Source organism: Vipera berus (genome assembly GCF_964194415.1).
Source record: "Vipera berus genome assembly, chromosome: 3".
Classification (NCBI taxonomy): domain Eukaryota; kingdom Metazoa; phylum Chordata; class Lepidosauria; order Squamata; family Viperidae; genus Vipera; species Vipera berus.
Window position 1 is genome coordinate 193,907,290 of NC_138204.1, and position 52,066 is coordinate 193,959,355.

The window sequence follows — 52,066 nt, forward strand, 5'->3', positions numbered from 1 at the left end:
ATCACAACCTACTACTTGATAAGATAGAAAAATGTGGGTTAGATAGCATTACCACCAGATGGATTTGTAGCTGGCTGACAGGCCGTACTCAGCGTGTGGTCCTCAATGGAACCGCATCTACATGGAAGGAAGTGTGTAGTGGGGTGCCCCAGGGCTCTGTTCTGGGCCCAGTGCTCTTCAATATCTTCATTAATGATTTGGATGAGGAGATAGATGGGGAACTCATCAAATTTGCAGACGACACCAAGCTGGCAGGAATAGCCAATACTCCAGAAGATAGGCTTAAGATACAGAAGGTTCTGGACAGACTCGAACACTGGGCACTATCTAACAAAATGAAATTCAATGGTGAAAAAAGTAAGGTTCTACATTTAGGCAGGAAAAATCAAATGCATAGGTATAGTATAGGTGGTACCTTGCCCAATAGTAGTAACTGTGAGAGGGATCTCGGAGTCTTAGTGGACAATCACTTCAACACAGTGCTAGGCTGCATTAACAGAGGGATAGAATCAAGATCAAGTGAAGTACTAATACCACTTTACAATGCTTTGGTAAGGCCACACCTGGAATACTGCATCCAGTTTTGGTCACCACAATGTAAAAAAGATGTCGAGACTCTAGAAAGGGTGCAGAGAAGAGCAACCAAGATGATTAGGGGGCTGGAGGCTAAAACATATAGGGAACGGTTGCTGGAATTGGGTATGTGTAGTTTAATGAAGAGAAGGGTGATGGGTGACATGATAGCAGTGTTCCAATATCTCAGGTGCTGCCACAAAGAAGAGGGAGTCAAGCTATTCTCCAAAGCACCTGAAGGCAGGACAAGAAGCAACGGATGGAAACTAGTCAAGGAGAGAAGCAACCTAGAACTAAGGAGAAACTTCCTGACAGTTAGAACAATTAACCAGTGGAACAACCTGCCTCCAGAGGTGGTGAATGCTCCAACACTGGAGGTTTTTAAGAAGAGACTGGACAGCCATTTGCCTGAAATGGTATAGGGTTTCCTGCCTGAGCAGGGGGTTGGACTAGATGACCTCCAAGGTGCCTTCCAACTTTATATTATTATTATTATTATTATTATTATTATTATTATTATTATTATTATTATTATTATTATTATTATTATTATTATTATTATTATTAATTATTATTATTATTATTATTATTATTATTATTATTATTATTATTATTATTATTATTATTATTATTATTATTATTATTATTATTATTATTATCACGGGCCCTCTTTAAGGACTCCTAAAGAGAACTTCATAGGTCATAAGCAGTGCTCTGAATTTTACAGAGAAGCTACTGAAAGTCAAGGTAGCATCTGTAACACTGATTTTCTATGAAAGGAGTAACTCTCACCTGCCAGCAGACAGGCTGATGCATTCTCCATCAGTGCCGGCTTCAGGGTATTCTTTAAAGCAGACCCAGGTAAAATGCATTGCGGTAGCTGATGTGGGAGATACTAAGGGTATAGTATGGATAATCATTGCCCAGGCTACAACAAGAAACAACTGCACTGGGGGAAAAAATCCCCCTAACCATAGCTTCAAATGCCTGTTAAAGGAGGAATGCTTGCACTGCAAACCTGCTTCTTTGGAAAAACTGCCTCCCCATATGGAGACATATGGAACAGGAGAATTGCTAGATGTTTTCTGAATAAATAACATACTTGCAAGATTCAATCCCAGCTTGTTTCTTCCCATTCCAGTTCTGTAACAGCCTCCACATCCTGAGTCGGGACTTTAACTACAGGTCAGCTCAGAGTGGTGATGTATTATTGAGTGTCACTAATATACTGATGACGTTGTATCCCAATCTGACAATGGCCTCCAGTGACTTCATTGGTCATATTAAACCAGGGGTCTTCAAACTTGACCCTTTTATGACTTGTGGACTTCAACTCCCAGAATTCCTCAGCCCCTGTATTAAACCCTCTGAGCCTTTTGAGCAGCAGCAGTTCTCTAGTAAATACTATCTACTCAGGAAGAATTAGAACTATGTAGAAGAGGCCCTTTGGCTCCCGGTTCTCAAAATAGGGCCAGGAGGTTAATATGACTGATGGCAGTGGAGGCCACTGAGAGAACTAACAGTAGCTAGGATTATATCCTAGACCTTCATCTTAGCTGATGTCTGTTTATGCACAATCTACAAGAGAATGCAAGAACACCACAAAAGCATTCTTTACATATAATTCAGTGGTCTGGAAGTATAGAACAAAAAGGAACCAGAATCACAATGTAAGTGGGTTAATAGCCTGGTACTTGTTATTGAGTACAACATAAAAAGCAGCAGGATGGTTTGCAGCACAGGTCTTTCACAACAGAGATTAAAAGACAAAAGAAAGATGTGTATGCCCTCATTCATAAAAGGCAGATCTAACACTGACCTAGATTTATGTCCTTTCACAACAAGGGTTTACATCTTGTTTTGATTTATTTTCTTTCATCCAATCCAGTGGTCTATAAGCAGGTATTCGGGGAGCTTTAACATTGCCTGATGACACTGTCACAAAGAAAAAGGTATGAATACCATAAAACCTATCTCCTGATGTTCTCTCAGAAGAGGTTTATGTATATTTTAAAAACATTCAGGGGCAAAATAGTTACTTGAGAGACTTCATATAACAGCTGCCACTTTGTGGACTAGTTGCTAGCAACACCATCTCCATCTACCATCTCAACATAAAGAATTGCAAAGAAGAGCCCCCAGTTGTGAAACCTGCCAAGCACTCCAGAAAGATACTTGGACAATAATACCATAGGCTGCAGAAAGAGCTGGGACAATCCCAGAATTCCCCATTGAATATGCCAGCTGGGGAATTCTGGGAGTTCACGCAGCTCAAAATTTGAAAAACATGGATCTAGGATGCAGCCTAGGCAAGCCAAAAGATTTGACATACTTGGTCTACATAATCTAATTATTTATGACAGTATGAAGCTGACCACCTTGTTAACTTTCTTGCCTAACCATGAAAAATTGGAAACTGGCCTGCATTGCAAATTACCTAAGTTTGAGGAATCCAGAAAGGCCTTCTTAAGCAGTACTCTAATAAGTGCCTACTTTAAATGAGATAAACTAGCAAATGAAGGGGAATTAAAATGCTGCTCGTATTCATATATCATTAGCTGAACTGTAGAACAAGAATGGTGGGTCATGGAGGAGAAAAGTAAAATATCATTTCCTTTTCTTCTCCTACTAAATAGAACGTTTGACTGATACAAAACTGAACAACAAAAAATCTTATGTAAGAACTTAATTTCTTACCAAATAAATCCAACTGCATGTATATAACAATGCAAAACCCTTTCAGGTATCATGTTTTATTCTTCTCCAATAGGTCTTAGTTGTTTCTTCAACATCTATCTTTCTTTCAGTCTTGCATCTTAAATCAGAGTGTAACATAGATTATGATATTATGATTTATCTTTTCAGACTGACGATAGCCTGGTGCTTTGCCTTGAAATTTCTGATTTCTGAAATAGGATTATTCTTAGCTGGCCCCAGGCTCCCTCAGTGATCTACCACAGTTTCTTGAGACCAACAGAGAAACTAGCATGATGGATAGATTGCTTGTACAGAAAAATGGGAGGTTTGTGTGAATTAACAAATGACCACTTGAAGAACCAGTTATGGCATTTTGTTCTCTGCCTTTGATTTATGTACATCTCATGTTTTAGTCACCATGATGTAAAAAGATGTTGATACTCTAGAAAGAGGACAGAGAAGAGCAACAAAGATGATTAGAGGACTGGAGGATAAAACATATAAGGAACGGTTGCTGGAATTGGGTATGTGTAGTTTAATGAAGAGAAGGACGAGGGGAGACACGATAGCAGTGTTCCAATATCTTAGGGGCTGCCACAAAGAAGAGGGAGTCAAGCTATTCTCCAAAGCACCCCAAGGCAGGACAAGAAGCAACAGATAGAAACTAATCAAGGAGAGAAGCAACCTAGAACTAAAGAAAAACTTCCTGACAGTTAGAACAATTAATCAGTGGAACAACCTGCCTCCAGAAGCGGTGAATGCTCCAACACTGGAGTTGGAGTAGATGACATCCAAGGTCCCTTCCATTATTATTATAAAACTTTTATTCATAAAACATGAAACTCAGTCAACTGAACACTCAAATTGACTGGCACTAATGGCTGACACAGGTTGCCGCCAGCATCCTAGGTATCAACCAGGTATCTCCTTAAAATGTAAGATGTTCCGAGTAGCGCAGTTTTTTGTAGCTTTGCTGGAGTTTTTGCAGAAAGCTGCAATTTCTTGATGTGTTTTGCAAAGTTTTTGGACATAGTTCCCAGTGCTCCGATGACAATGGGTATCACTGTTACATGTTTCATCCATCCAAGGTCCCTTCCATCATCATCATCATCATCATCATATTGTTGTTGTTGTTATGTCAAGAAGATAGTAATAATAACCAAGCATGCTATCAATTGTGAAAGATTATTAAACCACACTTCAGGTGTCCGTAACAAAGCAGTAGACATTTATTAGAAAGAACAAGCTCTGCCAGGAAAAAAGAGTCAAAGCCTGCTATTTCTGTAGGGAGTGTGAAGAATTTTTTGAGACTGATCAGAAAGGAAAAAAGGCAAGACTTTCCTGGTTTATATTAAAAGAAGGGACAATTTTCAGAAGAAACTGGAAGTGAGATAAAAGCACTATTTTATCCCGGTGGAACACAACGTAAGGCGGATCTTCAAAAAGGTTCACTCATTCATCAGAAGTTACTAATAAAAAACATATTTTCATTTTCAACCAGCAAAGATCAATTGCAGTTAATGTTTCAAATACTTTAATATTAAAGTAGAAAGAATGCTCTAGTCTAGGAAGTAGCCAGAGGTAAAAACAGTTTCTAAGGTCCTTTGAAGAACCACTTTATAAGCAATTACAAAAAAGACTGTATAATATTCTATTGGAAAAAGCTGTAATGGTTGAAAGATAAACCTTTGAAGAAAAAATGTAATGGTATGTGGGAATGAACTTGGAGATAGCAGTCACAAACTAGACAACCATAATGCAAAAGGTATCTTCAGTCCATGGAAGCCAAGGAGACATGGGAAGCAGACCTTCCCTAGTTTTTCAGAATAAAAGGAGAGGAATACTTTCCAACTTGCAAGATTCTGTTAATGTGATTTACAATAAATGAAGAACTAGTATTTACTGAGGTACTTGTCTGGGCTACCTTGAAGGGCTAGTGAGGTGAAGTAAATGGCAACTATTTTTGAGTACCACAGAAAGACCCAGCAAAGGAAGAAAGTGGATTGACACTGGGAGAGCATATGAGATTTCTTTCTGATTTCATGGAGCATTTGGTTGGGTAAAAAGATCTTTCACCTTTAAAATTAGTAAAGTTCAACATCTTGCTCATATAGAAGACATTGGTCACTAAACAGACTTAATTAGATGGTGGTATTTAATAAATAAACTCTATTAAAGAAGGAAAGGATTCAGGAAGGTTTTGCCTAGTTTTTTGCTCTTACAAGAGATCATAAAGCTTACCACTTCGACGTTCCTAGTAAGTGGGCTATGGCTATTATCCTGTTTCATTTAGTAAATTACCAACCAGTAAACTCCTGATCACTGTAAATTAGATGCTAGATAGCTGTGTTGGAAACTTCAAGATTGGCTGGGAGCTTCTGGCTGAGGAATGTGCAAGCTTTAGAACAGGAGAATCTATGGTCCAGGTATTACTGTTATGGCTTTAAAAAAAAAGTAAATCTAGAGCACTCTGTAAATAACATTTGACAACTTTATTAGTGACTGTTGATTATAGAAAAATCTTGTAGGGAAAAGTTTGTGGCTTAAAACATTGATATATACCACATGCTCCATATGTGAGTTAAGATTCCAAATAAGATGCATTGAGGTAACTTAAATTGTATCCCAACTCAGAAAGGGATTAAAGTAGGGTGTTCACTGGCCTCTTTGCTTTCATCTTTTACATAATACCTCTAGCTCCTGTATTTTCCAGTTTTTGATCTTCCTAAATAGCTTGAGAAATTTTCCCCTGTGGGTCCTTGGTGCTCTCCAAGCTTGTTTTCTCGCAGAAATTTCGTTACCAAAGTAGGTAACATCAGTGCTAGTTTTCCATTTTATGAAAATGGTACTTTATTCCAGATACTAAATAGCCTCAGGAACACTGCAATATTTTTTCTTCTAATGATTAGAAGATAAAGTAGTTGTCAATACTGAGCAACACTGACAACACACAGCAACATTGAGCAGATCAAGCGCTTTCAACCATATAGTGTTTGTGTACCCTGGGGCTCAGGTAGCGGGCTTCAGATAAATTTGCAATGCAGACAGTAAAGTGATATGGATTTTTCTGTTTAAAAGAGTGATTTCATTCTTGAGTCATCAAATTATTTGATACTAAGTTACTGGCTCAAACTTTTATATGGAGTTCACCTTAAGATCATGTTCTATTATTATCCTCGAGAAACACTGCATTTTCCTTTTCAAATTCCCAACTGTGTCCATAACCTCTTTGTGGCTGAAAGCCAGTTTACCCAAGGTGGAGATTCATGCTTGGCTTATCTTTAAACTCTGGCTAAAGCTTGCTATTTTTCAGCAAAGTATTTAAGTGTGTCTTGCTATACTGTTAATCTTTTTTAAAAAATAAGAATTTGCATGAGCTTATTCTTTTGGCACTTTCTAAGAGATGCAGCTTAGTGCTTGCAAGATAGCCAGTATAGTATAATTGAAAATGGGACTGACAATAGGTACGGTCAATAACAGCATTAATCAGGATAAGCTGTTTGGAGTGACTAGAACATGATGAAGCAGCAAAGGGGTGTGGTAGCACTTGGAACTTGATTAAAACAGAGGCTCCATGACATAAACAATGTCATGGTCAGCAGCAATCCAATGCAAAGCAGGAGTCAATTGACCTGGGATCTTGAGCTTGTATGCCAAATACTTGAAAATACGGTATTCTTTCTTGGAAGAGCATTATCCTCTTGGAGATTAATGAAACCACTTAGTGGCCTATTTTGCAGACTCCAGCGACAGAAGCTTGTGGCAGCCTAGTCATTTATTTATTTATTTATTTATTTAATAATATTTCTATACCGCCCTTCTCCCGCAGGACTCAGGGCGGTGAACAGGGCAAGAATAAAAATACAAATTACAAAAGTTAAAACTAAATTAAATAAATGCCCACATACTAAAATAGATATTTAAAACCTAATAAATAGCAATAGCAAACCCACCCCCCGATCCCCTCATCAGGCCAGGCCAGCTTGTTCAAAAAAGTATGTTTTTAGCTCGCGGCGAAAGGAGCGAAGGTCGGGCGCCGTCCGGAGCTCAACCGGGAGCTGATTCCATAGCTCCGGGGCGCCCACAGAGAAGGATCTCCCCCTGGGGGCCACCAGTCGACATTCTCTGACCGGAGGCACCCTGAGGAGGCCCTCTCTGTGGGAACGCACAGGGCGAAGGGAAGTCGATGCCGGCAGCAGGTGTTCCCTCAGGTACTCCGGACCCCTGCCATGTAGGGCTTTGAATACCATTACTAGTACCTTGAATCTCACCCGGAAGGCAACTGGTAACCAATGCAGCTCACGGAGCAGAGGTGTAACGTGGGAGTATCGGGAGACTCCCAACACAACTCTCGCGGCTGCATTCTGTACCAGTTGGAGCTTCCGGGTGGTCCTCAAGGGCAGCCCCATGTAGAGAGCGTTGTAGTAGTCAAGTCGAGAGGTCACGAGCGCATGAGTGACCGTGCATAGATCATCCCGGCTTAGATAGGGCCGCAACTGGCGCACCAGGCAAACCTGGGCGAAAGCCCCCCTAGTCACAGCTCCTATATGGTCTTCCAGGGTGAGCCGTGAATCTAGGAGGACTCCCAAGTTGCGAGCCCTATCTACGGGGGGTAATAATTCACCCCCCATAGTAAGAGGTGGAATGTCCGAATAAACCCGGGATGAAGGTATGCAAAGCCACTCGGTCTTGTCGGGGTTGAGTTGAAGTCTGTTCCTCCCCATCCAGACCCGAACCGCCTCCAGGCAACGGGACATAACGTTGAGGGCATCACTGGGGTGGTTTGGAGTCGAAAGGAAAAGCTGGGTATCATCAGCATACTGATGATACCCAACTCCAAAACCACGAATGATCTCACCCAGCGGTTTCATATAGATGTTGAACAGGAGAGGCGAGAGGACCGACCCCTGAGGAACTCCACAAATGAGAGACCTCGCGGTCGACCTCTGCCCTCCTGCCAACACCGACTGCGAGCGTCCCTGGAGATAGGAGGAGAACCACTGTAAAACCGTGCCTCCCACTCCCAATCCCCTGAGACGCCGCAGCAAGATACCATGGTTGATGGTATCGAAAGCCGCTGAGAGGTCTAACAGGACCAGAACAGAGGAATGCCCCCTGTCCCGAGCCCTCCAGAGATCATTCACCAGCGCGACCAATGCCGTCTCCGTGCTGTACCCGGGCCTGAAACCCGATTGGTACGGGTCTAGATAATCCGCTTCATCCAGGACCAGAGGGAGCTGATGTGCCACCACACTCTCAACAACCTTCGCAAGAAAGCGAAGGTTGGAGACAGGACGAAAGTTGTTCAATACAGCTGGGTCCAAGGCAGGCTTCTTGAGGAGAGGCCTCACCACCGCCTCTTTCAAGACGGCGGGGAAGCTACCCTCACTCAGAGAAGCCGATATAACTGCCTGGAACCAGCTGCGTGTCCTCTCCCGGGCTGCATAGACCAGCCAGGAAGGGCACGGGTCCAATAAACATGTGGTGGTGCTCAGCCTCCCCATGATCCTGTCCACTTCCTCCGGAGTCACAGAATCAAACTCCTCCCAGGTGATATCGACAAGACCGCCCGCGTCCTGCTCGACAGACTCTGCCCAGTCAGAGTCCAAACCGGTCCGAATCCGAGCGATTTTGTCCGACAGATGCTGGTTAAACTCCTCGGCACGACCCTGCAAGGGTTCCTCCCTCACCTCCTGATTCAGGAGGGAGCGAGTCACCCTAAACAGGGTGGCCGGGCGATTATCTGCGGACGCGATAAGGGTGGCGAAGTGGTTAGACCTCGCCTCCCTTATCGCAGCGAGATAAGACCTAGTGTAGGTTCTTAGTCGCAATCGGTCGGGTTCGGATCGGCTGGATCTCCAACCGCTCTCTAGGCCCCGTCTCCGACGCTTCATCTCCCGGAGCTCCGCGGAAAACCATGGAGCTCGACGGGATCTGCACCGGGTCAGGGGCCGCAGGGGTACAACTCGGTCAAGGGCCTCAGTGGCTGCCCTTTCCCAGGCTTCCACTAAGGCATCTGCCGAGCTGTGAGCAAGGGAGGCAGGTGGGGACCCCAGCGCCGCCTGGAACCTCTGGGGATCCATTTGTGAAAAGAAATGCTTTTAGATACTCAGTGCACTTTCTTGCAAATCTTTTTTTTCCTAAACACGATTGCAATCAGAACTTCAAGTCAGTTTGAAAGCTCCTGCAGTGATAGTAACAGGGAATGTCCTGGTAGGGGTGCCAGAGCTGGAAGTTTAGGAACTGATCTCTCTAGATTTCTATACACATTTTAATCCATCTTCCAATTTTTAAAGTTACTTTTCTGACTCCAATCCCACCATTGTCACAGCCTGGAAAATTTGACCCTAGAAAGAAGCTTGGAGAAACAATGAATTCTTATAGTGAAGTGTTATGCTCAAAACAGTGGAAAATAGTTCGAAAGATTTATCATCTTACTGCCAGTCTTCCTAACACATTACAGAATATGTAAGTATTGGTAAGATGTCAGTTATTCTTCTGCTCCATACTTCGCAATTAGTGTCATCACAAGCTTTGGAGGAGTTCAGCCAATCCAAAGCACATCAAGAACAACGCAAGCTATTCTTACTCTCCTCCTTGTCCAGGTAGGAATCTTGTCTTTTCAAGGCTACAAGTTTGTACAATATGCTAAAATTGCACAACTTAAGATTTGATTGGTCAGTTATAAACTAATACCTATTATTTTTATTATCATTTTAGCCTGCAATACTTGCCGATGTTGTCAAAGAATCTTTTTTTTTTAGGTCTCTTTCACAGACACCTTTTATCAAGTGGGATATACATATATCTTGGCCAACAGGTATCAATGGAAGGTAATACAATAAAGGAAATTCAACAGCATGTTAAATGTGGCTGGCAGGCATTTGGCAAGCTAAGCATAATTTTCAAGAACCTTCCCCTATGCCTAGAGAAGTTTTCGATCAGTGTATGCTACCTGCTCTAACATATGCCAGTGAAACATGGATACTAACCTCACAATCAATACAAAAGCTAAGAGTGGCACAAACAGCCATGGAAAGATACAAGCTCGGCATTACAAGACAAGACAAAATAGATATGCACATAGAGAATGAACAAAAGTATATGATATCAAGAGTAAAAAAAATGGAAATGAGCTGGTCACATAGCCACCATTGTAGAATGGATCCCACTTGATTATTTATATAACAATCTTATTCCTCAAATATTTTCAAGGTTACACCACCACCTGGTGGCATACACGTATATACCATAAGTAGCAAAAAAGAGGTGCTACCTACAAGTCTACTGCCTAACCTAAAAAAGTGTCCCTTTCCATAAGAATTCAGAGTCTTAATGTCATTCTGCAAGGCAGATTATGTTGTGATTCAGGGTCAGCCTGTGGGTTCGGCATTTGGGTCGGATGATTCAGAGGAGGAGGAGGGGGGTGTTGGAGAGGTTGCTGAGGGGGTTGGAGAGCTTGCTGATGAGAGCCCTCAGCCAGGCCCCTCCCACCTGGTCACGACGGAGACCCAGCTGTGTTAACCTGACAGCGTGGATGAAGATGACCCACAGCTGGCCCTGTTCAAGGACGCCCGACGCAGGAGGCAGTCAATCAGGAGTAAACAGAGGAAGGCAATGGGGCACCTCAGAAGGAGGCAGAGAGAAGCCACGCCCTGAACTGTATAAAAGGGGAATGCGTGGGAGGGCTGGTTTGCTGAAGGCAACTGCTTGAATAGCTCCTGTTTCATGGTTCGTGTCTTGTTCTGTTTGCTTTTGTGTCCATAAATTTGGCAGGCTTAGTTCCAGCCTCTTGCCTTCTTGTAAAAGGGGTTGTCCCTGCCTTTTCTGCAGGGCCGGTAGCAGGCTGGTACAGAACAGATTATCTAATAAAAACCATTTATCCTAACTAAAAAGACAGGATGCTCCAAATGAGTACCAAAACAACTAATCCCAGCTTGTTAAACCCACACAACAATGGGGAAATATTTGCAAAGAACCAGTTCAATCCACTCTCTTACTCTTTACAAACATTTCAATGTTACCTCATTTATTTCAGGCTGAAGTATCTGCATTAATTCATTGTAAGTATCTGCATTAATTCACCTATATGTTCTATCAGGTCTGCTGTCATTATGAACACCACTCTATTCCAATTCCCAAATGTAATAGCTTTTTAAAATAGCAATGAGGGATTAATTTAAACCTATTTATATAATATTTTACTGTACCCCTAATAATTAATAGTTAATAACCTGAATATTTTTTTCAAAATTCAGTATTAAGAATAAAACTAGCTGCTTATAGTCCATTTTTAAATTTACAATCAACCTGTTAATAGCATAATATAAATTTATCTGAACTTCTAGTACAGGACTTTATAAATTCAATTCAGATCATTAGAAGAAAAAGGAAATTCAAAATGCCAATGTTTAAGGAATTTTTATTAAAGCAAGAATTGTATAATCCAAATTATGGTTCTTTGCTCAGTTATCAATCCTTACTGCTAACTACAACAGTAGTGATATTCTGAGCTTTTCCACAGTAAATTACAAAATTAAAGAAAGGAATGCTTTAAATTTTTTGTAGTGTGCTGAAAATTCTTTTCCCCGGGTTTATAAAACATTAATTTGTTTTTTAACTTTTGCTATTTTTTTGGATTTTAAATCAATAGGTAATCTAGGACTAGGGGTTTTGCTAGTCCTGGCATTTGTTGTGTACATAAGCTTCAAAGTTTCCTTTCCTTTTTTTATTTATTTTATATTTTGCAATGTTTTTCTCAATATTTAGTAGTTTTTCCATGTTTAGATATTTTTCCTTCGGTGAAGCGATATAATAATACGTAGTCCTGGGTCTTCTGTAATAAAAAAACATAATAAATAAATTATTTTGAGGCCCATTTTCACTGTTAGTGCATTATTTCTGAGTCTCAAAAGCATTCTACACCTGCTTAATAAATCTGTTCCTTAAACTGGAAGCGAAATGGCCACTAAGCAAACATGTGATGGGAGAACTGCAAAGCTCATTGGCTACCATCTCATTTTATGAACAAAAATTATACAAGCAGAAAGGCATCTAGCAATATTAGTTAAATATTTCCATTAACAATGACTGGAAGTTAGATGAATGCCTGCAATGAAATGCAACCCCTTTTATTTCACATATGAAGCCTATTCTCATGAATACTTACATTAGACACTTGGAACTCCTGCTGGATTGTTAACTGCTTTTTGAGCAGCTTCTTTAGCTTGATGGGCTTGCAGTACGGCTACAGCTTCATCAACCTAGTTAACGGGAAAACTGGATTACTACTATTTCTGTTAAAAAGTAAAATAGGCTGGATTCCAAAAAGAAAACCAACACTAACTGAAGATTCTCCCTACCTTCGAACGAAGAGATTCAGGAGACTCAAGCATGTGAAGAAGTTCAGAGTTGTCAATTTCTAGCAACATACCAGTTATTTTACCCGCCAAAGTAGGGTGCATGGCTTGGATAAGAGGGAACAAACGTTCTCCTAGAAAATAATTCACAATTTGTGACTTTACAAGACTGCATTATCTGTGTATCTATCCTAAACAGAACTACTTAATTAGTTCTATTCCACTACTACAAAAATAGTTTTTTCTTTTGGCACAACAAGCTAGTTAAGAGAATAAACTTAAAAGTGCTCATAACAATGGGATCTTAAAGATTGCAATTTTGAACAGCTAATGCCATTATCAATAAAATGATTTGAATTATTAAGAAATTCTTCTCTTGAAATCCTCCCTTATCCTACAACTCTGAAACTAGCTTCTTCCATCTGAAACTTGCACCTTCTCTTTCCTCTATATAACTTTCAGCTGGGTTAACCTGTAGTAAGTGAAAATTTAAATAATGTCAACAGTTTTAAAAAGAATGTCATAAGGGATGCATGGCACATCTTCTTGGACATGAGGACCGACTTCGAAGTGCATGCCTGCATATAGAAAACTTCTGCTTACAGAAATGTAGTTTCACTCCTTGCATTTAAACACTGCGTTAAGTGCTTGGAATGCTTTATGCAAGTGGACAGGAGTACTGATAAATAGGTAGTGCCACCTGTAGTTATCTTCCTTCTGTACTTAGTTCAAATATATTGCTGTAGCTTTCTTTCCATGCCCTCAACGTGACACACCAAAACCTGCTTTCCCATTCTCCTCACGTTCACATTTGCTTAACTAGCAACTTACCCAACATCTGCTTTTGTTCTTGTGGAGGGGCAGAAGCCAACATGGAAGCAGTCAATGGTTCCTGACCTTGTACATGGACAGCAGGCTAGAATTTCAGAACATTGAATGAGTTAACTAATTTATTTGATAATTTTACATCAAATAATATACTGATTAAATTTGCATTACTCTCATTCAGATATGAATACCACAAAGAGCAGAACGCTGCATCAGAATGGCAAACAATTCACTAGAGTAAAACTTTTAAGGTTGTTCCATAGTTTTCATGCTTACCTGCTGCATAGCAACCTGAGGCTGGGTGTTAAGATGCTGCTGAGGATTGCGAACACCCGCAGCATACTTATACTGTGAAACAGTGCGTACGGCTGGAGTGGCTGCAGCAGCTGCTGCTGCTGGACGTGGACCCATGGTCTGTGTTGATGTGTTTGCTGAAAAGAAAAGGATTTCAAGCTAAGAGAGAACACTTTTCAACTGTACTATGGAGGGTCTGCTTGCCCAATTTTTGCTTAAGGGTTTTTAAAGTATATGACATTCAAACCTGAAAGTGCAACTGAACTGCATATATTTAACCAATTATCCTGATGTAATTAAGAGTACATAACTGACAAACATAAATTACAAAAAGAGGAATTAAAGAAAACTAGGTACACCACTCACTATACTTCTTAGTATTTTTCTATCCTTACTGCCAATGCTTCCAACTTGCCTTGTGTTGTTTAAAAATTAAAGTAAAAAAACCCTTCAGAACTCACCAACACGCTGTGTTGACATGACTCGTGTAACTTGTGACGAAGCTGGCCTCATCGTACTAAATGGTGGTCTGGGAGCTGTAGGGCGGATGGCACCTGGCATATTCTGGAAAGCTGCTTTTAAGATAGTTTAAGTATGTATTTTAGAAATTAATAAAAGCCCACATTTCTTTGCTGTGGCTCCCACCCTCTGGAATTCTCTCCCTCCACAGGTGACTGGGCCCCTGCTCTCCAGGCCTTTCGAAAGAGTTTGAAGACCTGGCCAACTTGCATAGAACTCACTGAGCAGCATGCAACCCAGAGGGTAGTTGGCACCTTGATGACCCCCCTCACTCCTTTTAGCTTATTCTGTTCGTGCTTTCATCCAGCTCTTTTACTGATTATATTTTTATAGTCTTTAGGGTTTTGTGTTTTAATTGCACACCGCCAGAATCACTCTGTGAGATGGGCAGTATCTAAATTCAACAAATACAAATAAATTCTGTAAGAAAACCAAGCCACTTACGATGAGGTCTGGCACCCTGAGCAGTCCAGCGAGGACTTGGTCTAAGTTGAGTAATCTGGCTAGTAGGATAGTAGGCTGCACGGTTTTGTGTCTGTTGAGGATAAAAAAGAGTTGATTTATATTCTGCCTTTCACTCAGAAGCCAGGATTCACAAAGCTGCAGCATTATGAAATTAAGCATTATTCCATTTAAACTTAATTGCTGGACTATTCCATGTAAAAGTTCTGAAGGCTTTCTAAAGCAGTAGAGATAAACTATATTAATAGCCATCATATATCTAGATAGATTGGTTGATTTAATGAATTTAAGCTTAATAGGGAGAGGTTCGAACCATACCTGAGGGATAGCTGCCATGAAATAACCTGAAGGAGGTGCTGGCTGGTAAGGGTTGATGACAGGATTGGGCACTGCTCTCACACTTGCCATTCTCTGCATATATTGGTTGGTGAGGTGAGCCTGGCGTTCCTCTTTACGTTGAGCTAAAGCCACATATAGTGGTTTGGTGGCCACAATTCTACCATTCATTTCTGTAACTGCTTTGGTTGCTTCTTCCGGTGAAGAAAAGCAAACAAATCCAAATCCTTTACTGCGGCCTCCTTCCATCATGACCTATCAAAAGAAACACACAAGCTTAAAAACATTGTGTATGAGCACAGCATCACACTGTACATCTGTATAGAATGTACCATTTGCACTTCTACCAATGACGGACTAAACCCCCAGCTAGTACAGATGGCTACACTTGAACTATGCTGTTCTTCCATGTAGCCTACTGACTGGACTGATAACATGAGAGGTAAACAATTTTCCAATCAACATTTTATCTGCAATGGAGTTGCTTACCTTTGCACTAGTTATTGTGCCAAATGGTGAAAATTCTTTGCGCAGACGCTCATCATCAATTCCATCATCTAAATTTTTCACATATAGATTTACACCCTTGGGGAGAGAAAAAAGAATGTCATAACCTGTAAAGGTAAAAATTCAGCAAAAATGTAATTATCAAAGTGAAATTTCACCTGGTATCTTGTAATCCTATCCTGCTTCATTTGTTCAAATTTGCGTTTAAGCTCTGTTTGTCTTTCAACTTTTTTCTGAGCTCGACCAACATATATTTGCTTCCCATTGAGTTCCTTTCCATTCATCTCATCTACAGCCTTTATAAATAAAAAATATACTTTAAACTGCTATTAACTGAATATACAATGTATTATACTCAAAGCATAAAGAATTCTTATAGCAAATTTGATAATATGAAATCAATACTGCATAAAAGCACAGACAAGACTTAACATAGTGTAATGTGTATCAACAAAACCAAGAAAAATCCCAAAATTAAATTAGCCATAAAATATTCCATAGCTAACACAAAATCATATGCAGGCTTACTTTTTGGGCATCCTCATGTCTTTCAAAACTGACAAAACCAAAGCCTTTGGATTTTCCACTTTCATCAGTCATAACTTTCACACTCAAGGCAGGCCCTATAAAGCATACAAAATTTGTTACGTATATTTGCCATCCACTTAGGTTTAGAGAAAATCTATCCCATAGTTTATAAAGATTCTCCCAGATGGGAGAGCATCAGAAAGATCAACAAACCCATTTTGTCTATTACAGTAACTGTAAGAAAATTACTGGTATTATGGATTGAACATATTTTTATGCTGGAAAGCCCTTCCCCTATCTATGGGTTCAATTAAACTCCAAGCATCCCCAGCCAGGACAACAGTAGTATAGTTGGGGAAGACTGTGCTGCTTATATATTGTGTCCAATGTTAAAAGCACTATTTAATGTGGCTATTTAATGTAGCACATCAGGCATTTATATTTTAAAAGAGTTAAGTCAGAAAAAGGGTGTAAATCTGTGGGTAAACAATTCTGGGTGCCTCTGAAGGCAAGTGTTCATTAAGTCCCTTGGGAGAAGGGCGGTATAGAAATCAAATAAAATAAATAAATAAATAAATAAATAAATAAGTACAATTTTAACACATTTGAACTAATCAAGACTTCCAATCACTCTGGACCTGTCTTTATAGTTGTATTTCTACTGTTTATGACAGCAAATACTAGTGATATTTTGACATAGATTTATATACTTGTGGATAATCTGAGAATTATAGGTGCCATAACTAGTTAAACACATTGTATATACACATGTATAAGCCGATCCATAAGAAGATACTTGAGTTTTTGACAAAAATACCATGAAAAATATGGATTAGCTTAGCTGCGAGTATATATGGTATGCTGGAGTAATTATGGTACTTTATTCTTTTTACTGTTCTCAGTCTTTCATCAATTGTCTTTAGTGGAATGGCAATACAGTAGTATAGTATAAAAGAAATTAATTAAAACCAGTAGCCACAAAATCACATTCTTTAATTCATATGCATATAGAATATTACTAGTTCAGTTCTTGCTAACTCCAGTTAAAAGCTGGACTATTGCAATGCATTCTACATGAGGCTACCCGTGACGTATATTCGGAAGCTACAAGTGGTGCAGAATGCAGTGGTGTGGGCAGTTCTTGGGGCCCTTAGGTTATTCCATGTTACACCACTGCTTTGAGTTGCATTGGCTGCTAGTTTTCTTGTGAATACAATTTAAGGTGTTGGTTATCACCTCCATGGCATAGGAGAAACAGTCTCACCCCAATGCGACTGGTTCACCCCACCCATGCTGGGAGAAAGGGCATGCTATGGAGCTGTTGGTCAAGGAATTTTGACTGGCTGGGTCTGGAAGAGCCCTTCCTGCCCTGACTCCTGCCCTTTGGAACATCGTACCTGACAAGGTGAATCCGCACCCGCACCCCCTGACCTTCTGTAAGGCCTGAAGACCTGGATCAGTCAATTGGGCTTGGGCCCCAAAGGGAGTACACCCTCTAGAGGCAGCTATTGGATTAAGACAAGAATCCACCTCTCCCATGTACTTCGTGCTCCCTTTTCCATCTTTCAATTATAAATTATAAGATAAGATGTTCTTTATTGTCATTTTACTGTGGGCACAATGGCACACATCAAAAATGAAATTTAGTTGCCCGTTCTCAAAGTAAAACACATATACGACACACCTAAAACATACTATATACAACATATGTACAGACCCACACCCCTTTGTTGTTAGCTGCGAAGTCGTGTCCCACCCATCGCGACCCTATGGACAACGTTCCTCCAGGCCTTCCTGTCCTCTACCATCACCCCTACATATACATAATAAAATATTAAATACTGTCCATCTTGAATATATAACGGAAGGAGGAAGCCTGAGTTCACAAGGTTAATGCTGTATGGAATGGAACTATGGCTGAATCTAGATGTTCTGCTACGGATACCACGAAGCCTCCTCCCAGAAGGTAACAAGGACAACAGGTTGTGAAGAGGATGAATAGTGTCCCAGATAATCTTATGGACCCTGTTCAAACAACGCTTCTGTGCTATGCTGTCCTGGATGGGAGGGAGGAACCTGCCAATGATCTTTTCGGCCATCCTCACCACTCTCTGCACCGCCTTCCTGTCTGAAGCAGTGATGCTTCCAAACCAGACTGTGATGCTGTATGACAGGATGTTCTCGATCATCATTATCATTTATTGTTTTATCATCATGTTTACTAGTTGTTAATGTTTGTAAGCCGTCCAGAGTTACCTCTAGATGAGATAGGCGGCATACAAATCTATTAAATAAAAGCTAACATTAGGGAGTTGCAGTTGGGCAGAAATATTATAGTAATATACCAACTCTTCTCTTTTTTATATACATGAAAAGCTCAAGACATTACCAAACTTGCCAAAGAGTTCTTTCAGTCTCTCATCATCCATGTCTTCTCCAAAATTCTTGATGTAAACATTAGTGAATTCCTTAGCACGAGCTCCAAGCTCTGCTTCCCGTTCTTTACGTGATTTAAACCTTCCAACAAATCTAGTTTTAAAAGGCAAGACAAGAAGCTACTTAGATATTTTGAAATGCTCACTACATGACTGTGTCTAAAGGAATACTCTTTATGGTCAATATCTGAGGCGCTCACCCATATGTTGTGTCATTTCCCTGCATGCGAGCAGCTGCCATAGCACACTGCAGTTATACGTTCAGGGAAACAGCAGAATACTAAGCTTCTCTAGTCTACTGTCTTACAACAGACTGCTCAGAATGGAGCAATTATATTACCCCGCTGTACTTTCCCATACAGGGAAACACAGCAAGTGTGGTATGACTCCTCCTGATTGTGACATATTATGTCTCTCACAGTTCCTATGCAATACATAAGTTGTCCCTCTTTGTTTTTTCCTGAATATATATTTCTAATAATGTAAGCCAACATTGGAACAAGTGTCTAATGTAGATTTCTGTAAAATGGATTTTTCTAAACATGGATTAACTTTTAAAAGCTCGAAGAAAAATACTTTTGTACTCACACTTTACGATCATTAAGCAGCATTCCATTCATTTTTTCAATAGCTCTTTCTGCAGCTTCTTGTGTTTCAAAATGTACAAACCCATAGCCTTTGGATCCATTCTCATCACATACAACCTGTGAAAGTATTGGAATGTTTGTGAGATCAACTGAATCTAATCATATTAGTTCCAATCTGCAGCATTTCCCCATTTTTTGCTTTCTTTCCACTCACCTTACAAGAGAGGATGTTTCCAAAAGCTGAAAATGTATCATACAAAGCTTTATTATCAATTGATTTATCCAGGTTTTTAATGAAAATGTTGCCAACACCACTTTTTCGAAGAGATGGATCACGCTGAGACCACATGATACGAACTGGCTTGCCTTTAATGACATCAAAATTCATGGTATCTAAAGCTCGTTCAGCTGTAAAACAAAAGGATTATTTTAATCCTAATAGAATAATGTCATTGTTTATAACTTCAACTTTATTGTTTGCTTCCTGAACTCCAAAGAATGGTTAGACTACTCATTCATCTGACAATTGTGGAAGTGTCAAAGAAAAAGTTGACAGTTTAGTAGATGCAAGCTACACATTTGAAAGTGGAAGTACAAAATTTTATATTAACAAAATTATATTTTAAACTTTAAAAAATCAGCTAGTAATATTCACCTAACCTTGACATTTAAAAAAATTTAGGTGGTTAATGAATATATTATACTGTTCTACTACAAGTTGCAATAAGTATAAAACCAACCTGTGCCACAAGCATTTTTTAACAGATGGAAGATCATTCTGCAGTTATTAGCTTGCTACTAATAAAGAAATTTCTACTCATAAGCAAAACAACTAAAAGATTTCTTGAAGTATGATAGATTTTCTGCTTAGGAAATAAAAAACTGGAATCACACTATGACGTTTCCAAAGTAATGTAAAATAAATCCTATTTTGCCATAGTATAAAAGCGCTGTTTTCTAGTAAATGAAGGAAACTGGTAAAACTGACTTTTAAAGTTCACCTTTGCTAAAGATATGTCTTCAAATTCCTATTTCATCCACAACTCAATAAACTTTTGAGTTTATTTCTAAACTATATAAAATGCTACTCAAGATGAATCTAGAAGATGAATATGTTAGAGTGTATGGTAAAATGGGTAAATTTTGGGGGGTATAACACTAGATAAATGGGAGAATGTATGGACGAAGGGACTAAAATTTACCTTATATTTTGGAAAAAAAACTTTTATAAAATGATGTATCATTGGTACTTGACCCCAGATAGACTAGCGAAAATGTATAGAGGGATTTCTAATAAGTGCTGGAAATGTAGTCAAAATCCAGGTTCATTTTATCATATGTGCTGGTCTTGTAAATATGTAAAAACATACTGGATAAACATTAACAATGCAAAAAAAATATTTAAGATACAAATATTAATGAAACCTGAAGCTTTTCTTTTAGGTATGACAGACAAGTCAATGAAAAACAATTTGGGGTGCTATTCCTTCACCTGGTGACAACTGCAAAGATTTAGAAATGTCGACTGTTGAAGAATGGATTTTGAAAATGACTGAATTAGCAGAAATGGTGAAATTAACTGCTTTGATTAGAGATAATGGGCTAGACAGTTATATAAGAGACTGGAAACCAACCATTTGTGGACCTTCTACATGCTAAATATAACAGATGGTTAACAGAGGGATTTGAAGATTAGTGTAATGTTTAGCTCAACCTGTTGGCTGCTTTTTTATTTACTTATACACACACAAACACATTGTGTTTGTAGTAAAAGGGGAGAAATTATTGCCTTTTTTTCCTTTTCTTTCAGCACTCAGCCAGGATGGATCCTATATGTTAAATATTAAATTTAATTGACCACTTTTTCCTCTTTTGTACACTTTCTTCTTTTTTTGTTATGGTTAGGGTTGAACGTATGATAAAACTATAAACTTATAAACAAGAAACAAACCTTGCCCAATGAACCAGAAAGTGTATGTTAGCCAATAAGAAAAGGGGGATGGAATGAGAGTCAATGGGACTAAAATTTCAAAGCATTACCTCAAGTTCAAAAATGAATGCATCTTGCTACCCACCCATGCTCATTACAGAACAATGTAGCATGAGAAATAACTGGAAACACTTTCCCCATTTCCCAGTAGTCTATGAATTGTTTCGTTATACAGTAGCATCTAGAAACTGTCTATCAGAAACAGAGAAACAACCCACAGGAATGATGCTCAGCTCTTGCATTCTGTATCCATTTATACACTATTACATCTCGCAAGACATAGTACATAACAGTGTTAGAATTTGCTAAAATTAAACATATAAATAAGTATTTTCTTATCCACTACTATTTCTATCATCCCAAATTTTGTACAGCTAGATTGGCTAAAGATACAACTAGTCAATAAGGTAAAGGTAAAGGTTCCCCCGCACATGCGTGCTAGTCGTTCCCAACTCTAGGGGCTCATCTCCGTTTCAAAGCCAAAGAGCCAGCGCTTGTCCGAGGACGTCTCCGGGGTCATGTGGCCGGCATGACTAGACGCCAAAGGCGCACGGAACGCTGTTACCTTCCCACCGTAGTGGTCCCTATTTTTCTACTTGCATTTTTACGTGCTTTTGAACTGCTAGGTTGGCAGAAGTTGGGACGAGTAACAGGTGCTCACTCTTGTTATGCGGCACTCGGGATTCGACCCACGAAACTGACAACCTTCTGATCGACAAGCTTAGAGTCCTAACCCACTGAATATCAGCAGCTAAAAAGCTTAACCAGGCAACCATGAATAAAAAGTGTTCATAAGATCTACTGCCCTTTCAGAAACAATGCAGAGTGCAGCAACACAAATGGCAACAATAGAGTCAGCAAGGAGCACTTTAGGAAATGTGGTCAAGACTCTGATGGACCCTCTGATGGAAAACAGGAGAGCAAGGTAAGGCAATGGCCCCATATTTTTAATTACTGGCCTGCAACAGGAACTTGAGAGCTTTTTAATCTTAACCTGAACATGGAGTGCTAGTTAAATGTGCTACCTCAGGGTTTTTTTTCTCTCCAAAGAATGCAATTCTGAAACAACAGCTCCACCTGCTGCTTTCAAGACAGAGCACATACAGTGGGAGTTGCCAATTCAGTAGAGGTAGTAGCTCAACCCTTTGCATATGTACAAAATTTCTGAATAGAGGCAGGGGTCAGTGAAAAAAGAGAACACACACATAGCGTGCCAATTTAAATTATTCTAACAAAACATACAGATGCTTTCTTCCATGCTTACTCAAATCCTAGTACTAATGAGATGAAGCAAATTATAAGAATTTGAACTCTCAATAACATAAATGAAGAATATAGTGATAACGCTGCAGAGATGTTGTTTTGCGTACATATTCTATTAACTCAAAAATATAAATTATTTTCAAAACAATTCACTGAAGCATTTAAGCAAATCCTAAATAGTTTTTTTCCAGAAACTATCTGCTGTAGTATATATAGAATTTCTATACATCTTCTGCCTCTCTCTTTGGATAATAATGTTCTAACAAAAGAAAAAAGCATTTCAGGATTACCTAATTAAACAACTTTATTCTTCACTTTTAAAGCCATTGAAAATGCAAAACGTTAGAGAAAAAGACTAAACATCTTTTATTAAATGTATAGCCAATCATTAACTAAATTTGATGTGACAGTAAGCTAAAATTCTTTCAGTTCAGCTTTGATTGGGAATAAGCAATATATTGGTGCATGTAGCTTCATAGTTCTCATTTTATTCCCACCGACATCAACAGTTAGTTCCAATTAACTGCAAAACTCTCGTTTATTTCTCCAAAACAATCATCAGCCATTGTGTTTTTTTATCTGCTGTAGGTTTTTAGGAGAAAAAAAAGAGCACTCTAAGGGTTTACTTAATTTAACCAAAACTCTGGACATTCAGGTTTATTTAGATAATTTAAAAAGAATGAAGTAATAGCATTTGTAGCATATACCAAAATATTGTTCATTCATACACAGGCTAGAATTCTAAAGAATTCTGAATTCCAGCTTACTGTGATGTCTGAACACAGCCATTATTTTCTGGAATAAATAAATCCTCATCTGAGAAGACATGTGGGCAAAATACTGAAGCTAGCTGGAAAAAATTCTTAATACTTTTTGAGAAATGGATCTTTAGAAATAATCCTATTTCTGGGCAATCCCTACAGCCTCAATGAACAGACTGTTATTTGCTGACTGAATTCATACACAATCTGTCCTTCAATATACTCCCATGCTTGGACAATCCAGGCTTACAGGACTAAAAAACAGCGCCTCCCATTTTGCTAGACACTATAAATTGGAAACCAGTTTTCCATGATGATTTACCGATTTGTAATGTGATTTATTTTTCCTTAATGCATTGTGTATAACTATATCACAAGAAATAAGGTGTACTAAATCCAAAATAAATCAAGAAACAATTTTTTATTTCATTTATTCTTCATTGGTCATTTCAAGTACCACAGAAAATATAAGAACATATTAAGGTGCGTATATGAATTTTAAAAATTCATACTTTTTAGCCTAATAGATATTTATTGCTTCAGTATGCTAGCTACTCTTGAAGTAGAAAACAAAATCACTTTGAAGATTTAGGAACAAAATCTAATTCCTGGTGCCTTTCATTTGACAATAGTTCACCCATCCCCTATCCATCAATATAAAGTCTAGCTACAGCAGGCTTCCCTTAGATATCCTCCAATGGCAAGTCAGAGGAGTTCTTCTCAATTTCTGGTCACTCAAGACAGTAAGCTATGGAACTCCGGAAGAAAACAATGCTATCTTACACTTTAATATATATCACGAGGCCAAAACGTTTGAGACGCTTTATGCCAGGGGTCTTCAAACTTGGCCCTTTTATGACTTGTGGACTTCAACTCCCAGAATTCCTCAGCCAGCTTTGCTGGCTGAGGAATTCTGGGAGTTGAAGTCCACAAGTCATAAAAGGGCCAAGTTTGAAGACCCCTGCTTTATGCCAACTGAACAAAAACCAGTTAAGTGTCAAAAGGCTTCAAATGCAATAATCAAGAAAATGTTCCATTAGACGTGGACCAAAAAGACTTTTTAAGTGTTTAAAAGATGGCACACGTTTACTTTTTTAATATACAGAATCGGGCTCATCGTTGCTTTCCGGAGCCAAGGGGCTAAAAAGTACTCCATAGGAGGAAAGGATAAATTAAACACGGCCTTATATTGGTTTCAGTGACCGCAGGTTCAGGGCCTCGCTTCCGCCTTCTTCTTCCTCCTGCACTTCTTTTAAAACTTATAATTAAACTGGAATTTCCGCCCAGCTGCCATTCATCCGCGCTCTCGCCTCAGCGCCTTCGCCGGCGGAAGCGAGCGCCCGACACGCCCTTGCGGGGGACATTTTAAGGCCTTGCCTCGTGATCCCGAAGTCTGCGTTAAGCCTTCGCGGAAGTGAAGGGCCGAAAAAAAGGCCTTTCGACGGCCAGGCCTCACCCTTCACTTTCGGTGTCCTGCCACGAGGGCTGGCAAATCTCCCCTCCCCCCCTCCCTTCCCCGCAACTCGTTTCTCGCAAACGGCGTGACCGATTCCCTCTAACGGAAGCCCAAGTAGGGGCATGGCGCGCGGGCCTCCCTCGCCGTCCTTTCTCCCCCTGCCTGCTCTCCCGAGCGCGGGGAATTCCAGACGAGGCAGGCGCGGGAAGGGATAGGCCCGAGACAGGGACACCGCGCTGACTGTTAAAATGGACGCGCTCGCCGAGAAGACTTAAGCGGCAGCCCGCATGGGGACGGCGAAAGAAAGGAAGGAAGGAAGCGGCAGCCGTGGGCCAGAGCCCTCCCAACAAGCGCTCTGGCCTTCCCACGCCGGAGCCCGAAACCCGGCTGTCTCGTCCCCACGTGTCCCTTGCTCTGCCGCTCCCGTCCCCTCCTTTCCCATGTGCTCGCTCGGAAAAGTGGATCCCGGGAACGCCCGCGTGGGGGGCGAGACCCCCTTCCTCTAGCCCCCCCCCTCCCCCCGCCGCGACCTTCCCCGCTTCCTCACCGTCGGCGGGCTGCTGGAAGTTGACATAGGCGTAGCCTAGCGAGCGCCGGGTGATCATGTCCCTGCAGACGCGGATGGAGAGGATGGGCCCGGCGGGGCTGAACTTCTCGTAGAGCATAGCCTCGGTGACATCGGGGTGCAGGTCGCCCACGTAGAGCGAGGCCATCGGGTAGCTGGGAGCGCTGGGGTTCATGCTGGCGGGGGGACGGGGAGGGGGGAAGAGGCGGCTGGGTAGATTCGCGAGCGCCGAGGAGGCCGCGACGGGCCGGCGGGGTTCTAAACTCAACGGCTCCGCGGCGGCGGTTGGCGACGGTTGGCGGCTCGCTCGAGCGCTCGGAGCTGCTGGCGGGTGGAGGAGCGGGGGGTCCTCCTGCTGCTGCTGCTGTTGCTACCGCTGTTGGCGGGTCTTCTTCCTGCTGCTGCGTGGATGGAGGTGGTTTGGGCGGGTCTCCTCTCGGCTAAGCCGGGTCCGGGACTTCGCTTCGCTTCACCGGGTTATTTTATACCAAACCGGCCGGTTGCAGGTGGGGACGGGTAGTAAAGGCGAGGATTTTTTTAAAATATTTTTTCGGATTTTAATATTTTTTTTGGATTTTTAAAGGTTTTTTTTTTTTCTTCTAGTAGTAAATGGTGCGGCAGAGCTGGTGTGTCCGGGGAAGGCCGGAGCACACACACTGTGCACGCAGCACCGTCATCGGCCGGGGGACAAGGGGGAGGCCACCGCCCCGGCCACGCACTATATATAGCCGCCCCGCCCCCAGCCGCCTCCACCGTACAGCACGCCACGCACTGAGAAGCCTCTGTGCGCATGCGTCGCCTCAAGGGGCTGGGGGAATGGGAAAAGAGCACGAAGAAAGGGGCGGGGCAACAGCGCGTAGCCCTTAGGTAGCACGTCTCTCTTTAGGAGGAGACGCAGGTGCCCAAATTTGGGCACCCGAGGGCGCATGAGCAGTTGGTGTTTTTTTTCAGTTCTATGACCAGACCTATGACCAAGGAAGGAGGGCGTTACCAAAAGGGCTGTCGAGAAGTAACCCGAGAAACGCATGCGCTTTCCGCTCACTTGTGTAACGGCATACCCGTCATAGTCTTCCTTTTCGGGAAAAGCAGCGTTAATGCAAAGTTTGGATAAGAAAGCCTAATTCTGTTTATGTGTTCCAAAGCGCTGCAATTCAGGTTGAAGGCGAATTACAGTTAAACAGACGGCCGTGAAGACAAAATGTGAAGGATTTTTTTTTACCAAAATCATTGAACTGAGTTGATTTATATACTGTTAAAAGAGTTTCCTGATAAAATTATTTTTTTTCTTCCGTTCAGTTGTATCGGATTTTCAGAAATTTCCTGGACAAGCCCCTGCACTTTTCTTGGCAAGATTTTTCAGAAGTGGTTTGCCATTTCCTCCTTCCTAGGGCTGATGGAAAGTGACTGGCCCGAGGTCATCCAGCTGGCTTGATGCCAAAGTTGGCCTAGAGCTCTTGGTCGCTTGCTTCCCAAACTGATACCAGCTTAAACCACTACACCAAACTGGTTCTCACTGATAATTTCCTATAAAATTGACATACATCTATACGTAGTATATATGCCTTTCGGAGTGAAGTGGTGTTATATAAAGTGAGACAATGAACAGAAGTGAGCAAAAAAAAAGGCAGGTGAAAGAAAAAATAATTGGATTATACCAATATTTCATACATTATCTTTTGTTCTTTAACATTGTCAGTTCTTTCTTGAGAATTTCATCAACTCCATCTAACGTACCCTTCATGTGTTTTCCCCTTAGCATGTTTATGTGTCATATATTTCCCTTTTTGATTTAATCATATTTGTATTCTCAAATCACAGCACACTTCTTTCATGCCCGTTATTCACATTTGCCTTCAATCCAGTGCCCATTTATTCTAGACTTATCTTACTTTATTCTATCATGTAGATACTAAGGATCTCACTGCACTGAAGTGCTTTTTCTGTTTTTCTTGACATATTTAATCCTTACTTTCACTGTGGCCTCCTCCCTCACTTGTGTGATCCTTCCCTAGGCAGTATCTCTTTCCCTCAGTCCACAAGGTCCTCTACCCATTCCATTGCAGGCTTCTTGCCACTGCAAGGCAGGGTGCAGAGCAGTGAAAAGGGTAGAAATGAGGGGGCAGCATACAGAGTTGAGGGAAGTTGAAGGGGAGGAGGCAACCCCTTACCTTGAAAGAACCAAGGCTTGGGCTTGGGGCTAAGGCTGGGAGGGATCAGCGCCATTGGTGTAGGCCCCTATCTAACGACTGGGGAATGCTGGAATTGCCATTGCTAAACGATGCATTAATCATAATCATAATAGTAAAGTTGGAAGGGACCTTGGAGGTCATCTAGTCCAACCCCTTGCTCAGGCAGGAAACCCTATACCATTTCAGACAAATGGCTGTCCAGTCTCTTCTTAAAAAGTGATGCGATATCACATTTTACACTGCAACGCTTTGGAACAGAAATTCAAGTCGTAATTAGGATGGTAAATTGAGGAATATCTATAAATTGTTCAAGTCTGTTCACTTTATTATGCACTTTCTCTTAATCAATAAATTTACTTTCTCACATTCATGCTTTTCTCAGTGTTCTGCTGGAGAAGGCAAATCTAGTCCATCCTACTGCCGCCCTGCAGAAAGTTGCATGGCACTTCTCAAATGTTGCTCATTTTACTTGCATACACTTTCAATTATAATTCACTCATGATTTATTAAATGTGTACGCCGCCTGACTCCCAGCAGTGCTAGGCACTTTACAAATTATTAAAAACATTTAAAAATGCAAGAAACAAAACAAAGAAACAAAGAAGGCAAAGAAACAAACATGGATGGGAACAAGGGAAAGGAAGAAAATTTGTACTTGCCAAAGGCCTGGGTAAAGATCCCCAACTTCAGGGCCTTTCAAAATCCTGGTAGGTTTAGGTTTAGGTTTATTCAATTTCTATACCGCCCTTCTCCCGAAGGACTCAGGGCGGTTAACAGGGCATATATAAATAAATAACAGTGCAAAAATTAAAAAGAAATTAAACCAATGCCCAATTAAAATACAATGACAATAAAATAGTAAAAAAAACCCGTTAAAAACCCTCCCCATCAGGCCAGACCAGCTAGTTCAAAGAAGTGGGTCTTCAGCCCGCGACGGAAGGAGCGAAGGTCCGATGCCATCCGGAGCTCAACCGGCAGTTGGTTCCATAGTGCCGGAGCACCCACAGAGAAGGCCCTCCCCCTGGGGGCCACCAGTCGACATTCCCTGACCGGAGGCACCCTGAGGAGACCCTCTCTGTGGGCGCGCACAAGGCGGAGGGGAGTTGACGCCGGCAGCAGGTGGTCCTCGAGGTATCCCGGTAGGGTAGGGACTGTTCCTGTCTCAAATATTAACATCTTTCCAGGTGCATTTAACTAATTAACTTCCCTATCTTTCCCTTTGTTTTTAGGTAAAAAAACCCAAAGCATTCTTCCAATTACTAGATATAAATGTAAGTTCATATATGTCTTGAACAGTTACACAGCATAAATATGCATTTTTCAAACTTGGCAAATTTAAGATTTCTGGATTTCAACTCCCAGAATTCCCAGCCAACATTGGGTTTAAATTTGGAGTTGCAGCCCAAGCCAAAATGGTCACGAACATTCAGAGCAGAAGAACCGGACGGGAGAGTCAGTCCTAACAATATGATGAAGTTCAGGAAACTGCTGACCTCTAAAAGCCTCTGTTCCTCTTAGCATCCTAAAGAGTTGTGTTAAGAGAAAAAATGGTACTTGGGAACAGGATGATAATAGGATGGGATCTTTTCACGTTGGCATGTCTTCATCGTGCAAATGGTATGTGTAGGGAAGCCCTAGATTTAGCTAGATTTTGTTTTTTATATCTTGCTTTTAATTTCTTTTGCTAATTATGTTTTCCTTTTTTTCTGTAATTTGCACAACAATGCTTTACCACATTGGGAATCTCTGATATCTCAGCCTGTCTGCCTATCTGTCTGTCTGTCCCTGGAGTTTATAGGGCAGGGAGCATGTTAAATTGCTCACAGAGTTTTTTGACAGCATATAAAGAAAATAATGACATTCATACACGGAGAGAATCCTTCACGTCAGTTAAGAAATCTTTAACCATAATTAGCCTCTAGTCTGAAATGCAACAACTTGAGATATGTAGGCACAATTTTGGGAGGAACAAGCACAAGGAACTTTTCTTGCAAAAACAATGAAGACTCTTACGGCAGCTGAAAGACCAAGAAACCACCAGTGCAATTTTATTCTAGATAATGTGGTGGCCACAAATATTTTGAATTTCTTTTCCTCTTGGTTAGGGTTTAGTAATCAATGTAATTGCTCAGTTTTTTTATGAGGCCAATAAAATAAACATGCAAACACCTATGCTAGTTTATTGATAAATTCATGGGATAAACTGCTGGCAGATAATTTCAGCTCTTAACTGGCTATTTTACTGCTAGAGTTGCTAGAATTTGGCTAAAACATAAAATTAGTTATGTTATTTATAGAATTTAACAATGTTTTAATTTATTTAACGTATGAAGATTTATCTAGATTTATTTATTTCTTTTTTTCTATTACGGTATATTTTATGTCATGTTCCTCCTAAGATCCTGGTGGTCCTAATCCAGTTTACCTCCAAAAGTCTCTGAAGATGCTTACCCTCAAGCACTAAGTCAGGAGTCTCTCTTGACTGATAATTTCTGGTTGCTTTAACCACCTTTGGTGCAATAGCTTTTATTAATTGTTATTCTTTTGCTGATTGGTATTTTTTTAACTGTGTATGAGTCCCTATACCTCAGCACTTCCATTTTTTATATCAAGGATTATGTGATATGATTTGTATATTTAAACTAATGATGAGACTGTTTCAATCTGAATATAAATAGTGTGGAAAGAATCCAGAGAAAGAAATATTTTGGGAAATATTAAAAAAGGCAGAATATATTTCCCGAAAGGATCTTAAAGGCAGAAACCAACACCCCCCCACCCCAAAATCTCTCTGCCCCAAACAGAAACCAGGTCTGCAGAAATGCAGATGTGATAATCTTGTCAGAAAGATTGGAGTCAGGAAGCTTGGATTAGAAAGACAACGATCCCTAGAATCAACAATTCCTCACACCAAAAAATCCAACAGTCATCACCACAGCCCCAGGGAAGCAGGATATGACCTTTGGGACATAATAGGATTAACCCGCCATCAAAATTCCAGAAATACACACTCAGATTCAGGTCAAAGTTCATGCCACAGGAACAACTCCAAACAAAAGCTCAAGAAGGTATAAAAACCCACCACTCCCTACTACATGTGGTCAGCTTTCCCAGAGCCATCTTTCTGTCTGGCTCTCCTCTGCAATAAACTACAACCTTCTTTCTGAAGCAGTCTCCATTTTGTTTATTCCCAGCTTGGACTGGACCCTGATGAAGATTTTTCTTTCAACAATAGTATGGCCTATCTTAAAATAATACAAAAATAACACTAGTAGGTACTCTATTGCTGACAAAAGGTCAGTAACAGCACCGGATACATCACAAATTGGATGCTGTTAAAGATACTACAGAAAGATCCAAATGAGAGATTAGGCCAGCAACATTTAGAATGGAATATAGAAAATCATTAGGTCAGAATAATTGGATTTGGTTTTAAGGTTTGATTTTAACATTTTTGTTTTAACTAAGATGTAACTGTAAGCCTCCCAGAGTTACCCTATGGTAAGATAGGTGGCCAATAAATTTTATAAATAAATAAACTGTCTAATTTAGCGTGTTTACTCAGCATTTTGTTGAGAGGCTTTCATTTACAGTAACACACCATTTCTTCCAAGGACTGAATTTGGGTGTTTCGGCATGCAAAAATGGGTAAATACCCTTGTGGAATATTTGACGAAGCTTCCTTAGACTCAGCAAGTGACTGAGTCCAGCTTGGTCAGCTTTCCCTGCAGCATTCAGCAAAAATTGATTGCCTTATGTAGATGGAGACAGTGAACCTGCTAGCAGTAGAAGCTCTAGGGACTCAACCAGGAAATTCAAGCTGCTACAGCAAATACTCTCCAACTGATACATGATGACACACCATGGTAACTTTGTTGTTTCTGTTCTACTGCTAATTATTTTTAACTGGGGTACATAACCAGTTCTGCTAATTATTTATCGGGTTTTGGTTTTGGCTCTGTTCCTTAGAGGCCACTTATTATTTGTTACACTTGTATCCGTGACCTCTCGTTTAGACTACTGCGCTCGTGACCTCTCGTTTAGACTACTGCAATGCTCTCTACATGGGGCTGCCCTTGAGGACTATTCGGAGGCTTCAGCTGGTGCAGAATGCGGTCGTGCGAGTGGTGGTGGGGGTTTCCCGATAATCCCATGTAACACCTCTACTCCACGAGCTGCATTGGCTTCCGGTTGCCCTCCGGGTGAGATTCAAGGTGCTGGTAATGACCTATAAAGCCCTAAATGGCATTGGTCCGGATTACTTACGGGAGCACCTGCTGCCGGCATCAACTTCCCTTCGTCCAGTGCGCTCCCACAGAGAGGGCCTCCTCAGGGTGCCGTCGGTCAAAGAGTGTCGACTGGCGACCCCCAGGGGGAGGGCGTTCTCTGTGGGCGTGCCAGACCTTTGGAACCGTTTACCGGTTGAGCTCCGGATGGCTCCTGACCTTTGCTCCTTCTACCTAAAAACTTACTTATTTGAACAAGCCGGCCTGGTCTGATGGGTTTGGGGTATTTTAATATTAATTTTATTAATTTTTATTGTAATTGGGCTATTATTTATTTTTTTCTTAACTTTTGTACATTGTATTTTTATTGTATTTATTGCCCTGTACACTGCCCTGAGTCCTTCGGGAGAAGGGCGGTATAGAAATTAAATTATTATTATTATTATTATCCCCTCTTTATTTGATATCACTCAAAGCGGTACTCGTTATGTACCACTTCCTATTTTCTCTATAACAAATCTGTGAAGTGGGTTGGGCTGAGGGAATGACTGGCCCAAAGGCATCCAGCCAGCTTCTCTGCCTAAGGAGGACTACAATTTACAGCTTCACTGTTTCTGATCCAGCCCTTTCACCACCACACCAAGCTGTTTATCTTTTCTAATAGAACATATCATAGAGAGGGGGAAAACCTTTTCTTTGCTTCTTTATAGATCTGTGGGTTGTCTTTTTGGAAACAAGGTGATAGTACAGAATATACTTCAATTGAGGAATCAAATTTGTACCTGTTGGAGTGTTTGTTTCAACTGATTCCCAGTGCATTTGTTTCTATATAATAAATAGATTTTTTTTAGATACCATTAGCTTCTAGTGCTCTTTCCTTCTAAAGCAGGGGTCCCCAACCACCGGTCTGTAGATTGGCACCGAGCCGCAGCATGCCAACAACCAGAATGCGCACACAAGCGAAATCCCATCTGCGGGATGCAGGCAGCATGCCAAACCATGCCCCCTCTGTTCCGTGAAAAAAACTTTTTCCATAGAACCGGTCCTTGGTACCCAAAAGGTTGGGGGCCGCTGTTATAAAGGAAATCCAACTGGAGAAATTGTTCATTTCTCTAAGATCAGGAAAATGTGAAATATGTAAAAATAATAGCTGGTACATCTGGTTAAAGAAAAATGGTTAATGTGTCCAAGTGGGCAACATACTCTCGCCTCTTATTCATGATAGCAATAACAATAGCACTTAGACTTATATACCGCTTCACAGTGCTTTACAGCCGTCTCTAAGCAGTTTACAGAGTCAGTATATTGCCCCCAACTATCTGGGTCCTCGTTTTACCGACATTGGAAGGATGATCAAGATATCTCTTCTGCCAGGTATATATAAAATTTTGTTTTCATATTTTTTAAGCTTTTTAAAAATTATCCTTTCTATCCTATTTCATTATGCTGACCAAAATAAATATGTGATTGATTGACTTCTTATTCAGCTTGTGTTCCCCCTTGTTCTCCCTTTTTTCTTACCAATCATTCTTTGCCTACATCTAGAATTGGAGTAGGTATAATTGGACACTAAATGAATATTAACACACAAATTAGAACTTCTGTCACACGTTCAAACAAGTTTCTTTTAGATGTGTTGAACATCATCAATGTAGTACATGCTTTTTCTCCATCAACATTGTGTACTATTAAACATAGAATTTTCAAACTTTTAACATCTTAGCAAACCTCAGATCCCCATAGACTCTGCTAATTCCATGGCAACCAGCAATTCACACTCTGTAAAATTAACTGAAATAAAATAATATGCTTGTTGCTGTTTTTAGCTAGATTTGGAAACTAGAAATGAGTATGTTGGGTGCTGGCCCTGTGGAGAAGTTCTTTTAGAAACTCTGATTTCTAAAGGAGCAATTGCAACTTAAAAATGAAAGTGTAATCCTTGGCTGCAAATAAGGTCAAAAATGGGAATTCTAGGCCAATGAGACAGAACAAATGTGAGCCAACCTAACATTGGAATTTGCTTTGGAGAACAAGTACATAAGCAAATTCCTGAGATCATTCAAACAGTCTGTCAAAACAATTCTTGGAAGTGGGTCATAATTCAAATATTTCAAGTGGTGTTCAAAGGTGAGAAGATGGGGGGGAAGGGGAGGGGTGAGGAAGGCATCTTCTTTAAATGTTCTTGCCAGCTCTGCTCCTTCTGTTCTGCAAAACTAACAGTGTGTGTGTGTGTGTGTGTGTGTGCACTTTGCAGAGATTCTGCAGCTATAATTTGAAAGGCATTTCTATAAGCAGCTTTCTTGTTAGGATGGTCTCCTACACTTTAAAGGAGACTCCCCACTATCACTTTTTTTCATTTTCCACAGTTAGAGCCCATTCCCCCCATTACTAATAGTAAGAAACCATTTAGTATTAGTGACCTGGATAGGAAACAATGCAAAGAACAAATTTCTAGGAACTCTGATTAGTAAAATTTATTAGAAGGAAAGTACATACTGTATGTGACTCAGAAATGAGGTAGCAATATAGAGGCGATTTGCAGTGACAAAACCCTGTTCCATTTTCTCCAAGTCTTCTGATGGAAGTGACTGGAAATCTGAAATCTTTATAAAGGCTTCACTAGGAGACATCAACCATGTAATAACCCATTAGCACAGGTTTGGTGGTGATGGGAGCTAGAATCTTCTGCATCGTATTATAAATGTCTATTCAAATTTATGTATATGCATATGTATCATATGTATGCATCTGTCACTAATGTCTGTGCAATAAATCATGATGAACTCAAATGCAATTACGATTCCTGTTTCTAAAAGGAGCTTTAACTCTTTTTAAAAACCCTTTTTAAAAAAATCTGCTGATTGGTCCTATCCTGCTTACAAAGAACTCACAGGAGAGAATTTGGGTAAATGCCTGGTCTGCAGTGCACAGAAAATGGCCTTCTGCTTGTGGAATATTTGAACATAAGCCTGTTATTTCTAGAGTTCTAAAATAGCAAGCTCCTGTATTTAGGTCAAGACATAACCCAAGTGGCTGAAGATAAAGGTAAAGTGGGAGATTAGTTGGAGAAGTATCATCAAGCAGGGTTGAATTTTTGACAGAAATCTTGATTTCTCAAACAGAGGAACCAATCCAGATGTCAAGTCTCTAGATGGAAAGAGCAATGCAAGTCGATATCAAAGTCACTCTAAGAAAACAAAATACTGTGGTGATAGAGTACACTTCATACCTAAATGAACCCTGAATATCTCCTTTAAAAGCAGGATTTGCTGGTAGTTTAATCTGAGGTTTAGAGAACTTTTTTCCAGTCATAGGATGGCATTGTGTATGGGTCATTCAATAATTAGAATATATAACAGAAATGTGAAATGGGTCTAACAAGTATACTGTGGTTGACTTTATGAGCTGCTGCCACTTAATATAGAATACAGCATATTTCAGATTTATGAAGAACAGAATTAAAAACCACATTTGATGAATAAGCCATCTGAGTCTTTCCTGTTCTGTTTGGTAATTGTCTCAAAATTCTACGACTGAAACAAAGGAGCTGTTTGATTTCCCCACACCAATGCAATTCCTGCCATTCTCAGCCAACAATTGTCCTGCTGTTGGGAGATGATGGAGATTGTATCATAACCCATCTGTGGAGTGCCATCATACGAAAGGATGATTGAACGCTGCAGTATAGAATGCCTGCCTATTATATGATTCTGTAAGAAATTCCACAGAGGCAGAAAGGGACAGCAGGTAACTCAAGCAAGCCAGTCTGTCCTAAATGTAGATTGGGAGAGGCTACCATTCATTTCAGCAATCTTTGCCATGTCATTTCATCATCAAGGACCTGAGATATGCACCATCTGTGGTGAACATTAGCGGATTTTAGCCTACCTTAACTTGTCTGGGCCTCCTGTTCCTTGCACCCACACCATAAATTCCTGCTGTTGGACTTGCTTTTTCGCTCTCCATTGAACCCTAATCCTTTGTAATGGAAACTGGAATATAATTATGGAGGATTCAAATCTGAAAACAGAGTTCAAGAATCATGAGGATGATTTCAGATTGGATACAGAAACTGTTCAATTTGCCTGCAAAATAATTCCAGCACATATAAAGGTGTACATTTAAATGTGACCCATTTCTAAATTCCAATTCCCAGCATGTCTAAAAATTAGATCATTTAATTTACATGAGTAACTATAGCTAAAAAAATTTGTTCTTGGGCTTTCTGTCTATTTCACTAGTTGAAAACATCCAGTATGTGTGACAAATTCTGCCTGTTTCTATGCTTGTGATTGCAGTAGGACAAAGTGCTGCCTTTTTTATGGGTTACAGATCTAATTAAAGAAGATGACTGTCCTTTGGCTACTATAACCTTTATCTCATCTTGCTGATTGTTGATTTTAGTCAGCCTTAAAACAAAAGTTATAAATGAATAACTCTCCTGTTGAGATTTGATCTTCACTTTCTGCAAATAATTACTTCCATGGTCCAATTAAATTACGCTGCATTTTATAAACTTTATGAAGAAAAAGAACATTGGGTCTCATTATCTAAAAGTTTATGTTGTAAAAAGCAACTACAGAAGCAACTTCATTATAGAATAAATATTTACTATTGCTGCTTGTAGTGGTTTCACATAGTTTCTATTTCTTTTTCAGTAATCATAAGCCAATCAAATATGTGAGTGTTATTGTTGCCATATAACTGGGTATTTTTAAAACTCTGATAGTTCTGCTATCAGAAGCCTTCTAGATTCCTTCCTAACTTCTAGCTGAATGCAAGACAGCTACGGTTTTACTTTCCATGCAAGTACCCTAGTTTTTAATCTAAAACCTAACAAACCAAATGGATGTCTCTCTTACATATCTTTGAAGATTCTACAGATTATGCCTTTTCCCCAAGCTATTCGGTGTGCTCAGCAGTGGATCTAATTTAAATGTTATATCCTGCAGACTTCTCATTATCACAATTCATAATACTTCTGAAAGAAGTCCAAGTACAGTGGGCTACCATAACCACTTTCTGTCATCTTCAAAGGTCTAATAGTTTTGTTAGCTTCTCTATTAAACTTGCACCATAGATCAAGATGTGGGAAAAGAAAATACATTATTTGAACATTTTGTGCTGTTCATCAAAGCAACATGTTGATGTTGCTCTGGATAGTTACCTCATACTTTTGTATTTCACATGGAGAATATTTAAAGAAGATTTTGTTCTGTCCTACTATACAGTATGTCTTATGCTGGAAGCAATTTACCTTACCAACAGCAATGTGAAATTTATACTGTAGGAATGTGCAGTATAAGATAAAGGTAAAGATTTTCCCTATCCAATTGGGTTTTAGTCTAGGGGTAGGTGCTCATCTTCATTTCTTAGTTGAGGGAGCCAGTGTTGTCCGAAAATGTTTCCATGTTCATGTGGCCAGCATGACGACACACTGCAGCGCAAAGCATGCAGCAAAACACTGAATGCTGTTATGTTCCCACCAAAGTGGTTCCTATTTATCTACTCGCATTTTCATGCTTTCAAACTGCTAGGTGGGCAGGAGCTGAGGTAGGAATGGGAGCTTGCCCCATTGTGCAGCACCCGGTCTCGAACGTAGGCTGTCAGCTTTCCAGCTTTCCAGCTGACAAGCTCAGCTTCCTAATTCAGGAGTGTCAAACTGCTGGCCCGCGGGCTTGTTGCATCATGCCAAAACCACGCCCACCCCATTGCTGACAATGGGGGAAAAAGTTGCAATATGTCATGACACATCACGTGACATCGTGAGTTTGATACCCATGTCCTAACTGCTGAGCAATCGCACCCCTTCCCCCACTGTACAGTGTACAATTAATCAAATGGTAATTAAATCCATTGTGGCCACAGTTGATTTATCTCACCCATATCAGCACTGTTCTTCCAGCAGAGGAACTGAAAGCCAAAAATTGTTAACTGACAGATCACCTCAGTCTTGAGATGATAGATTTGTCATTTGAAATTTCCAATAGGCTGGCCACTTAAATTTTCTATCACAGAGTGATTCATCATGAAGTAGTTGCACTGAATAACCAGTGAATAAATATTTCAATCTCTAGGAATGCTTCCTGGAACCTCTCTTATTTTTTATATTCATAATGTAACTATTGCCTTTAAAAGTCCTTAATTGCTTCTTTTAACAATGCTTGGCAATAATAAGATGCAACCAAGATCTCCTACAGCCAGTGTTTGTCAAACCTGGCAACTTTAAGATGAGTGGATTTCAACTCCCAGAACTTCCCAGCCAACATGCTGAAGTCAACACATCTTAAAGTTACCAAGTTTGACAAGCGCTGCTCTACAGCATCTTTTAAGGAAGGGCTCTGTCTCCTTAAGCACTAAAAGACAATTTACTAACTATTGGAAAGCAAAAAGCTTATTGTCCTGTCTCCATTGCTCAGTGATTAAAAGATGGGTAAATTTCTTTCAACCTCAGCACCTTCAGCTGATGGCTTGGAATCTGAGAGCTGCTGACAGAGAAGGATCATAGTTGTCAGTATTCCCCCCCCCAATACTCCAGGCAATTGCCATCCTCAAGGCTTGTTTTTAAAGGTCAGACGTTCATAGAGCATAAAGGCACCACGTGGTAAAAGCTTATTGAAAACTAGGCACATAGAATATACCTCCCACAAAATATATCACCATCAGGTTTGTTCATTCCTCTTTAATTGCCCTGTTAAAATCCACCCCATTAAGATGGCCTTGTGACTCATAGAAACCTAGATGCAGTCTGAAAAGCCCTTTCCTTTGGTCTCTTCAAGGGACACGGTGGCTTAGTGGGTTAGGACGCTGAGCTTGTCGATCAGAAGGTCGGCAGTTTGGCGGGTTGAATCCCAAGTGCCACGTAACAGAGTGAGCACCTGTTACTCGTCCCAGCTTCTGCCAACCTAGCAGTTCGAAAGCACGTAAAAATGCAAGTAGAAAAATAGGGACCACTACGGTGGGAAGGTAACAGCGTTCCATGCGCCTTTGGTGTCTACTCTTGCCGGCCACATGACCACGGAGACGTCCTCGGACAAGCGCTGGCTCTTTGGCTTTGAAACGGAGATGAGCACCGGCCCCTAGAGTTGGAAACGACTAGCATGCATGTGCGGGGGAACCTTTACCTTTACCTTTTACTTTTGGTCTCTTCAATCAGTGTTTCTCAGACAGAAGTCAGCCTCCTCATCAACGAAGATTTAGAAGTCTTGTGTATAATTTGTTATTATGTGAGCAAGATAGTAAGCATGTTAGAGTCTCTGAATATTAAGACATCCGATATATTGCATAAATAAGGGTTATGAGAATTGGTTCAACCCATTTGGAGAGCACTAGATCCATAACTAGATCATACCTCTGTCAGGTATTGAGCAGAATAAAGAACCTGCAAGTTTTTCAGTTCTACAGAACTTTTCTCCAGGCAAGAAGATGAGTGAAAACCAGCAAATCTCCTAATTAAACCACATATTTCATCCGTGAAGTCTGCAGTTTCGCACCAGTTGTAAAATAGAGATTGTTGAGTGTCACAGATGAAACATTTCTTCTACCATTTTCCCTCCCACTTTCAAGCCCTCGTTAGGTTGCACCACATCCTCATACATTATTGTGTAAGCTGGCAAGCCCTTGTTGTGTGTCAATAAGATAAAAGAGGAGCTTGAAGCTTTCATAAGGGAGTGTCCATTTCTTTTAACTGATAGTGCTCTCTGGCTCAGTCAGTTTTGTTCCGAGGTGATCTTTAAAGCATTCCCAGTTCCAGTTTAAAAGGGATTCTAAAGGACAAGATCTCCCCCCCCCACCGTTTTCTCTGTCCATAGGTGATCACAATTTCTCATGCTGATGTAAAACAGTCTGGGGTGTGTTTTTCTGATTGCTCAGCTAATTGAGGAAGGTTATAAGGAAGTGTTTTTTGCAATAAAGAAAAATTTCTACTTCACTTCCTGAATAGATGTTATACAGCCCAATTGCTTTATAACACAGTATAAAAGCAGAAAGAAGAAATAATACCATGAAAACCTGCCATACCAGAATGAAACATATACAATTCTGCAACCAATGAAGCAGAAATGGCAGTTCCTGACTAGGGAAAATAAAAGGGACCACTTAGTTTTGGTGTTAATTGCATGAATGGAAATATTTATTCTGAAGAATGGACTCTAAAAGTTTCTGACCTGGCGGAAATGGCAAAGATTTCGGCTTATTTGAAAGACCATTCGCAACAACGTTTTATTACGGAGTGGAAAAAGTGGATTGATTATATCCAGAACAAATATGGGACTAAAAAGTTTCATTTAGCATTTGTATAAGTTTTGATGTGATCTTAGTATTGCTTGTAGTCATTTTATATGAGCTAGAGTGCGATAGACTTAATAGTTTATTGTTGTTAACATATGGTTGTTTATGATTGTTTTTACCTTTATACCTTGTATTTAGCTCTGGGAAGTCGGGAAGGGGGGAGGGGGGAAGGGCAGGGGGAGGGTTAGGGAGGGTTAGGAGGGGCTGGGTGGAGGGAGGGGGGGAGGGATTGTTAAAGATAATATGTATTGTAAAACTTTTCAATAAAAAAAAGAAATATTTATTCTATATGTTAAGAAAAAAGCAAATCCTTGACTTATGGCCAATGGGTGCTCTCCATTACCTTTCCTTACCATTGGGCTCAGGGCACCCCAATATGTTGTTGCTCCAAGCAGGCAAACATTTAAATGGTGACTCTAAGAGGCCATAGTCCACATGGCACTGCTGCTTCCAGACAAATCCACCAGGTTTATAAGGTCATTCCCATAAACAGGAACAGAAAGCACAATAGTGTAAAGTCTCCCTCATATTTGGAGCCTCCCCGTATGCTTACAGAGATACAGTAATTTATTTCAAGCCCTTGTTTAGCAGGAATGATATTGCTGCAAGTGGTGTATGTAAACAACACAGCAGTTTCCTTGAAAAAAGTAGGGTGAACTAGGTTGCCACTGTGGTGTCTAAAAGCAAAGTTGGGTAACCTAAATATCAAAATCCCCCAAAATAGATTATTACTGAAATTCAATGGCGCCATGTTTTTGGTCTTCAGGGAGTTATAAATTGTTTTGGGAAGAGAGAACCTCTGGAGGAATGCCATTCCCATCCCTAATCCTCAGTCTTTCCTTTGGGTCATCTTTGGCCTGTTTCTATGGCATGTGAAAGGGAGGGGAGTTAAGGATGGGAATGGGAGCAGAAGGATGCTGGTTGGAAACAGGTCCCATCCCTTCTGTATAAAAAAACCAAAGAGCAACCCCAAACCGTCCCAGGTTGGCTTCCCCACATGGCTTCAGTCAGGAGAATGCTGACAAGCCCTCCCTTTTGGATGGAGCGGGTAGCAGTAGATGTGGCTAGACCTGAGCAGTTTTGGGGAATGTGTTCTGAACAGCCAGTCCCTGACAATGAGTTTTGTAATACCCAGGCTTTTTCTTGGAGGGCAAATGGAGGATTTGACTAGATTTTGCAACCAAGGAATTAGTTGAATTTGGCGCAATGCAATCTCACGTCTTTGGAACCACTTCTGATAGATTAACTGATAGATTAACAAATCCTTGGTGTTCCTGCAAAGTACTACCACCCTACCTGCAGTCATCCCAGTAAAATGGGCCATGGGAAGGGGGCCAGAAAGTCACAATGTGTATTCAGGCACTCTCATTTTAAAATAAAGGCTTGCTTCTATGTCATATTGCAAGAGTTTTTTGTTTTTTTTTACAAACGGCATTTGCATCCATAGAAACATACTGAGTTTGAGCCAATCGCCATTTCTACATCCTAACTTCTCCCTACTCATTCCAGATTTGTTGCAGAGGACTGGGTGAGCACTGGAGTGGATACATGTAATGGGATGATGTCTACATGAAGGGAAGGACATGATATTGTCTCTGCAACAAAATGCAGATGTTGGAATAAACACATGCCCTTGCGCCAGCCATTGGGTGGAAGGAATAAGAACTGAAGCATTCTTCTCCATTTTCTATTTTTCAGTTCAATCACATGAGAAATATTCTATCCTTCAGACAATTAGTAGGTTGGGTAGTTGTTGTGTGAAACCCATGCTTAACCAAGAGAAGGAAATACCTGGTGAAACCTCAAATATGACATGAGATACCCAGCAGAGAATTTAAATTATTTTTAATTTACTATAATACTTTACAAACCATTGGCAAAATCCCTAATTTTAATACATTTTGCTTTTCATCCTTTTTAATATAATATTTGCATGCAGGAGTCCTCAGGCTCAGGTTTAGTGTAATAATTTCAAAGCTGAGAAAGAGAAAATCAGATCTGGTAAGATCTGATTAGTAAAAGACGACTATGCTGAGCTGGATGGACCAACAGAGACAATACAAGGCTGCTCAATGTGTTCACAAGGAGGTAGACATGTCATTTTTTTGTAGGAGACAAAAGTATCTGGATGTTTGCTATAATCATGCAACGTTACAGAGGTTATTGTAGCATGATACTGAATAGCTGGAATTATTAACATTATGAACACTATAATTACTGTAAGTTTACATCGTGGGTGTCAATCTTGATCACGTCACGTGACATATTGTGATATACTTTTTTGCCTTTGCAGAGCCAGGGTGGACGTGGGCTGCATGTGACGCATGCGGCCCGCAGGTCACCAATTTGATACCCTTGGTTTACATCCTTTCCATGTTGTAGTAAACATGTGGTGTCATTCCAAGTGGAAAAACATTTTTTAACCTATAGGGTTTATTGGTCAATGATAGAAATAGAAATTACAGAAATGATAGAAACTTTGTGTGTCTGTCTGTCTGCCTATGAGGATTATTTTGGTAGAAAACTTGCCACGTTGTGTGATCTAATTCTAATTAACTTGAGTTCTGAGTCCTGTACCATTTTGGATTTAGATTTCTGAAGTGGTTTGCCATCAGAACTTTCTGTTTAGCAATTAATCCCAAATAGATTGATCTGCTCTGATGTAAACTAAAAAGGGCTGCCTTTACAGACAAGAGCCCTTGGTTCAGAATGTGCCCATTATGTTGTTATCTGGAATAGCAGATTAAATGGCATTATTACTGCATGCCTAAATTGGTGGCTACCAATTTATTTTCAGGTTCATTTCAAATGGCTGAGACTGACCTTTGAAACATTAACAGCTTCTGATCTGTTTATCTGTCTGAACAGTAAAATGGGTATCTGACACCCGGTTTTGCAGTCCTCTGCTCCGAGAGATATGGCAGATGGAGAAGTTACTTTCATTGCTTCTGCCAGAAACAACAACAAAAAAAAGGGGTTGACTTTGCTTTTCCTCCCCTTGTAGTTTTTTATAGCATTATGCTTACTAGGCTGTTAGCCTGGAGGCAGGACTGCAATTTTTAAAATGGTGATACATGGCTTAGTGATAACTAATAATATGCTCATTATGGACAAGAACCAGATGATTGAATTCACAGAATTCAACACTGGAGACCTCAAAGCACAGATAAGCTACCTTTGAGGTAGTGGATACATTTAGCGCTACAAAGTTGTGTCCCCAAATGGCCAGCAATCTATTCACAATATGGCATGGTATGGCAAATCATGAAACACTGCTTAAGAGGACATAATTACGTTGTTACTTCCATTTTTAAAAAACATATTCTTCCTTACTTTCCAAAAACACTTTGACCATCCTTTTCTGTGCCAGACCACCATATCTGAGCTACAAAAATTCATACAACCATTGCAATCATAATCTTTCAGCCCAACCTATCTCACAGGGCTGTTGGGGGTAGGGAGAAGAAGGGGGGACACTATGTATACCACCTTGTACATAGTGGAATATACTACAGTCTGTACTCTTGAATGAAGATCGGGGCTTACATTGCAGCCAGGAATATTTCACAGCCGAGAGATCTGAGATACACTAATTCTGCCTTTCTGAAATGATAATATTCCAGTTTGCACACTGCTTGTCCTCCCTAGCTGTCATGCAATATTTCTAATGGGAAAATATGGGAATATTAGAAACAAAGCCCCTCCCTCAATTCAGGCACGCTGTTGATGTTGCATTTCAATTTCTCTTCCGCAAGAGGGCACTGCTCTAATTAAAGCTGGGGAATACAAAGAAGAAATGCTGCAAAACAAAATGTTGTCATTCCTTGAATTCTGAGACTATTCTCCTGTAGATCAGAGGGGGATGAGCAAGAGCTGCATTATTCACCAAATAATACTTTGGCCATTAAGCAGATCGGTATAAATGCAAGGGCTTTCCTATTTTGCATGCATACAATTCTAGAGATGAGCAGAACCTTTGGATTGTTTCCAAGTGGGAATTGAAGCCACTGGCTAATCATTAAGAAGTGTTAAGAATTTGGCATTTTTTTTTCAAGCTTGGTAGATGATGCACTTCATGGATACGCATCAGTTTTCTCTCAAGTAGATGCTCTTGTTAAAAGGTCCAGAGTTTTTCAGCTACATTTTTTTAAAAAAAATCTTTACAGACAGACACCAAGCTATTTCCTGGGGGCTAATTTTCTTGATTTGTCTGTCAAAAATTTATTCTTCCATCTTGAGCTAAAGCTGGTTGTATTGTTATCTACACCATAGCTGGGGATTTCTGGGAACTAATCTCCTCCCATCTTAAAGTTGTTGAGGTTGAGAAACACTCTATACAATTAACATTTCAAGAATGGAATTTATTCTAGGAAGACATTGGAGCAAAGTTCCCAAAGAACTATTTTTCTTCATCCTTGAAGATTATTTTCTAATTCCTTGGCCCATATTGATGAAGAAATGAAATATTGAGAATCAAAATCCCAACATCAAACAGTGTTTGTACTTGAGTTTTTGCCAAAGAATCCAAAAACAAAGCAACTGGTGATGCAGGTGAGGTTTGAGAGAAAGTGACTGACCCCCAGATCACCACCCATCTTCATACCCAAAGACATATTTCAACTTGGCTTTCTCTATGTTTGAGAGCAAGGAGACACTTTTTTCTGCCTCTCCAGAACTTTTGAATGATATCTCCCATAAATTCCAGGCAGCACATGCAAATCTCGGACAATTTGGGAACAAAACATCTAAGAAGCAGCTGATTCCCTGCTTCTCTCTCTTTTTCCCCTTTGTACGACCCTGTAATATCTTAATTCAGGGTAGAGTTGTGGGACTGAATGGAGCTGAGTGTTTACTGGTTGGATGCCCTTCCTGACACCTACATAGAGTTCGCAGCAGATATTTTCACTCTGGGCCCTGAGAGAGAAACATCTACTGCTATCTAGGTTTCAACCTTCCGAGAGGGAGGTGAGCATCTTCACCAGTAGGCCACCACACTGCTCAATTGTTCACTCCTCTGGAGTCAAATACTTTGGAAACTCAAATACTTTGGCCACCTAATGAGAAGGAAGGACTCACTGGAGAAGAGCCTAATGCTGGGAAAGATTGAGGGCAATAGAAGAACGGGACAACAGAGAATGAGGTGGATGGATGGAGTCACTGAAGCAGTAGGTGTGAGCTTAAATGGACTCCAGAAGATGGTAGAGGACAGGAAGGCCTGGAGGAACGTTGTCCATGGGGTCATGATGGGTCGGACATGACTTTGCAACTAACAACAACAACAACAACAACAACAACTGGAGTCACAATATTCCATGTGGCTCTGACACCATTCTCACCACATGCTTATCTCAGTCAGCCCCTAACTCTCTTACAAATCTCATTACTACCAGCATCCAACCATATTAACTGGGCCAAATGTTCCTGGTTTAGGAAAATGAGATCCCTGCCCCAGACTCTTAGAAAGGACCTGGGCTGGACCCCTTACACCAAAAAGACCTTTAACCTTTCCCCAATAGTTTGGACAGGCAGCAGTAGTCATGGCCTGATTGTTGCAAAGAATCTGTATTCATGAAATGTTTTCACTTGAGGTGATGGTATAATGGAAAGCTTTCCTTTTTTCAACTGCTCTTTTTCTTGAAAGATTATGTTAACAAAATGGGGGATGGGATAGTGGTGAAATTTGGGGTTTAGATTAACCCTATGCAAGACAAAATTTGCAGCTACATCTAACCCACATTAGGGCTAGTTGACCAGGGTAATTGACCCCTCAGTGTTCCCACAATGTACAACCTGTCCCCACCTTACAACCCCCACATATGAACCACTTAAGCATGTGGTAGGAATAGAGTCTGTTGCATGTCTCAGGTATTTTTCTTCAAAAGATATTGCCTGCAGCATTTCTATCTGCTTAGCAAAGGGATGTTCCCAATCTCTGCCCTCCCCTCTGGATATATGAGCATTACTAGGCTCAAGAGTACTAGTCAAGGTTGCATTTAACTGAGCTGGCTGGAAATTCTGGAATTGTTGTTCTAGCTTCTTTGAAAACGATTATGCATGATTGTAAGCTTGTGTGTGATTTGTTTTCCATCTGCCTTGGTAAATAGAGCAGATGCACGGCCTGTTGCAGTACAGGGTCAACAAGCTGAGCTAGAGTTATGACTTTGGTTTTGCAGAGTGAAAAAGAGAGAACATAAATTTTTGGACTAACTTGTTTTTCTTTCCCGATTAGCTGGAAGCAAGAAAGAGCAATATCTTGTCCAGCTGACATCAACAATTATCTAGCTTTCTTGTATAAAGCAACCCTATCCCACAAAGACATAAATTATCATACACATTTAACAATGCAATATCAATACTTTGACAATTAATATAACGAGTATCAGGCCCCCAAAAACAAAGATGTCTCATTTGGTTACATATTCTCTGAAGAGTTCATACTCCTAAGAAAGGGTTTTTTATTTACTTGAGTAGTTTTCTGTAATGGAATGTGTATATAGCTTTGGGGGATGAAGGAAAGAAATGCTGCCTAGGAAGCAATCAGACAAGAGAGAAAGGAGCCCCCAAAGGCTTAACAGCTGACTACTAATATTAATAGATTATTTAAAAAATGGATGTTTTGTTGTAACTGTACAGCAAAATCTTAATATAAGTTTTATTTATATCTGCTGTAAGAGAAGTTGAAAGTCATTCTTTTTCTGTCTTGGCCTTTTTTTTCTTTTGCATTCTCATTATTTTTCTTTTTCTTACTTTCTGTTAATTTTTATATTTCAGTTTTAAAATTTAGTATTTAAAATTTGACAAATTTAAAATGTAATAAAATTATGCAAATAAAGAGAGGAAGAAATTTAGGAAGGATCTGCCCCTAGTCGGTCAGGCTCTTAAAAGTGATGGTAGGATATCTGCACCTTCAGACTTAGAAGATTCTGTTAATGTGGTTTTACAATAAAGTAGAATTAGCTCATCTAGTTGTGTTTCTTAGCTGGTTTACCTGGGATGGCTGACATGGTGTGACTGGAGATTCTCCTCCAGAGTGTTTGGTCCTCCACTGAAACAGAAATTGATGGAAGAATGAATTCTCTCTCTTTACATATCTCCCAAGTCTGCCCTGGAGAACCAGCATCCACTTGATGCTTCCTTGTGGATTATACCCCAGAGAAGAAACAAGCCATGTCTCCTTGATATGAGCTAAGGTTTTCATAATAGTGTACATCTCCCACTGATGTGATGAGCCCTCTTCATATGAGATACCTGTTTTGTTTGGAATCATAGTGATGTCATGTATATGAGTGAACAGTTAGAAGAGGATCTAAACGTCATTGTGTTAATCTCATCTTCCTGTATTCATATACTTCATTTTTAATGGTTGCTGCTGTTTCCTACTGTTTCTCTGATTTTTCAGATTGGTTGGAAAAGCAGTAAAAAGTTAAAAAATCTGTGCAATGGTAACAGTACAAAGAACAATGAGAGAAATGTGAGTGCCTGGGTGCTGGAGCACAGATAAGTTAAAAGCTTTTTTTTCAGGGTGGTAATTTAAAAAAATTGCCCTCTCCAAAAGGATGCTTTCCACCCATGCAGGCTGGGAATTATGGGAGCTGATCTATTATAATAGTAGGGCCACCAGATTGGTAAGGCTAACTCAAAACATATGTGTTGCTAATTCTTCTCATGATACCTGCTGGCCCTGTTTTGTGTACACTTTCTTGAAAAGCAATATCCTCAAATGTTCCTGTTGTTATTACATAATAAGCATCAGATATTTCTTTTAGATATAATACATTGTATCCGAGGACATCACTCTGGGTCAAGAATCAAGTGGCTGATCCACATTTCCCATCTCTCTGATGATCCCAACCCTTTCCACAGCATTTGTAGCCAGAGAGAAGTGGCTGCTGGCAGCACTGCCAAATAGCAACTCCCAGCATTACACTGCTACTATTTATAATTTTGCCTCTGCCTGCATTGTGCTGATGAGATAATAGCATCACTGTTCAACTGTGCAAAGCTATTGTTCTCTCTCTCTCTCCTCTACTCCCCCTTAGCTGCATTGCAACTGTCTCTCAATTACTTTAAAAACTATGCATGCATTTCTCTCTGCCTCTGAAAAAGACATGCTAATGGTAGATCAAAAGCTGATTCAGAGAGCATCTTTTTTGTCCCAAGGCTCCATGTCTTTTCCAGAAATTTCATAGCTGTCATACTTCAAGCTCAGTTCTGTGTTTCATCCAACACATCTTGCCTCCAGTAGAGCTGCAAATAATCGTAGGAGTTTCACAGACTCACTCACACGCTTTTGCTTCTCAGCAGCTGAGGATTTGTTGCAGGCAAATATCCAAGGCCAAAGTTTTTATTCTGAAATCCTGCCTCTGGTCCTCCATCCTGCCATGCATATACACAAGACATACTTTGAAATTGTGACTGCATGAGAAACAATGTTTGTGAATGAAGGCTCAGAGTGAGATAAAATGAAACTAGCATTTTTGAAAGACCTCTCTTTGAACTGTCCTCAGAAGACTATTGAATCCTTTGGGCAAGGTTGCCCATGGATCAAGGGTCAAAATAGTTTCCCTGACCATATGAGCAAAGCCTTGTGACACATATTTAAAAAGTGGGATTTTTTTGACTTTATGGTTACAGCTGCCCCTTTATTTATTTCCCCTCTTCCACTTGTGGACACCCCTGTCCTTTTGCTTTCTCACCCCATGTAATGGATAAAATGTTATGCTTCTATATAAAAAAAGATGTGTAAATTTATAAGCACTATGAAATTGACTTGAAAATTTTGGTCACATCAGTATCTCCCAGCTGGCTTGACAATAGTCTTGTGAGGCATTTGTTTGTTTCATACTGTTTTTGTTTTACTCTTTTAAATAAATTACACTGGTCAGTGACCAAGTAAATTTATTGACTGCTCATGATGCATAATTGGGCTAGTCCCATCCCTATCTTTTTGACTAACAGAAGAAATTAAAAAAACCCTCATCCTTGCATCTGGGGCTATCCTGAAAAACTAATAGAAAAGTGATGCTGTTGTGGAATACAGAAGCCTGCTTGATATCTGGCACCAAATGTTGAGTGCACGACAGGCGAGCTATGGATTTCTAGCCACAATAGAAAGCGCAGGTTGTGAGCCCTAAAGACCCCTGGCTTCAACACTTGCAGAGTAATGGAGGGCTCCCTGTGGGCTTTTTAAATGTAATTAAGACATTAGAACAGGACAGAACAACAGAGTTGGAAGGGACCTTGGAGGTCTTCTAGTCTAACCCCCTGCTCAAGCAGGAAACCCTATATCACTTCTGACAAAAACCTTCAGTGTTAATTTAATGTCTTCTTGTGAATGTTTTTTTTCTTTTGTTTTGGTTTTACATAGTATATTGGTATGCTTTTGATTGCTTTTAATTTGTTCTTTTTACCAGTTTTATCTTTTACCATGGATGCAGAAGATGTCAGAAGTCTCACACTTGTGGCAATATAAAACTTACTTTAAAAAGACAAATATAATAGCTGTATTTAGTTTAGGTTGCATAACTATGGTTTATTAACTAAATTATAATGGCTGGATTCACACAGCATGTTAAGCTATGATTACGGTATGTAAAACATGGCTTACCATACTTTAGAAATTCATTCACAATAGTTAGAAAACTTTTAGAACAGTTTATGGCTTCTGCTGCGGTATGAGAGAAAACTCTTCCAAGAATTGTAGATGTGAACTACGCCAACCCAAGTGATGACTCACCAAGCTGGAGGCAGCCTCATGGCTGAGTATGATGGCCTGCTGCAATCTCCATTTTTGTATTGTCAGACAGACAAAAGATACTTCCTTAGTTCCTGTACTTGAGTTCTAAACTCTGCTTGGGATGTACCCCCACCCCCCTTCGCTCCGTAATGCCTTAGCTCACACTGAGTTGATTGCATCACAAATGCTATTAAGTTGACAGTTACTGCTGCTGCTTTCCAAAATGGATGAGAGGAGAAATGTACTTTTGATATGAAGGCAGAGCTATGTATCGTAGCTGCCAAGCTATTATCAGTAACCAGAACAATTCTTGTGGTGCTATGCCTGGGCTAAAAGGGATGGATTTGTGGCTTCTGAATAGAAAAGAAACATCAACAGGTGTATGCAAGGCACTTTAATTTTATCATCAAGGAACTGCAATTTGGACAACCATGCAGTTCAGAGGAAGGTTTCCATACAAACTTCAGAGGTGGCTTTTTCTTTTTCTAAATATTAAAATTACGATTCCTATTTTCCCACTTCATAGAATCACATTGAAAAGAAATTGACTGTTGATATTCAATTTCAAATTGTTGATATACAAACATATGCTAGGGCATCCTTGCTGATTCTGTGCCAATGCTCCACAACCTATTTATTAACTTATTAACTACTTATTAAACTCTGTTTAATACTGTTGGACAAAGTACAGGTAGCCCCCAACTTATGACCAGTCATTTAGTAACATTTAGAAGTTACGATGGACCCACCCAAAAGATACTCATGACCTGGATTCAAAGTTCTGACAGTCAGAGTGCAAAAGTTGGGTTGAAACTTAACATTAAGAAAACCAAGATCATGGCATCCGGCCCTCTCATTTCCTGCCAAATAGATGGGGAAGAAATGGAGGTAGTGACAGATTTTATTTTCCTGGGCTCCAAGATCACTGCAGACGGGGACTGTAGCCAAGAAATTAAAAGACGCTTGCTCCTGGGGAGGAAAGCCATGGCAAATCTAGACAGCACACTAAAAAGCAGAGACATTACCCTGTCAACAAAAGTGCGTATAGTCAAGGCTATGGTCTTCCCAGTTGCAATGTATGGCAGTGAAAGTTGGACCATAAGAAAGGCTGAGTGCCAAAGAATTGAGGCCTTTGAACTGTGGTGCTGGAAAAGACTCCTGCGAGTCCCTTGGACTGCAAGGCGATCAAACCGGTCAGTCCAAGAGGAGATCAACCCTGACTGCTCTTTAGAAGGCCAGATCCTGAAGCTAAAACTCATTTAGCAACCTAATGAGAAGGAAGGACTCACTGGAGAAGAGCCTAATGCTGGGAAAGATTGAGGGCAATAGAAGAAGGGGACGACAGAGAATGAGGTGGCTGGATGAAGTCACTGAAGCAGTAGGCGTGAGCTTAAATGGACTCCAGAAGATGGTAGAGGACAGGAAGGCCTGGAGGAACGTTGTCCATAGGGTCGCGATGGGTCGGACAGACTTCGCAGCTAACAACGTCATGTGACTACAACTTATAACATTTTTTCCCCAGAAACTGTTGTTTACTTCGTTTCCACCCAAAAAACTCTCATTGCAGAAACTGGTTTCACGTCACATGATGTTGCAAGTTTGACACCCCTGCCCTACAACTTCCCTGCATTAAAGCTGTAGGTTAAAAAAAAAACTTACACCAGTGTTTCTCAATCTTGGCAACTTGTAAGATGTGTGGATTTCAATCCCCAGAATTCCCCAGCCAGCACGGTGCAACTTTTAAAATGCACCATCTTAAAGTTGCCAAGATTGAGAAACATTGCTTTAAACAAGCATTCAAAAATCGTTTTTTGCCAGTCACACTGAAATGTGCAATATGTTCTGCCACTCTGGACCATGATACTTTTGTTTGCTGGATGTTTAAGTTAGTCCTTGCACCAGAGCAGTTAACTTGGGTTATGCAGAGATGGAAGAGAAGGACCACAATGGATAAGGATGATCTCCTACTAGGCTTAAAATATTGTTAGATGTTAAGAAAAGGAGAAGGCAGGAAGCAGTTATATAGCTGAATATATCTGTGCTTTTTCTAGAAATAGTATCTTGGCTTTGCGGCAAAACTGAGGCTGTTTGGAGATATATTGGTGTAGCATGGACAATTTCCTGTTTTTTCCTTCTGGATTTCCCTTAAGCAAGAAGGGTGGAGGTGGTTAGAATCTTATTTTTCAGACTCCTGTTTATTTTCTTTAATGAGATCCATGTGCCTAAAAATGTGCCAGGCTTTGAAAATTTGGGAGTGGGGAAGTTGCTGCAGATGGGAGCAGGGTGCAGCACATACATCAGTGCACAGAAATGGAAATGCCGATAGTTCAGACACAGTATGGGGACCAAGGGTTGAATAACAGTCAGATTCCTTTCCAACAGCTGAAATTCAGCAGATTTGAAGTAGGCAACATTCAGAATGAGATACAAAGCCCCTGCTCTCCCACCCTGCCCTCCTCCCCATTG

General features: G+C 40.3%; 1 protein-coding gene across 3 annotated transcripts; it reads right to left on the reverse strand.

Moving 5' to 3' along the window:
- Positions 1–11,672: 11,672 nt before the first annotated feature.
- PABPC1 (poly(A) binding protein cytoplasmic 1) lies at positions 11,673–25,875 on the reverse strand. 3 transcript variants are annotated; one of them, XM_081326033.1, is made up of 15 exons: positions 25,143–25,875; positions 19,340–19,533; positions 19,127–19,242; positions 18,502–18,632; positions 16,104–16,198; positions 15,734–15,871; positions 15,558–15,653; positions 15,051–15,323; positions 14,715–14,805; positions 14,213–14,326; positions 13,734–13,888; positions 13,461–13,545; positions 12,633–12,763; positions 12,440–12,533; positions 11,673–12,106 (listed from the first exon to the last, which is right to left on the reverse strand). In XM_081326033.1, the coding sequence occupies exons 1-14, from the start codon at positions 25,333–25,335 to the stop codon at positions 12,441–12,443; spliced, it is 1,905 nt and encodes a 634-aa protein (XP_081182159.1). In that variant the 5' UTR covers positions 25,336–25,875; the 3' UTR covers positions 11,673–12,106; position 12,440. The 3 variants fall into 3 exon arrangements, with proteins under 3 accessions (XP_081182159.1, XP_081182158.1, XP_081182157.1); XM_081326032.1 differs by having other exon boundaries at positions 14,213–14,323; positions 18,493–18,632; XM_081326031.1 differs by having other exon boundaries at positions 18,493–18,632.
- Between the last annotated feature and the right edge of the window lie 26,191 nt (positions 25,876–52,066).

Bases quoted from the DNA above. Each gene is read 5' to 3' on its own strand.
- PABPC1 (XM_081326031.1), bottom strand. From the start codon at position 25,335: ATGAACCCCAGCGCTCCCAGCTACCCGATGGCCTCGCTCTACGTGGGC. The intron at 13,889-14,212 runs GTGAGTTCTGAA...TTTTCTTTTCAG, and splicing joins CATGTCAACACAGCGTGTTG to CAAACACATCAACACAGACC. The intron at 12,764-13,460 runs GTAAGTTGCTAG...ATTATTTTCTAG, and splicing joins AGAACAAAAGCAGATGTTGG to GAGAACGTTTGTTCCCTCTT.